The sequence below is a fragment of the Callospermophilus lateralis genome, chromosome 12 (genome assembly GCF_048772815.1).
Source record: "Callospermophilus lateralis isolate mCalLat2 chromosome 12, mCalLat2.hap1, whole genome shotgun sequence".
Taxonomy (NCBI): domain Eukaryota; kingdom Metazoa; phylum Chordata; class Mammalia; order Rodentia; family Sciuridae; genus Callospermophilus; species Callospermophilus lateralis.
In genome coordinates, this window is record NC_135316.1 from 75720777 (window position 1) to 75792865 (window position 72089).

At 44.4% G+C, this 72089-nt stretch overlaps 1 protein-coding gene across 1 annotated transcript; it reads left to right on the top strand.

The window, feature by feature from the left end:
- The first annotated feature begins 2850 nt into the window (after positions 1–2850).
- Fam124a (family with sequence similarity 124 member A) lies at positions 2851–59613 on the top strand. Its single transcript, XM_076872230.1, has 4 exons — positions 2851–2921; positions 11019–11050; positions 31842–32575; positions 56039–59613. The coding sequence occupies exons 1-4, from the start codon at positions 2851–2853 to the stop codon at positions 56843–56845; spliced, it is 1644 nt and encodes a 547-aa protein (XP_076728345.1). The 3' UTR covers positions 56846–59613.
- The last annotated feature ends 12476 nt before the right edge of the window (positions 59614–72089 follow it).

Sequence of the window (72089 nt, forward strand, 5' to 3'; positions counted from 1 at the left end):
TTGTGATGAAACTAAAATAGATGGCGTGGACTCCATCCACATTAAGTGGACCACCTGGCACCCCTACTTACTGCTCAGGTGATCTAAGAGAAGGCACTAGAACTCAAGGGGTTTGGTTTCCTTCATTGTAAACTGGGAAAATAAACTTCACAGAACTTCATCAAGGTTCAAATGAGATACATGTTTTAAATGTCTAGAAATATATGAAAAGGCAGGTTCTCTTATGGCCCGGAGGATAACGAGATGGTAGAATGTTTTTATACTTACCTGTTAGGCTACTTGTATCTCTCCCTTCAATATGGATGGATTCGTCAGCATTTCATTTGTCCTTTTACTTTCCAAATAAGTTATAGTAATACTGGTGACTTCCTGGAAGCCTTACATTTATGTTGGATTCTCTCTGTTGCCTGCGCCATTTTGTACAGCTCTGGTCACGGGGCTTTTCTTCACTCCCTCCTCTAGTGGAAAGCTCAGTGCTCATGCTGTCTCCCACCTGCCTGTCTCTCTACCTGGATCGCCCTCCTCACCCCATATCCCCATTCAGGGCTGCTTCCCATTCACACTTGGGATGCTCTGAGGACTGGTCCAGATGCTAAGGATACAGCAGTGAACAGAGCCCACTGAGCCCCTGTTCTCTCGGAGCTGGGGTAGGAGTGAGGAGCTAAGAGCAGGCAATTAGTAAATATATCTGTCATCTACCAGGTACTGATGGGGTTATGAGAAAGAGTAGAGCAGAATGCTTCAATGGAGGATAATCAAGAAGGATTCTCTGATGAGGGGCCATCTGAACAGAGCCCTGAGGGAAATGTGGAGGGAGTCTGGCAGAAAATCTGGGAGAAAGTGTTCCAGGGAGAAGGAACAAAAGTGCAAAAGTCCTGAGGCAGAGAGGGCTCAAACAAATATCCCTTCCTTGAGAGAACTTTCCCTGACACTCAATTTAAATTCTGTTCCCTCTTGTTTGGTTAATAGTCATTGAATGAACTGATAACTTTAAAATGATTATTGATGCCGTCCATTATCCATAATGTTCTTCGCCATTTTGAGAATTTTCTTTTAGGAATCAGTGCATGGGGAGGTGGGAGTCCCATCTGAAGAACTGTTCCTTTATTTCAGCCAATGAGCACCACTTGAGTATCAGCTACATGTTTCTGGTTTTAGGTACAAGGAATTTAGCTCAGTAAGGCCTATATAGATTTGGGGTTGGGATACTAACCTGTGCTTTTTCCTGATGATGAGATTGCATTTCTATTCTGTTTTTGTTAATTAGATTTCTCTTTTGTGTAATTTATCTGAAATAAGAATCAGGAGGAGGTGGGGCTGGGGTTGTGGCTCAGTGGTAGAGCACTCGCCTCACACGTGTGGGACCCTGGGTTTGATCCTCAGCACCACATAAAAATAACTAAGTGATACTGTGTGCAACTACAACTAAAAAAATAAATATTAAAAGAAAGAATTAGGAAGAGGTGACACTTCTGTAGATAAGTAGGAAAGAAGAGTAGAAGAGAGGGAGAAAGGAAGGGTAAAGAGACTACATTCCTTTTTGAGGTATCACTCATCACCTTGGCAACCCTGCTTTGCAAGTTGAGAGGGCGAATGCACACAGCTTGTGCTGCCTGTGGCTGGTGCTTGGTGTGCACAGGAGCCATGCTAAGTGTTCTACAGACACCATCCCATGTCACTCACCAATAGAGATACAGGGTAGACAGTAATGACTCTATCTTCCAGAGGAGGCAAAGAGGTTAAATAGCTTGCCTTAGAATAAAGAAGTGAGTGTCTTCCAATGGCTTGGATACGGCTGCCAGAATTAAATCACAGTTGTTCAGGATGCCACTTTCAACCACTCCACCAATTTGCCTCCACCTCAGCTGAGAGAAGGTGATCCTGAACCCAGGATCCGGTGGAGGGGCCACTTCTCAACATCCATTATCTTCTTGCTGCAACAACCCCTGAATGCAGGTCCATCCAGTGCTCTTTACTATTATTTTTAAAGGCACTTTTTAATAACAAAGGAATTCAGGACACCTACTATAAGCTGGCAAGTTGCGTGGTGAGAAGCCACTCAGACCCGCGATGAGAAAGGTGATAATAATTCAGCGTTGACAATTCTGAAGCAACTAAAAGAAAACACCCAGGTGTTTTTGGTCCCCAAAGAGAAACAGATCCCTCCCCAGTTTCCCTTGCAGTCGGAAATTTCTCCCTGCTGTGCAGCGCCAGGTTTGGAGAACCTCAGGCAATCCCTTGTATTCTGGATTCCCTACAGTGGGCACCGGGTACACCTGTGCCCCATCTCCAGCAAGGGGTCACAAACCACAAACGGGCACATGCGCCCAGGACACACAGGGGCGTGTGCAACTGTAAATATGCACCACATCCCAGCCCATAAAGACACGCGCCCTTACACTTCTTCCCGCTCGAGCGCACGCACCACACACAAGCAAGCGAAACACTAGGGCTCACACGCGCTCGTGCACACACGCGAATCCCATGCACATGCGCGCATCCCATGCACACGAGCTCACCCTCGTTCACACGCACCCATCCTGACACACTCGCCTCTACCACCCTTGCGCGCGCGCGCAGATCTCCAAGTGCACACGCGCACACCCTCGCGCTCACCGGTGCACCCCGCGCACAGGCGCTCGCCCGGCAGAGCTGCGAGGGGCGGGGCGGGCGCGGCCGCTAGTGCCCGGCCCGGCGCTGCCGGGAGAGGGCGCGGCGCGGGGACGGCGGCTAGAGCCGGAGTTGTTTGCGCGAGCCGGGACTGCGCGTCGCTCCAAGGGAGCGGGGTCGGCTCGAGCCGGGCTGCGCTGGACTGTGCGGCCTGGAGGGAGCGCGGCCAGGTGGCGCGCCATGGACGCGAAGGTGGGCGGCGGCGGCGGCGAGGAGGAGGAGAACGTGGACTCCGGCGCCGAGACCGGAGGGTGAGCCGCGTGGGGCCGGGCCGGGGGAGGGCGTTTTCTGAGTTGTGGTGGCTCTTGGGCGGCCTGGGACCCTCCTGATTCCCAGGGCGGAGCCGGCGCCTCTGAGCGGGGACAGAGGCGCAGTACCGCGTCCCCGGGAATACCCTAGGGGCTGGAGGGGAGGGACGGGGGGCCACTAGCCCCTCCGGGTCATCCCGGGGAGCAGAGCCTCGCGGTCCTCGGCTGCCCGGGGGACAGGACGGGTCCCATCTCGGGCGGGGGGAGGAAAGTGGAAGGACCCAAGGTTCAGGGTAACCCCATCCCAGTCCCACTTGTCCTCCGCCATCACGTGAGTGTTAGGCCGATGCAGTGTCCCCTGAGCATCGTCGTTAGAGACTAAAGATGAGCTTGCACTTGTTTCAGCCTTAGCTCCGGAGCCCCCGGGAGTCCCGCTCTGAGGATGGGGACCTCAGGAAGAGGGTGGGACACCCGGCAGGCATGGAAGTCTTTCAAAAGTCAGCTGAGACGAAGGCATTTCTCACTTTATGACTTTAGTGTGGGACTTTATTCTGTGCTACTGAGGCTGCCTCCTCGACTTGCGCCAGCCTCGCACCCCGAACTTCCTCGCCGCTCAGGCCACCTGTCTCAGACAGACCCGCTTGCCTTGAGCACCGGCGGGATGGAAGCGAGGCTGTTATCTGGCCCTGCTTGTTTAAAAAGAAAAAAAAAAAAAAAAAGTCCTATTCGCTTCAACAAACTCGAATAATTAGCGCGAACCTTTGGAGACTAATTAGTGCTTTCCCGGCAGCACTGTTTTCCTGAGTGGGACAAAAAGCCGAATGTCTTTTCGGAGATGAATGTCCTTGGAAAGGCCTCCACCCAGCCCCTATCTCTAGAGGATTTTCTCGCGCAGAGTCAGCGCAAAGTGCAGGATGCAAGTGCTGACCGGGAGGAAGGGGTGTCTTTTCCTATCCGGAGTAACCCGGGAAGAGGGCACGAGCTGCCCAGACTACAGAAAGCCACATTCCTGAAAGGTCAGGGAGGTTTAAGCTAATCTCAGGGTTTGGCAACCTTGTGAGGGCAGGAAGAGTGTCCAGGCCCAAAATGGACTGGGGAGTCTGACCTGACCCCCACACAGCCCTTCCTGCTGTTGACCCCACCCTTCCTTGCAGCCTCCATCACCACCCCTACCCCAGATCAGGGACTTTACACTTACTCTGCAGTAGGCTTTCCTGTTATCCCAATTTGGGATCATATCTGGTGGAGTAACCCAGTTACTTGTTCTTGCACTTGATATATATGGCATTTATTGACTGACTTTGTTTATTTATTTATTTAGTGGTGCTAGGGATCAAATTGAGAGCCTTGCTAGGCTAGGCAAGCCCTCCACCATTGAGCCACAACCACATCTCCAGCATTTATTTATCAACTTTAATAGAAGAATCTGGGCTTCCCCCACCCCAGGACCTTGACTGGAAGACACAGAGAGAGATGAACCTGCTACTTTGTAGCTGAGTTAAACAAAGTTCATTAGTTTTCAATTTTACCTAAAACAGACCTTGAAAAAGTTTCTAAGGGCTCTGCCTTAGAGAAGGGAGAGAAAGCCCTGACCCAGGGGGTGACATCACCCCAGGAACTGGGCATCAGCCTGACAGCTGCCAGAACTCCTGGGGGGGTCACATTGATCATGCTGACACCAGAGCTTCTGTTCTCTGCCTCTGTTACTACAAAGGGTGGCTGTAACAGGACAAAATTGTTTAAAGCATTCTTACTGCCTTGCTAGTAGCATCCTTCAGATAAAATGGCATGGTAAATAATATAATTTCAATGCATGCTCAATAGTTTTGTATTTGCCATATATTCCTATATCTCCTGTGGAAACTGAGTATAAAGTGCACAGAAAGCACACAGTAAATATTTGCCATCATTATTTTTTTAATATTTATTTTTTTAGCTTAGTTGGACACAATACCTTTATTTTATTTATTTTTATGTGGTGCTGAGGATCGAACCCAGGTCCTTACATGTGGTAGGTGAGCACTCTACCCCTGAGCCACAACCCCAGCCTCATCATTATTATTTTTAAAACAAGTTTTATCTTGTCTCTCTCCCAAACTTTTATGACTATTCTATCAAGTACAAGAATTTAATGTGCCTAATAAGCCTGACGTTATGGAGTCCATCCTCTCCCTAGCCCTGTTTCTCTGCAAGTCCTTTGCACCTGCCCCTAGCCACATGTGTCAGGCTTTTCTGATGCCTTGCCTTTGTCAAACTGTCCTCTCTGCCAGCTGTGTCCTTTCCACCTGGCATGCCTGTCCACCTGACGAAACTCTATCCTTGTTTTAAGACACAGCTCAAGTGACACATCCACTATGGCAGTGATCCTTAATTTGAGGTCCACAAATTGCTCCAAGCATGTAAAAAATAATGCACTTTACAAATTTTTATGAAAAGTTAGTTTTTATCTGATTCTCTAGGTAGTCTGTGATCCCTTCCAAATCAAGTTTGGGCACAGTATGGGATGTTTCATGGTCAACTGGGGCCTGAGGTCTTGAGAGATAGCCAAGTAAACATGATGAGTCCAGAGTGTGGGCAGAGCTTCATCTGGAGCTCAAGGAAGAGGAGGTCTGTATGGTGACATCACCTTTGGGAACACTGGACTTGAAGCCATAGGAGAGATTAAATCAACTCAAGGTCAGCGGGAACATCACTTAGCATTTAGTAAGTGCCACCTACTGTTCTGAGCCTCTAAGTGTTTTGTTGGCTCATTGACTCCTGAGACAAGTCAGTGCCACGGGTGGTCTTTTTTAAGACCAGCCTTGAGAAACCACAGTGTTTAAATGTCAGGTAGAGGAGAGGGAGCTGAAAGGAGCCTGGGAAAGGATCTGCACAAAATAAAAGAATGTGATATCTTAAAAGTCAAGGGCAGTTTGAGTTTGGGGGGAAAGAAGGAGAGAGCAGCTGTGCTGCTGAGAAACTATTCAAGATGTGAAGTGTCTTTGGATTAATGGAGATAACGAAGTGGATATTTGACCGTGGGGTGGCAGAGGCAGAAGCCAGAGTAGAGTGGCCCCAGAAGGGAGTCGAAGGTGAGGAAGAGGTGACAGCTAGAGGGGCATAGAGAGGCAGTAGAGGAGGGGAGAGTCAGGCGAGGGGAGTTGTGTTCCTCAATACAGGTCCTGACTGGGCGACTGTTGTGGTTTCTGGAGGCTGGTGGCAAACAACCCACGACACCAAGTTGTTAAACAATTCAAACAACTGACAGAGGGATTCCGTTCAAAGGGAAAGCATAAAGACATAGGAGGAGAGATGACCTTGAGTAACGTCAGCTTTCTGAAGAGGAGGAGGCAGGCAGACTTCAGACCACAGGTGGATGGATGGGCCTCGGATCAAAGCAGAGGGAGGGAAGGGAAGATGGGGTTTCCAGTCATTGTAAATGGAACCCGCCCCCCCACATACCATACATACAGGATGATGGAGATTTGAGATTGTTGAGGCAGGGTTGAGGGAGGACCAGTTGAGATGAGTGATTGTATATTTACAGAGACAGGAGTGGATTTGCTGTCCCCTACCTTCATCCCCTGGCCGTGCTCAATGAAACCTAGGGGTCAGGCAGAGAGAGCTAGGGCTGTTTAGGATCATCACAGATTGGGTGCAGGGACATTGTTGCTAGGTGGCTGAGAACAAAATGGGAACAACAGACTGTAGGGTATTGTCCAAGAGAATGGTCAGTCCTATTTATCAGATCAAAGAGACAGTTCCAAGCAACTTTGTGAGTCTCACTGGCAGTGACTGTGGTCACTTTGAAAGTTAAATTGCAAAAGCTGGTGTATTCCAACCCTAGCTCCTCCACTTAGGAATCATGGAAACCTGGAGCAGTTAACTTCATCATCTCTGTGTTCTCAGTTTCCCACTCTGTGCAAAGGGGGCATTGATGAGACCTCCTTCACTGGGTGGTTGTGATGATTAAATGAGTGTGTACACTGAAAACCCTAAGAACAATGCCTGGAATAAGTCAATCTCAGTCCATGATTCTTTCTTATTATATCATTATTATTGTCACAAAGAATACTCCAAATGGTAAAACTAGAGTCTTATGTAATAATGGTGAACTCAAGACTGTATGTTCTTTATACTCATCTCAGTAGACATTCTGATACTTTTAAATATATACCTTAAGCAATTTGATCATCATTCAGAACATTCAACAGACTGCAGGGCATGCCTCACTATCATCATTATTACTGTTTTACAGATGGGGACACAGCACTCAGAAGGCACATGGCTCTCTAGTGACCTGAATTGAAGCTTGGGTCTCTAGCGTGCTTGCCACCTAGTGACTTTGCCTGTTAAAGAAGCTGTTTGAACGGTTTTAACTAATTTTTGTTTTCTGCTCATTTTCTTTTGCTTGGAAGGCTGCCTTTGCCACCTGACCCACCTAATCCAGGCCAAGACTAAAAGCCAACACTAGTCTTCTTTTGTGGTGATTGATGTCACTTTGAAACTCCCATTTTTCCAAACCCACCTGAAAGCAAGTCTTGTGCGTCTGTGTTCTTTCTGTTGGAAAGAATTGGCACACCAGCTGCAGATGGTGTAAGCCAGCTTTAGAAACAGAATCCCTTAATCAAGGGACAGGCAGTTCCTTGTAAATCCAAATAAAAGTCAATGCTTTCTGATGACTTTCATTAGTCATGGCTCCAGGATTTGCTCTGGAAGCTGCTTTTTCACATGTGACCTGACCCAGTGGATTATATTCATTCAGGAGTTTGGTCTCACATTAATGGACTTCCACTTCTATGTCAGCTGTCACTGAGATTCTGACCCATGGCAAGGTCATACCATGCCCTGCCTTTTTGGTGGCCTTAAACTCATACTTCACTATGACTTAAGAGAGTTTTAAAAATCCATCAGTTGAGAGTTTAAACAGGTGAAATGGGGAAAAAAAATGGTGGAATAAATTTTAAAATGAGAAAGCTCTTATGCCACAATTTTTCTGGAAGAGAGAATTTAGGAAGATATCATTTTATAAAATTAATGTATGTTTAATTGGCAAGTAGACTGCTAACAGAGATAAGCTACCATAAGTACAGAAAGTCTTTACATATATTGTCTACACATATAATTATAATTTTTTAAAAAATTAAGGAACTACATCTTAACTTTTTATTATTGGCACAGATATTAAATATTTGGAAATGCATCTCTGTATATGTTAGGTGCAAGAGACTATGTACTAATCTTTGTATTACTGTACCCATGTATATCATGTGTTCAGAAATTTCTTAAAATTCATGAACTCATCTTTCATGCTTCATTCTGGCAAGCTTGAATGTCAAAGGCAGAGCTGGTCAGGTGAATTCTCATGTTGTGAGAACAACATACAAATCTCAAGGCAGGTACCCAACGGCTCTTCCTTCCCACCCTAAAATGTTGAGGAGTACAAGTCCTGACCAGATATCTGGTTGTTCTCTGAATTTATTTGAATCTGTTTATGCACACAATGATTGTAAGCTTTACAGTTCATCTTTCCCTGGCAGTATTTCCAGTAAATGATCTGTTGGGGTTATTTGGAACATTAAAAGTTCTGGAAGTGTTCATATCTGGACTTAGTCTGTTTTCCCACTCATGCTAATTCTAAGGATAAGGAAAGAAATGTAAAGCTATATTCATAAATATCACTCTGTGCTTTATAAAAGTGAACAATCAGGAACAATCATATAGCCAATAAAAGGGAAATGGTTGAATAAATTATAGAACATCACTTCCTCTAAAATGATAATTATAGGAGCTATGTAGCAGCATGGTAGGGTGGTGTTGATTAAAAAGAGCAGTTCAAAATTGTATCTCCATCGTTGTGGAAACTGTACAAATTTTATCAACTTAGGATCAGAGGCTGGAGAGCAGCGTGAGGGTTCAGGGACTCTTTCCCACTTGCTTTGTTTTGAGAGTGGACAGGCATGGAAGTTGGGCGGTGGAGCTGGGCCGAGACCATCACCGTGGAGTGAGGGGTTTGTGTTTTAACTCTCAAACTTGAATTTGATCCAGTGAAAGACACCAGCAGATTTGTGCTTTGCAAAGACTGGCTGCTGTATGGGGTGGGGATTGAGCAGACGAATGACTGTTGAAGACTGACCTGTTGGCAGGCCTAACCCAAGCAGTACCCTTTATCCTGAGAGGTGGGGGGGGGATTCTTAGAGGGGCATCAGTTATGCTAGCACCGATCCTAAAATACTACCATTGCACTTTAAGATTCTTGAACTACGTTTCCAGTGTAAATTTCATTCTGCATACATATCCATCTGTACGCAGATCTTTAAAACGTCCGCATATGTGAATCCCATCTGCTTCAGGAGTATTTGGAAAATCCTAGCTGAAACGACTGACACATTTTTAATACAAGAGAAATAGTAATATTGCACATTCTTGTTATATGTTGTATTTGGATAGTCATGAAATTTCTTTAAGGTCTGGCCATCTTAAGATGATCGTATTGCAACAGAATGGTTTTGCTGTTGTATCTACTACAGCGGGTGTTTTGGTGGGCATTCACGGCATTTCTCCATAGTTCCATTTCTAAGTATTGTCTTAAAGTTTATTTATGCCCTGGCTGGCTCCAGAAAGAATTTAAAGTGTCAGTGCTGGGGTTACATATGCTAGATTTCAGGAGGTTGCTTATCACCGATGCTTTCATCCCCCCTTAGCAGGCATGTTGCCATTCCCTAGCCAAACCATCCTACTTTCCAGCTCATCCCTTGCTACCTACCCTGCACCCTGAGTCCAAACCCTTATCAGTTCTCACTTCCTGCCTCCTTACAAATAGTACCTCTTTTGCTTTTCAGTTAACCAATTAAAAACTGAATTAGATATGTGCAAAGGCAGTTTGTAATATGTACAGGGATATGCAAATGATAGAAGTTGTTATTCTTTCCAGTTTTAAAATTCAATGATTCTATGACTACTAAAATATTTCATTTGAAAGAGAAAACCACATGCTGTTTGTCTCGCATTTGGTTCCTCTGCAATAAATCAGTGCATTTGGTCGAGAGATGCAGGTTATTTTAACCAGTAAGAGGCATGCTTCTTGTGATTTTTTTTTCTTTTTCTTTAAGTTTTGTATGTACTTTCAAGAAGCTCAGTGGAAGGAAAATTGGATGATTCAGAAAGGCAACATGAGACCAAGGAAATAAAAGGAGTGTATATCTATAAAATTAAACATAATTAAGCAGTTTATTTGCATAACTATGTCCCCTATCTACCCGGGCAGAATAAATCCCTATGCGCTTAAGTGATTAATTTCCTACCGAGAATAACTATGGGGCACTGGGGGGAGAAAAGAAATAGCTTCTACACCAAATTCCTTTCCAGAGAGGGAAGTCTTAACAACCACGCAAGTAGGACAGAAATTTAGCAGAGATTAAGCAAGGCAGATCCTTGGCTGGATTCCCATTCTCATAACGGCTCAATGCCAGCCACAGGTTTTTCAGCATAAAATCCAAATGGGCCATTCACAGAGCCCTAACCCTGCTTTTTCGCTCCCCTACCACAACCTACATCCCATTACTCTAATATCCAGCAGGATTTCTTCTCAGTGGAACTGAAATCCATGGAAGCATCCCTATGTCTTTGGTTCTGTGGGCAAATTAGCAGCCAAGGTTCTGTCCCCTCCCATAGAGATCCTTGGCTGACATCAGCAAATAAACACTCCCCATGGTGTGGTGGAACATTTGAAGGTGCTTATCTGCAGTGGGTTAGTCTTTGGGGAGACGTGAATCTGTTGAAAACTTTGGGCCTTTCTCTTCAGCAAAACAAACCATTTGAAAATTTGCCAGCAAATTAAGAGAGTCCCATAGTCTCATCAGAGGAATCCACAGAGCCTATAGGAAGGACCCCCCCCCACCCCCGTTGCCCCATTTCTCAAGTGCCTTCAAATTTTTGCTTTCAAATTCAGACATAACTACAGTTTGCCCAGAATGAACCTCAGCACTGTAGTTTTCCAGTGGTGACATTTCTTTACCAGTCAAATGTTGTCCCCACTATTTCAACTTGTAGCTTGAATAAGTCACGCAGATAAACAAAAATGACGTGCATTCCTATTAATACGGAGCTCTTGTGTTTCAGGTCTGACTACAGCCACCTGTCCTCCACCAGCAGTAAGTACTTTTAAATGTCTTTCCACATTGTGTTTACAGTCCCCCTCGGGGTCAATGCCACAGGGGACATCTATGTAGTACATGTTTAATAGGAAGTCGTGATCAACAAAGGGGTCCTGGACAAAGAACAATATGGGAACCTCGAACCCTGAGACTGGAGGCTTTTCCTGGAGAATTTGATCAGACCTTGTTTTCAGTACCGGATAGGCCCCTCCTGTGCCTGCAGAAACTCAGATTGAAGGATGTGCCCCAGGCTTTACCAGCTGCTTTCAGATGCTTCTAGGAACACCTTCCCAGAGCAGCCTTAACTCAGCCATTGGACCCCCCTCCATCCAGTACCTCATCCTGTTCCCACAGGCTAACAGGAAACTCAGAGCACAGCTACTGCATCCTTTGGGCTGTTCTAATTCATCTCTGGGCAAATGTCTTCCCTTGTGTTTCTGCCTCTGTAGGCAAATGTCACTGTCTCCTAATATGGAAGAAATGTCCACCTCTGACAAAAATCCTGCTGGTGTGTTAACACCACCATTATAGACTATCATTAGGCAATTTAGCTCTCATTCCTCCACTTAAATGTGGCTAAAAAGAACGTGGATATTTCTACCAAACCATCTTTCTGTATTTGTAACTCTTATATTACAAGTGAACATTATATGTGGTTTAAAAAAAAGATAGGAAATATGCTTATAAAGATGCTCTGAACATTTTTTAAAAAGTGTTTATATTTAATATTAAAATACAAGTAAATGTACTCATGATACATGATGTCTGGTGTCTATAAAGAATTTATAGAGATTAAAACCACTCTATCAAAGCCATTCAGATCAATTCAACCCTTACTTTAGAATTAAAAAAATAAGATTTACAATAAGAGCCTTGATTTTTTTAAATCAGTAAATACTGAATTGTTCTGCCCTATCTCACTATCCTGTTAAAACTCTTAATTCTAAATAGTTCCCCAGTGGAGAGACACTTAATTGGATTATTCTATTTATTGATGTTTCCCTTTGCAATAAGGGACTATGGGAAAGCTGCATGTCTAGAATTGTAATTTAGTGTCAAATTATATTTAGTTATTAGTATAACTGCAGCGAGCAATTTCTGATCATTTTTAGCCAACCAGAGACCCAACGTTGCCCCATAGTTATTAAGAACCATTAGTAATCATGAAAATAATGCTCCAGTGATTTGCACTCATCCCCCAGAGCTTTTCTATTCCTGAAATCAGAGGCAGCCTCTTGAACTCTCTGTCTCCCTGCCGCCATTTTCATTCCACTTAGTTTGGCCCAGAGGCTACATTTCTTTAAGAATGATTTTTCTAAAACACTTGCATGAAGCCTTTGCTCAGTTCATAGCTCTCAAATCAGTCCTCTGGGTCACAACAAAGCACCTCCCTAGTCAGCGAAACTGGTAATTTGGTTTGGGATGTTTTCTTCTCAGTTATTTTAATTGCAGTCTGAGTTGGAAATTCTCTGAGTACAGCTGGGATCAATACCCTGTTATTGCTCTTCCTTTCTCCTTTAAATACTGTAGTTCTGCCTCACTCTTCAGAGATGAGACTTCTTGGTGAGTGTATATGTGTGAGTCTATGTGTGTGTTTTGGGTAGGAAATGTGTTTGGTTACAAGTACAAAGAAAAAAATGGTTAAGCACATAAGGATTTGTTTTCCTCTATTATTTAAGAAGAAAAAAAGCACAGAGGAGGCAAGTTCAGGTCTGAAGCAGAAGTTCCTCCAGTCATTCTGCTACACCACTCTCAGCTTTGGGCTTCCATCCTCAGGGTTGCCTCAGAGTTACAATAAGGATGCCTGCACCATAGCCATTACATCCTTTTCTCAGCAAGAAGAAAGAAAAAGGAAGATCAGAGGGCACTTGCTGGCTGGGTCATCCCTTTTTTTTTGGTACTGAGGATTGAACATAGGGGCTCACTGAGCCACATGTTTTGTATTTTATTTAGAGACAGGATCTCACTGAGTTGCTCAGCACCTTGCTGTTGCTGAGGCTGGCTTTGAATCCGAAATCCTCCTGCCTCAGCCTCCTGAGCCGCTGAGATTACAGGTGTGAGCCACTGTTCCCAGCTGGGTCATTTTTTAAGGAGTCTTTCAAAGACTCTACCCAGCAGTTACTCTTATCTCTTAGGACTAGATGTTGGTTATGTATTTATCTCTAGTTACAAGGGGTTCTGGACAACATTGTTTTCTTTGACTGCATTGCTGTCCCTAATGCATTTCCTAAAGAAGGAGAGTGGATACTGATGGATCTTGCCTGCATCAGCACCCAGCTAGGAGCATAAATCCTGCCCCTACCTGCATGCAGGAGAAGGCCCTTTGAGCAGTCAGTGGAATATAACAGAGTAAACTTTCTGAAAAGAAAAAAAAAAAAAAAGTTTAAGTCAGGAGTCTTCAATCCACCGTTTAAAAAAAAAAAAAAAGTATTTTCCAAGTAGATTGTTAAAATAACATTTTTCAGCCGGGTACAGTGGCACACGGCTATAATCCCAGCAGCTCAGGAGGCTGAGGGAGGAGGATTGAAAGTTCAAAACCAGCCTTAGCAAAAGCGAGGTGCTAAGCAACTCAGTGAGACCCTGTCTCCAAATAAAATACAAAATAGGCTGGGGATGTGGCTCAGTGGTGGAGTGCCCCTGAGTTCAATCCCCGATTCCAAAAATAAACATTTTTCCACAAACTATATGATCATGCTCAAGGAGCTAAGTAGAGAGGGTTTGTTGTTTGTCCTGAAACACCTTTACTAGGCCACTCTTCTGTGTGGCCAGCAGGGTTGAGGGCTGCCCTGCAGACCCCATCTGTTGGTCCAGGAGCAACGCGCCTGCACCTCATTGTCTTTCCACCTCCATGGTCAGCCTCTCTCGATGGAATGGCCTGTTTCTGAATGACTCCTGGTTCCTGGTTGGGACTTAGGCATCGGTGCTGATCATTTCATATTAGAAAATGGACTGACTTGCCTGTATCTGTGAGGGGCCCTTACTCAATATTCCTTTATCTGTTTGTGCATGAGCTCACAGGAGCTTCCTGGGCTCGCCAGCCTCGGTACCGAGCTTGATGCCTGTTTTTCTGCAACTGGGTTTTTATTGCCAGGCGTGACCTTGAGAGCTGCCTGCAAAGAACACCAGTCACTCTATTTGGTTCTTTTCCTTCAAAATGCGGGGGGTGGGGGCTGCCTTCTCATGCTGCTTGTCTTGATAGGAACAAAAGAAAGGTCATCTCTTAGGAAGAGGTGTGGTGTGGTGACATGTTATAAGTTTTCATCCCTCATGAAAATAGAAGAAAGACCAGTAGAACAGAGGAAAGGAACCAGGGGAGGGAGGAGGACAGGGAAAGGGGAGGTACTGGGGAATGATGTGGGCCAATTATATTATTATATGTGTTCATATATAAAGATGTAACAACTAATCCCATGATGATGTATAACTATAAATATAACAGTAAAAAATATGGAAAACGGGTAAGTTCTAGTTCCCTTCAACCACGAGTTAGCTACAGGCTTTCTGACCATTTTACCTTCTATCTTAGTCCATTTTCTTTTGTTATAACAAAATGCCTGAGACTGGTCACTTTTATAAAGAAAAGGGGTTTATTTAGTTCCCGGATTTATCTGTTTGGCTTGGCAAGGTCCTCATAGGACATTACAGTGATGCGTGTGGAAGAAATTGGGTGGTGAGACAGGAACCCAGAGGACTAGTTGTTGTTCTTTAGTAGTTGGGAAGCTAACTGGGGAGCTAACTGGGGTGCCACAAGAACTACATTAATCCCTTCCAAGTACAGCACCCGCAACGACCTGTTTGCCTCTCAGTAGGCCTCTCCACATCTCCACACTGGGAACCAAGCCTCCTGCACACGAACCCTGGGGTTTGCCCCCTATCAAGGGCAACCGTAGCACCCCCTTTGGGCCTCGGTTTCCTCCTCTGTTGCATGAGGTGGTTAGACAGGATACCCCTAAGGACCCTCCAGAAGCTGTAGAATGCTAAGTTATGAACGTCTTAGAAACTCCTCCAAAAACAGAGGGAAGAAAGAAGAGAGGAGGAGGAGAGGAGGGAGCAGTCTGTACCTTTTCTCTTTGTTCTCTCTTGAATAAAAATCTAGAGGACTCTAAGGTTCATCCTTAAGTGAGGGCTGTCAAGAAGCCACCTGGGCTTCTCAACACTGTGAGCTGCCTCTGAGTCAGTAACGGTGGAGAGGCTGAAGGAGGAGACAGTGCTGCTCTTTCCCCCACCCCATAAAGAAATTCCCAGGTCTAGGGCAGAAGAGGGCATGGGGACGGTTGGGCATCATCCTCTTCCTCAGCCTCACTGATCCCAGAATCCCACTTCTACTGCCTACATCCTCTGTCGCTTGCTGTCCAGCTCTGGTGGGAGAGGCTGAGGGCCTTGGTTTTGTTTGGGTGAATTTTTCCCAGATACACCTGGTCCATTTGCCTTTCTCAGATTACCAGAGAGGTCAGGCTTCTCCTTTATGCCTCCTGAAAAGCTAAACATCGTGTTGGTGCCCAGGCGATCTCAGTGAGTCCCCATACTTCCTAAGGAAGATTGAGATTAATTCATATTCTCAGACTGTTAGGTGGTTGTTCCTGAAATCTGGTGAGAAGATCATCAAGCCATGATGCACAATTTGCATTATTAAGTGATTTGAATAAAAGGGGGAACTTTTGTAAGTAGGATAAAGCAAAAACAACAAGTAGGCCAGGAAAAAAAAATACTAAGAATGTCACATAATATAATGAAATTCCCATCACGTGTGATTGGATATTTCCATTTAAATAAAGATTTTAATCATACTTGAAGAATTACTCTTAGAAGATATTGGGAGCTTAAACATTTTTAGGAACATATAATGTGTCTTAAGGGTATCTGGCCCCAGAATCATGCCAATAGGATGTCATCAAGGAACGAACTGGTTCTATCTGAGGCTGTTCTGATGGAACCTTCTCTACTTGCCCTCCTAATTGCAGTCCTAAAACGGTTCCACCTCAAAAGTGAGGATAGTCACTAACTCTTTACCTGGCACCTTACAAACTGCTGGTGACAGCAGGAATGCCTTGTGGCTTTATGCCCTTCCTACTGATGCGGCTGGCAGGTGGGGTCTGCAGCCCTTAATGGTGGGCCGTGCCCTCCAGTGCTGCAGCAGACCCCAGAAGCTCACCACCAAGATCTTCTTTCTGGGTTCTTATTTCATGAATTTGAAGAATGAAATCCACACACAAAGATGAGTGTAAGTAGGCTTTGCTAAAGTGTCAATGGAAGCAGAACTCCCACAGGGTGAGAGGAGACCCAGTAGCGGTTGTCCCCTGAGTGTGCTAGTCTAGGGGTTTATTTAGTGCTTGGGTCAATGCTATTGGTCCAGATTTATGCTAATCAGGGCTTGGGAAAGTACTAGTGCACTTGGCTAACCCTGCAATCCCATTCAGGTCAGTTCCACTTCTATTTTCCTACCACTTGTGGGGAAGCTAGAGGTTGAGATCATTGGACCGTGAATGCTCAGGGCTTCAGGGCCCATGGGTGCTATGCAGAACAGGCCCTGGCATCCACCAGTTCAGGCTGCTGCAGTGCTACAGGTTGGTGCACTCTGGCTCGCCGTGGCATGGGCTCACCCTCCCACACTTGCTGCCCACACTTCAGCCCTGCTTGGCCCACCTCCCCACAGCTCCAGGACAATAACTTGGCTTCAGTACTTCTCAAAGCACAAGTGGAAGCTGGTCATGATGGCATACACCTCTAATCCCAGGTACTTGGGAGGCTGAGGCAGGAGGTTGCAAGTGCAAGACCAGCCTGGGCAACTCAGCAAGAGACTGTCTCAAAATACAAAGGTGTGACTATAGCTCAGCTACGGTGGGCCTCTGGGGACGCAGTCCCCGGTACCCAGAACAAAAATACCCACAAATTGTCAAAGATGAATCGAAGTGATACAGAGGGTATGTCCCAGCCTCTGGGCAACATTCCGAGGAATTCTCTGGTCTGTGGAAATTAGGGAGGAATGGCCATGGACAGTGTGCTTTGCTGATCTGAGCCTGGGAACGTGTCATAAACTGGGTAAAGAAAAGAACAGGAGTCCCTGGATTTGTTCTTCAGCCTGCTCAGACCTCAAATTCTTTCTCTCCTTTTTTCCATACTTTTCTTTCCCCAACTTCCTGAGCTGTCTTTCCAGGGACTCGGGTCCAGTTCCTGCTCACATCCTCACTGCTGCCCAGAGCTTCCATGGGCTGTAGGGTCCAATGGAGTCGTACCCTATCGAATGTGCTCCTAAGTCCCTTCGTGGTCAGTGGTCACTCGGCTACCTTGTCGCGGTGGGTAGAGACGTGGAGTCAACACACAGACTCCGGAGCTGGTGAGAGAAGTGGCTGGAGACCCACCTCAGGTCGTCGTCCAGGAGCTCAGTTGATTTTTGGAATGCACACAACAGTTGTAGGGTTCGAGTGGGGCGTGCCCGTCAATCATACATAAGCAAGACAATATCCATAGCCAGTCATCTTCTGCCTAACGTAACCGCACTGAGAGGAAACTCTGAATATTGCTGTCGTGGCGGAAAGCAATCTGGAAGGGTCTTTGGCCCTTACTGAGTCAGGGGTTTCATGCCCTGAAGCCCCTGACTCTGGGTTTCCTGGCCGGGCAGTTTGGCAATGCCAACCACAAGTGCTGAGGATGTGGTTTCACCCCATCCTGCAGGCGCTCCTGTCCGGCCTGGAGGAAGGTGGATAGTTCAAGCACTTCCGAGCTGCTGGTAGCTGCTAGCTGGGACTGAAAGTTATTCCTATGGCTTTCCTAGGACCATGATGTCTGTGAATGTCCCTTGAGGTTAGCCCCAAATAGGCACAGCTGGTGCTCTGGGCCTCTGAACACACTTTCATCTCAAGGGAAAAGGATCAGGTGGATCACAGGTGTTTTTCAAGTTGAAAAATCCAGGCATCTCAACTGATGGTAAGGCCCTCCAACTAGTTTGGAGCCAATATAAGGGCTTGTCAATTAATTCTTCTCTGTTGTTCCTGGGAAAACATCTCCTCCCTCCTGGGGATCTCTTTTCCTGCATGTGTATCCCTCCAATTAAATACTGTCCTCTCCCTTTAATTTCTCAGAAGTTTCAGCTCTTCTTCCAAGTTCAGGATACTGAGGCATCATGTTTTGATTTTTGCTGTTGACCACATTTGTACAATCCCTTAGTGTTTTGGAGAGAAACCTGAGCTCACTGTGCTGTAATTTAGGAGTTTGAAAAGCAACACACTGAGCAGAATTTCATTGTGTCAAGGACACATCAAGGAATGAACTGGTTCTATGTGAGGCTGTTCTGAACTCTAGAACTTATCACTGATGAGGAATATCTGAACAGATGTGATGTTTCCAAGTTCAAGAGCTAAATGCAGTCTTGGTTTAATGGAATATTTGTTATTTTGCTTCTGTTTTTATTAGAGAAGATAACTGTTGATCAGTTTTGTTCACTGTAGAGCCAGTTTTGATCATGTCCCCTGAAAAGGAAGATCAGTATTTTGGAAGAACAACAGTGGTCAGTTTAACTTTGATCCATTCATAGACGTTATAATTTTCATTTTTTCCTTCTGTGTACAATACTTTATCCCATATGTTTCTTAGAATGAATATTATTTCAGAGTTTTATTCTATAAGATCTGGGCAAAGCTCATTAATTTATCTCTCTTTCCATTAATCTTTATGAAGAACAATATTAACCATTGAGCTAGTTTAATTTGGTGGTTAGAGTGGAGTTGACAATGTGCTCAGGCTTGTGGGTAAACTAAAAACTCTACCTACTCCATCCGCAGCTTCACACCCCTGCTAACTGCAGACAAGTCACCAATATTTTCTAAATTAGAATGTGGCCTCCTAAAGAAAGTTACTCGTTGGGGTATCTCAATTCAGCTCTTTCACTTTTTTCTTCTATTTCTATTTCCTCAGTTTCCAAAAGCTTTATTAATAATACTAGTGATGCTGTTTGGCATGCTGTTATAAACCCAACAGTTGACATGAAACAAATGAAGCATTGGAGCAACGATGTATTTATTTCCACATGGAAGAAAATCATAGGCTTCCAACTCCACAAAGTTGAGTGTGCAACTTTCAGCAAATGAGCCCCAAATAAAAAGTCTTCCCATTTTTATTGTGTTGAAGGCCATATTATAGCACAACAATAGTGTCCACACGTAGCATTATTCCCAAAAGAGATTCAGGGTGTGCTGCACAGCTGGATTGGCCCTGAGTCATCTTGATATATGGCCATGGCTGCAGAGACAGTGAGAAACCACTAAGAGGCAGTGCACATGGACAGATCAATCTGATCTCATCCACTCTTCCCTCCAAAGTGAGTACAGGATTAAAGACATTACTCAGAAGTTTCTATTGCATTCCTTGGCCTGGGCATCTGAGATACCTAGAACTGCTGTGCCTGTAGCTGAGTGGGAGAGCACCCTTAGGGCTGCTTCTTCCCATGCCCAGAGGACAACGGCTGCACTCCAGCTTGTCCTAACCAGGGAAAGATGAATCGGCTGGAAGCAGCTCTTCCCATGACCCTACATGTTGAGGTCTTCTGCCACAAGGATGTTCCTGGACCTTCCTATTAGGATTGGAGCTATATAGCATGTAGCTTGTAGGTAACACTAACAAAAAGGCCACAGCCCTGAAAGCACCATTTGTGGCATGTCTGGGTATTGCAACTACTCAAGAGGAGACTTATCTGCAGCCTCAGAACCACGGAACACAAACAGTTATGGACTGGGTATCCCACTGGTCTCATTTTGTCAGCTGCTCAGTGTTCTTAGCTTAGAAGAACACACATAATTACCAAACTGGAAAATTTGCTGCTTGGAATGTGGTCCATGAGCCACCACATCATCACAGAAATGCAGAATCCCAGGTCCCACCCCTGAGCCAAATAAGTTGCATACACTGAAAGTTCCAGGAGTCGTGAGCCAGCCCATCTCCTCATTAATCAAAACTGCTCTTCAGTCATCCCTGTTATATGTGGATCATCCAAACTTCTTACAGTTAGATTCCAATTTAATACTGTAATCTATGGACTCTGGGACCTATATAATATCTGGATGGGAATTTCTCATTTGATAAATATTTAAATTATTTTATTAATAATTTTAGAAAAAAAATTGTGTCCCTTCACTAAGCATGACTCGTTTAAAACTCAGAATAGAAGCAGGAGGCAGTGTTACTTGTAGGACCCTGAGGGTTGCAATAAGATAAATGAAACAACTGAGGCCAAAAACATTTGTGCATTTAGACGGTTATTTGATGGTGTGAAGTCTGTTTTTCCTGAATAGGAGCCTGAAAAGCTAGACTATATTACTGTTTGACAGTTGATAAGAAAAAAAGCAATAAGCAAAGATAGGCATCAGGAAATCAAAGGGCGAGGACAATATACCACAACAGACAACCCCTTTGATGCTTTGCTACACTGACATCCGTTTCCCAAAAAAATATGGTGTAGTCCTTCTGGCTTCAAAGATAAGTTTTAATTGTATAACTTCAACTACACAGAAGGTGTCGATTATTACCCAGGATATGAAAGAAAAATGGAGACACACTTTCCTGATGGCATTTTCCCTGAGAAGCTGAAGTTCCACTTCAGGGACATCTGGTTTACTTGGGCGGTCAGTCCCCCAAGGGAGGGAAAAAGGAGGGGCCTAGAGTGAGTAGCTGCCACCACACCCCCTCGATGTGCCTGGTGCATTTCTTAATTTTAGAGCAATTTTTATTACTTGAGTAATACATGGTAGCTATAGGTTACTATAGAAAATTCAGAAAATACAAATTGACAAAGATAAACACTCACCCAGAAACAACCATTATTCATGATTTGGTGTCTGCCTTAATAGATTTTTTTCTGAGCATCTATATACCCATAGATAGATTCATCATTACCCAGACTGGCATTATGCGCATTTTATAGTCTAACTTCCTCACAGCTATATTATAAGCATCCTTACCTGTCAGGAAACTAACTTGTACAGCAGTGTGTGTGTGTGTAGTGTGTGTGTGTACAGTATTGTGTCTGCACTGTGCAGTATTCACCAGTTCCCTAGTGTAGGTTATATGGCCTCTAGTCACTCTTTCATTATTACAAAACTCTATTGCCAAGAACATGTTTGCACTGAGTCTTTGTGAACATCCTGCATTGTGAAGATAAACTCCTACAAGTGAAATTGCTGGGATAAAAAGATATGCAGTTTGTAAAGCTTCTGATATTTTCCAAAAGTGCCATTTTACTCTCCCATTGATTTATGAACAAGGTAGGGTCTCATAAAAATTGTGGTTTAATGTACCAAAAGGAGGTATGTGTGTGTACATGTGTGTATATAGACATATGTGTATCTCATATATATTACTTATGTATTTATATAATACACTATACATATGTGTTTATGTGCATATATACACACACTCACACACACACACAATGAACAGAATTGCTCCTCTGTGGAATGTTATGAACAGGGAGACTCTCAGGCTTTGGAGATCATCATTTCTTTTCATTTCTCTCACTGACAGTGTGGTATTCATTCACTCCCAGTCCCACCTCAGGCAATAGTAATGGCTATCGCAAAACCATCATGGCTCTGCACAGGCTTTACGGGAAGTGTTTCCACTCCAGCAGTTTTTATCTTTATTCAGTGTCTATACTGCTGTCTTTAATGTCTGATGGGATAAAAAGTTGGAAGTATTTGGGGAATATTATGCAAAAAGACACATCATAACCACTGAGGGCCTCCAATACTCAGAATGGACTAATAATGCTAAGAGAAACCCATCAATCTCCTTCTGCCTTTCTTTTCTCTTTCTGCTTATTTATTAAACTGCTATTTTGGACAACACAATGGTTATGGAAGGGAAGGAATGTTCTGTTTTCACTCCCTCTCTTATTTTTATCTTACCCTAATGTCTTCTGACATTATTATGGGCTCATAAAGGTAGTGAGGTTGAGCTGTTCAACCTGTGTTTGGAAGACTGGTTTTCCCTTTTTGTACCAAGAATAGTCACAAGAAGCCTTTGCTTTGTCTGTTATGGGGAGAATTGGGCTTTCTATGTGATTCCATAGTTCATCTGCAATTTGCCTCAGTCTGGAGCATCGTGAGGCTGAAATGTGTGAGGTCAGAGATCACCTGGACTGGATTCCAAGGTCTGTGAGATGACATGTTTAAGCTGTCACCATCAGTTGGTGTCTCCAAAAGCCTCGCTCTTGCAATAAAGAGCCTTGCCATTCCAGCGGTTTCGTCTGCTGTGAGTTCAAAGAAATAACTTCAGAAACTTGAAAACTGGGTTTATCTTTCCCATTGCCCCTGAAGCAGTGAACACTCAGGTCTCTACAAGTAGAGGGTCCCAGGGAGTCGAACATTTCCCAGGAGAAGGGAAAGCTCGTGAACTATCTCGACATTTCAGACTAACATGTGGAACTTACATTGGTGTTTTTCTTTACTCTGTCCTATGAGAATGCCTCGCCCTCTCAGATAGTAAACTGCTCAAGGACAAGGTCAGGGTGTGTCTCCTACTACGTTGTGGTCCTTGGAATCTTTAGCAGGCTTGGGCATCTTAGGACGGAGGCAGCTGAGATATAAAGGTTGGAGCCCCAAAGTGGGAGCTGGGAGATGGTCCTTGTGTCTCCACATGGGCTGTTGGCTAAATGGCCAACTTGGGCAAGTTGCCTGGCTTCCCCTGTCAACCAGGGACCTGAGTGAAAAGTCTCACCTGTGTTCCATTTTCTAGTCATGTCCAGTAAGCTTGCTCTTCAAATGGGCCCCTGAGTCCATATTTCCTAAGGGAACTTAGAAACAAGGATAGAAACACACACACACTGCTGTTCAAATCAGTTTCCTGACAGGTAAATTCCATCTCCAAATTGGCAAAGCATTTGAATATTCCACTGAATGTTAGGCCAAAAAAAGCGAGTCCCCAAGTTTCATTTCCTACATTCCTAGTTTAATCCTGGGCGAAGCCAGTGCCAGATTTCATTACTGACTTTTCTGCTCTAGCATCCAGGATGTATCTTATTAGCAGAGGCATAATGTCTTTTTTTAGAACAGATGTAGTAGGTAATCATTGTTTGGTCTGATTTCTCAACATTCTGCCAGAATAAATTCCTTTTTAAAATAAATCTTCATGAATTTAATTGGTAGGACCCTCCATCTACCTCTAGAGGAAGACTCGGAGGCCTGGGATTCCCTGATGAGCAAATCCCTGGGAGAGGATTTGGCTAACCTCCTCTTCTTTTGTCTCTTGTTTTGTTTGGGTGGATTTGCTGTATTTCTTAAAGCAAAATGAATATTAATTTCAGTCCTATTATTTCCAAGCCCACTGTGCTTCCTCCACAGCTACAGGACTGTGTTGAGATCTGGACTTTCTCAGGATGACTCTGCTTACCAAAGAAATTGACGAGCACCGAAGTGGTTTAGAAAGAATTAAGACCACTGAGCAGAAGAAAGGATCTGTGTAAAATGCCATGGTTTTCTCAGGCCTTTCAAGCCCTTGAATTTTTTATACAAACAGGGTCTTAGCATGTCATTCAGCACGGGTCCTTGGTGTGTCTCAGACCTGTGTCACCATCTCAGAAACCTTCAAAATCATCATAGTCCTAAGGACTTGCACAAATATGCTAGATCTGTTGAAGGGTTTCTAGCTGAATTTATTACAGGCTCATTACATATGAGCCTCCTGGTCCTCTCACAGAATCGATGTCAAGCCACATCAGAATTTTAAAAAGTGTCTTTGTCACGTCTTTCTGGTTGGTCTCTGGCTTTTACTAGCCCTTCCTCCTCCCATCAGGAGCATATGTTTCAGGAATAGGGCCCTGATTGAAGCTTAGACATACCTCGAAAGTGAAATGGGTGGTCCTCTTGCAAGTGGAAGAAAACACAGGTCTCTAAAGTTATCTGCCTTCTCTCTATATTATTTATTTCTGAATAGTGTCTGGTTTTGGAATGTGAATCAACAGGGGTTGTTGCTTCTGCAACAGATGAGAAAAAATTGAGAACAGTCAAATAGCTGCAGTTATGGCAAAGCGTCCTACTTACAAAATTTTGAAAGGGCCCAAGCATCAGAAAGATCCCATAGGGTTCTCTTCTGCCAAATGGAAATCCAGGTTTTGGCTTAACCATTTCAGCCAATGTTCGATTTGTCAGGTAGGCAAAAGATCTGGAAATTCAGACCAAGGGAGGAAAATCTTGTTATCCATGTTATAAACTCAGTGTGTATCCCCTGTATGCCACTTCAGTGCCACCACATTCCACAGTTCCTAACACTGCTTCTGACCCTGCTGGGTCTGACATCTGGACCAGCCTTACCACTTTGATTGACAGCCCAAAGTTGCAGGCTGACCTCCAACCTTGTCAAATTATAAAACTACTGAAAATAAAGAAAACCTGAGATTTTTTTTATCTTAAATCTTGGTAGGATATGGAAATTGCCTACCATTTTCTCATTAGTTCAGAGGTTCAAAGAACTGGCTTTAAAAAAAAGAAATGAAAAAAGTAATGAAGGCAGGGTACTCATTGCATTCCAGATGAATAGACTCTCCCAGGAAGGAATTTGGAAGCCCCTTCCCAAGGGCATTTATTTCTGGAATTCTGGCTTCATGGAGGGCCAGGGTGAGGTGGCCCCCTGGAACCTTTCCCTCATGTCTTCTGACATGATCTTGATTCACAGGGCCAGCCTGCACCCTGGACATATCTTGGTTGTGTGTCTGACACTCCACCATCACCACCATCACCTCCCTTGGGTTTTCTGCCACCAGGGCTTGTGGGTTGGTTGGCAGGCGAGTATCCAAGGCCGGGGAGCTATTCATTTACACAGAGTGGGGCTTTAGAAATGCAAATAGAGAGTTTATTCACCCTTATGCATGTGAGGTTATAGGGCCTCAATCCAGGATCTAGGGCCGGCTTCCCTAAACCAGGCGGCCCATAGAAACTGGATGTGCCCTTGTGCAGTCTGGCATCTTTCTGGGGCTCATGCAGCACTGAGGTGTTAAGCAGTATTTTGGGCACTAGAAAGATGTGTGAATAGATCAGTAAAGGATAAATGGTTATAGCTGCTGCCTTAGAAACATCTCCTTATAATTACATTGAACATGCATTTGCTTAGTCAAGTGTCTATAGCCACCCAGTTTCATCTTATATATTTATTTGTTTATTGTCTGTCTCCCCCACTAGATTATAAGCTCTATGAAGGCAGAGACTTTTTTATTTTCCATTGCATCCCATAGTGCCTAGAGCATGATATGTGCTCAATAAACATTCCTTGATTAAATAAATTATTGCAACTGATTTGCAAAGTGTCAGTGACATTCTGGGTTAAGATGACAGCAATATCAATAGTTGCTTAAAAATTCTAGAAAGGTAGTTGAACTTGTCATATTCTGATTCAAGTACAGGTAATCCCATCAGAATGAGAGACCTTGACCTTCAAGTGGACATGCCTGCTCTCAGGCAACAGGTGCTTTAGGAACAAACCTGTTTGCCAGTTCTAGCAGGTGATCCAGTCTGGGAGGCACCAGATGGTGGGGGACAGTGCAGGTGAGGCTGCTGAGAGGTCCCGGCCTGCAGACGGTGGCAGTTTGGGGCCCTGGTGCAGGCAGCACAGAGGTTTCCAAGTGGCAGTCTGCCATCCAGAAGGGCCTTGGTCCCCTGCCCCCTCCTCTGTAACACTTGAGCATAGGATTTCCACCTAAGCGACACGGTCCTTCTCTTCACTGCAGGATCACCCACCCAAATTGGCTGAAGGAGCAGAACCATAGGGGCAGAGCCTCAGCAAAGCAAGCTAAGGTTTGGAGGGGAAAAAAAAAAACAAAAAAAAAACCAACAGGTTAATTTTAAGGATGGTGGGCTTGGGAGGTGACAGAGCATTACGCAGGGGTCAGGGAGACATTTAGAGTTCAGACAGATCTGGGCTTGAGGCAGCCCCATCTCTAGCCAAATGGCCTTGAGCAAGTTAGTTTATATTTCAGCTACAAAATGGAGAGACAATGCCTCTGTCCTAGCATTGTTTCAAAGATTAAGTGAGATAAATATATATGAAGCATTTAAGACAGTGCCTGGCAGACAGTAAGCATTTAATAAATGTTTGATATTGTCTACACTTTTTCCCCCCTGCTGCTAAATTTAGGTGGCCAAAAGGATATGTACAGGAAAGGAGAAAAACGTGACAAATACTCAGGCTGTCTGTGCACTTTCTGCCTCATAGAAGGCATGACCTGGCACTGCTTTCCTTCAAATTATTTCGGTTTTACATTTAGCAAAGGAAACACTACGTGTCAATCACAGGAGAGGCTTCCTCCTCACTTCTGGAAAACGCACTCATTTGAAAGCCTGGTTGATACCCTGTGACTGGCTCCCGTGCTCTAGCCAGCCGTGGGCAGGGCCTCTCTGCTGCCAGTCCCTGTCTGCTTTTTCCCAGACTGAACAGGTGCTCTCTGAGGTCTTTGGAGAAGACAGGTAATAGATATGATAAAGGCAGAGCGCATCCCATGGATGTGTTGCTTCAGCTTCTCTAGGGAGGCCTGGAGGCTTTTCATGACAATTAATTATTCACATTTTCTCTCCTTCCCTGGAAATACTTGGTTTCCCATTCAGCTCCACACAGGCAGATTTCCCTGGGGCGTGTGTAACCCTAGCACCCGACGACAGTTCAGGGCTGCTTTCCATGGTTCTTTGAGTCTGGGTTTCAGGGTCACATGCAGTGGCCTGAGCATATGAATGCACTGCCCATTCTCCTTCGCTTTCCTGGGGCAGGATTTTGGCCCCTTCCATCTCTCTGATTCATGCAGTGCAGAGGGGACCGGCTCTTGCTTCTCCTTGCCTGCTTGCTCTTGGCCGCAGCCAGCGCTGCTGGGCATGCTGGGGCCTGATGGAATGCCTCGCAGCCCAGCCCCGTGCGAGGCCGGGCATCCTGCCCTTTTGCAGAGCTGTAAGCACTCACTCACCCAGGCAGGCCTCACCATGGCCTTTGTTACTGCTCTCCGGGAAACCTTTGTGTGGCTGCTAGAGGTGGCACAAGGCTGAGCACCCTGACAACTCTGTTTGGGAGACTCAGATGCCACCTCCCCCAGGGCCTCTCCACGCCCCAGGCCTCTCCTTCCCCTGGCGGCGGGCTTTCTCAGGGTCAGTATTCTGCTCTTCTTTCACCAGGGCGCCCACTGTGCTGCGGGCCTGTTTGAGCTGCCCACAGGGCAGCGCTGAGATAAAAAGACCTGGGCCTGTGCCAGCAGGGAGGCAGCTTATGGCCTCAAACACCAAGGAACAGAAGAAAGAGATGTAAATGAGCGTCCAAGACATGAAGCTATTGACTGGTGGCCAGGAAAGCAGCCAATAGAAGGAGGTGGGAGAGTCACAAAGAGGGGCAAGGGCAAGGGGGTAGCAGTGTGGCCGGACTGGGTGAGAGTGGCAGCTGGTCATTCTGCTGAGAAATTGATTCTGCAGAGAGAAGGGGGCCCTGGTACCCACGGATCTCGATGTTGCAGAGAGTCTCTAGCTATTTCTTACTTCTGTGTGTCCTTGGCAAGTGACTTCACTTCTTTGTGCTTCCATTTCCTGCTCTTTAAAATGGGGACAGTAATAACACCCCCTTCCAGGGTTTTTGCAAGGATTAAAAAGCTCATGTGTATAGAACACCAGGAAAGGATGCATGTTAGCAAACAGGTCACCCTGGGTCCCTAGCTGCATGCACACCCCGTGGCTGGGTCAGGATCTTACAGGGACCACCTGATGCTCCCACAACTTGTTTTCCTTCACTCTATGTACCTTTTGTTTTGTTTTGTTTTTCCCCTCATGGAACTAACTCATCTGTAATTTGTTCAGGCAAATTTCTTCACCTTCAGATTGCTCAAAGCCTTTCTGTCCTTTTCCATGTACATTCATTGAAGTTTACCAAAGATGGGTCTCCAGTACTGGGAGTTCAGGGCATCATGGAAGAGGGAGGTCTACACGTCATTGATGGTGACGCCTTCTCCCTTTAATGGAGTGACTGACTGGGGGAAATTTCATTGGTTTGCCTGGTCACTACTTTGCTTCCACTGCACTTCTTTTGATGGTGGTGTTAAGGTCCAACGAAATGGAAAGAAGCCAGGCCGGCAGAAAGAGCAAGCAAGAGCCAAATAATCCCTGAGTTCTGATCGTTCTCCAAGTCATTGCAATGAATTTTCATGATTCGCGTTAATATGGGGGCACACAGTTCCCAGATAACTGTATAAAAACAAGGATTTGGTCTAAAGGTAACAGATCCTTCCTTAAATTCAACCCACCACCTCAGCAAGGCAAAGGTCTAATTCCCAAAGGACATCCCTCCTGGAAGTGATCCACACATCTCAAGCCCAGTGGCCAAAATGGGACTCTTCATTCCTGTGCTTCTGCCTCTGTTTGCTCTATCAGTTAAACATCACTCAGATTATTTACTCAGCCAGAAACACCACAGGACACTCCTTTCCTCCTCCTCCTGCATATCCTTCCCCGTGCCTGGGGGCTCCTGGACCTGTTACCATGTGCCTCCTAAATAGTCCATGACTCCGTGCCTCTTCTATTTAGCCACTGATTCTGTCAGCATCCATAGATTTGCTGTGCAACATCCGCTCCCACTCAGGTTCATAGCTCGGAACAAGTCATTTGCTTTGCCCCCTGCACCTAGAGTCAGAGAATCTAGACCAGAATGAGCCAGATGGCTCTTAGCGTGTCTCCGGCATCAGAGAGTCATGGGATCAAGACTGGGCTCAGCCAGGGTGACAGCTCCACGTGTGTCTCATCCTCCTCCTGGCACCAGAAGGCCAACCCGAGCATGTTCTTGTAGAAACAGCAGAAGCACAGGAGGTCAGCCAGAACACGTCACGACTCACTTTCTCTGCCAAACCCAAGCAAGTCATCCAATCCCAGGCCAAAGAGTGGGGAGTACATGTCACATTACTTAGTGGGCGGAACTACAGAGTCACATGGCTGAGAGTGAGCATTCAGGTAGGACGCAAAGCTCCGGCCAGTTGTGCAGCCTGTGGCCAGGTCTTTGTCATCCCTTGTGTGGACTCTTTGCTGACCCCTTAGCTCCTGACCTATAGTTAGCCTCCTCCCTGACTTGATCTTGACACCCTTGTGTTGAAACCTTCCGTCACCCACCCAACTGAGCTGACGCGCCGTACAGCTTGGCTCCAGCTCAGTTTTCCAGTGGCATCTATTGCCATGTTGCAGAACGACTCGCCACCCCCTTCCAAATGTGCTTGTTTTTTTGGTACAGTTTTGTACCTTCATTCCCAATCTCCCTCTTCCCACAGGAATCTCTCCCACATTTGAGGTTATTATAAGCGAGATGCCGTTTACCCTTCAAGATTCAGTTCACATGGTGCCTCCTCTCGGAAGCCTTCTCGGGAGACCTGGAGAGAAAGAGTTGCTCTTTCCTCTCTCAGATGATCATGCTTGGTTCTTCCCCAGAGAGAGGGAAGGAGAAAGGGGGACAGTTTAATTAACTCCCCTGCCATTTTAGTCTGCGATTATGGAAAACTGGGACCACTTTAGTCATCTTTAGGTTCCAGAAGCCTCTCAGCTCCCAAAAGCCTCTTATAGAGGGATGAGGGCTTGGTTTGCTGAGTGGGAGAGTTTAGTCTATTATATGCAGCCCTGCAACAAGCTGGGTACTTCATCTGGTGTTCAGCCAAAGAAACATCAGCACATCTGGCTGTGTTGTCTTGTTACATTGGTACCATCCAAGACTTTATTGGAAATTCAGGGGATTTTCAGTGGTAGTATTGTCTTTAGATAATCCTTATCTGGCATTGATTTCAGAATCTGACTCCTACTCCAAGATGTTATTCTACTGCATTCCTTATAGGCATGTTTCAGAGTGAATTTCCATTTTTTTTTATGTCTGTTTCCCACCTAAATGAACTTCTGAAGTTCTCACCTGCAGTTTATGGTTCTTTTCAAGTGCTGCTGCCTGGGGTTGTGCAGGTTATGCACTGCACAATTCTAAGGTAGTATGTTTGTGCCAGATTCTACATAAACATATTCCCAGCTGGTCCTCAGTGGTGCCAGCGTCCTTGCGTCCCTAGGGCCTTGTACATATCGATTGCTCAAGAAACGTGTGACTGAGTGAATGAGAGTGAGGGCAACAACAAAATGAACTGTGTTCAAGTGAGATATTTAACAGGATGAAAATTCAGGCATATTTGATCCAACAAAATCAAAGCCCTGTTATTGCAGGTGCACATGGGTGAAATGGACTTGGTCCCACTCAGAATATCTTGTTTACCTACCCCCCCAACACACACACACACTAAAAAAAAAAAAAAAAACTTTGATCCTGTGAATGGATTGAGATTTACAATTCATAATAGCACATCACACTTAGCAGACATTACTGACCACTGGTCACTCTCTGCCTAACATCCCTAGTAGACTTTGTGAGGTTCATGGGTAAAGACAGCTAGGTAACAGATAATCACAACTGGCCTAAAGAGATCTTCATTGCTCTTAGATTTGATCCAAAAAAAAAAAATATGAATTTGTGTAAAATTTATAAAAATAGGCAAATAAGAGCATCTTTTGAAAGAGCAAGCCTTTTCCGGGTGTAGTTATTCGAGTTAGGAATGTGCCACTATGGCCAGCACATAGGACACCCCATGGGAATGTGTCACCGAGTTGCACAGTCATCTTCACACTTGCATTGGATGCTTCTAGGTGTTCTGACAGAGGACCGAAGGAGGTAGCTGACCCATTCAGAATGTACAGGCCACTAGGGGGACATGGCCCAACAAGAGTCCCCAAAGACAGCCTGACCTGGGCACTGCTAGTCCCCTCCTGTTTCCCCACCCCTAACCACTGCTCCAGTGACAGATAGTAAGGACACTGCACTTGTCCCCTGTCATCAATAAGAGTGTTCTCCAGAAAGGCAGGCACATTGTCCTCTTCTGTATTCCCCGTGCCTTGCTCAGTGCCAGGCATATAGGAAGAAGCATTAAATAATAAGTGATTGAGCAAAAAAGAAAAAATTCATCATCCCAGAGGGCTGCTGTGGTACTAGAAATGTCTAGTTAGCTTTTCCATCACACTCACATAAAAAAAAATGCCATAGAGGAGGAAAAGTTTATTTGGGGCTCCGTTGCTCAGGGCCCAAGGTGAGGCAGCACATCATGGGGAAGGGCCCAGCAGAGGAAAGCTGCTTGGCTCATGTCAGGATCAGAAAGCAGAGATAGGGAGGGGAAAAGGGTCACAGGGAATCTGCACCCTTCCAGGACATCCCCCAGTGATCCACCTATCCCCCAGTCACACCCCACCTGCCTATAGTTACCACCCAGTCCATTCAAACTAGGGTGGTCAGATTAGGTTACAGCTCTCACAGTCCAATCATTTCACCTCTGAATATTCCTGCATTAACACAGGAATATTTGGAGCTCTCCTTACCCAAACCATAACCATTTGCAGGGTAAGGCATCACAGTTATTTTAGGCAGTACCAAATGGCCTGCAGATGATGGTGACACAGCATCTTCTCTTTGGGCTTGTTATCCCTTTCAAATCAGCAGAGCCTTGACTGTTCACCCAAGCTGATGATGTGGGGGACCCCAAAGTTTCCTTAAGACTCTCCACTTGGACACCATTCCTAGCAATAGCCCCTTCCTCTCTGGATGCTAGGATGCTGTCATAGGTTTTTGCATGTTAACTTGGGGTCAGAAAGTCATATATCATAGATTCAAATGAGTTGGAATTTAGCTTCTCTTCCTGCCAAGGTGGCGCTTGTTGTCACCGTGCACCCGAAGGGAGTAATCGTTCTCATTCATTCCTTAATTCTTGTATCTGTGCTCCCAGGTGAGCTTTCCGTGGAAGAGGCGCAAGACCCTTTCCTGGTTAGCATACACATCATCGCAGACCCGGGGGAATCCCAGCCGCTGCAGGAGGCCATCGACAAGGTCTTGGCATGGATCCACCCTGACCTTCCCCTGTTCCGGGTGTCTGAGAGGCGGGCTGGGCGTCGGCGCAGGAAGCCCCCCAAGGGGGCGCAGCCAGCGCTGGCGGTGGTGCTGTTCCTGCAAGAGGAATACGGTGAGGAGCAAATCTTGCAGCTCCACCGCATGCTGCAGCGGCCACCCTGGCGCCACCACCACACGGAGCGCGTGCAAGGCAGGTTCCTGCCCTACCTGCCCTGCAGCCAGGACTTCTTCACACTGGCCCCTGGGACCCCTCTGTGGGCCATCCGACCTGTGCATTACGGCAAGGAGATCGTGCGCTTCACCATCTACTGTCGCCACGACAGCTACGCTGACAGCCTCCAGTTGTATGAGCTGATCCTGCGCCGGAGCCCCAGCCAGAGGAAAGCGGACTTCTGCATCTTCCCCATCTTCTCCAATCTGGATGTAGACATCCAGTTCTCCCTGAAAAGACTGCCCTGTGACCAGAACCCGGTGCCCACCGACTCCTCTCTGCTGGAGTTCCGAGTCAAGGACATAGGCGAGCTGGTCCCTCTCCTGCCCAACCCCTGCAGCCCCATCAGTGAGGGTCGCTGGCAGACCGAGGACCACGATGGCAACAAGATCCTTCTGCAGGTACCGGGGAGCTCTGTCTATCTCTCTGTCTGTCTGTCTAGGGAAACTGTGAAGCAAATCAGTTTGCCAGAAACCCTGTCCCTGTTAAAGAGCCAGAAGTTAGAGACAAGGAGAAATCAGTGGCCTGTCTGCCCCAGACCATATCACCATGTCTGCATACCCCATCCGAACAAAAGAGGAGGATGAGGGCCTCTTCTTGATGGCTCTTTTCATTCTGCTGCAGTGGCACAGGCCTCAGTAAACCTAGGCACCTCCTCCTTTGCCCTCCCCACATTGAGCACCCACTAACTGCCCCTGGCCCCAGGGGATGTCACAAGAGCTTCTAACCTGGGGAACTTGCTATTAAAGGTTCCTGGCTCTATTCCTTCACACTTGGGGAGTTTGTACCAGGGTAATCTTCACTCTGAAAAAGGAACTTCAGGAAAGCTCATGTGTTGGACAATTTTGAAGTATGTGTCATTGCCTGGAGAAGACATCTGTTCCCTTCCTCTGTCACCTCCCCTACCTTCTCCCCTCCCACCCTCCACTGCTGGCTTAGGTTGTTAAAATTCATGGTCCTGTGAAAACATGACTTCCTTATCAACATTGAAGGTGTAAGAGATGCCTTAGGAGTTTCTGCATTCACTCAGCCAGGGAAGGGTTGAGCAAACACATTTTTTTAATTTGTTGTAATCAGTTATATACCACAGTAGAATGCATTTATGCACTTTGATATATCATACATAGATGGGATATAATTTCTTATTTTTCTGAATCATATTGGTGCCAATACCATGCCATATTTGTTACTGTAGCTCTGTGGTATCTCTGGTATTGTGATGCCTCCTGCTTCCCTTTTCTTGCTAAGGATTGCTTTAGCTATTCTTGGTCTCTTATTTTGAGTGAACACATTTTAAGGACAGGAGACTGACCCAGTTCTTCCATGGCCAACACCTTGGTGGCATTACTGGCTGCCTTTCTCCTCTCATCCTTTCAGTAGGTATCCCAAATTCACTAGAAATAATTGATTATATTCAATAATGCCTAGAAATTGAAGAACTTCCTATATCTAGCCTTACCTCATGAGTTCTTTCCAACTCAGGCCCTTCTTGAATTAATAGGTAAGGCAGTTCCGGTCCATAGCGCTTTGTTTCTCTGAAAAACTTCTACCTCTGTCATCCCAGTCTTCATGTTTCTCTACCTGAAAAGAGAATGCTCATAGCCACTTGGGGGACATTGCCTCCAGAGGTGCAGGTGCAGGTAGTAGAATCACAGGTGGTTTCACAGTAAGCCCCAGAACTGTACACTCATATGATGAGATGAAATGAGAATTTGGCACATGTCAAATGACTGGTCCAAAATGAAGCCAAGGCACATTGCTCAGGCCAGAAAGGTCACTTTGACCAAGCATGGTGGCATATAACCATAGTCCCAGCTAATCAGGAGGCTGAGGCAGAAGAATTACTTGAGCCCGGGAGATCAAGGCCATCCTGGGCAACCTGGCAAGATTCTGGCTTTAAAAAAAAAAAGTCACTTTGAGATGTTTACCTTTTATAGGAATCAGATAATTTTCAGATTTCCTCTTGAAGAAACTAAGTAACGTTGCTTTATTATTGAGTAAACTGATTTGTACCATTGGGTCTCTAATCCCCTTTGAAATGTGAGAAGATTTTTCATCTGCACTCACAGACTGCCAATTCTTTATGCAAAATATAATACAGTAGCACCAAGTAAAAGCTAATGAGATGCAAAGGATTATGTTTATACGAAAAGACGAAAATGAATGTGATTATTTCTGAAGTGATTTCTTCCTTTTTGTAGTAATGAGAGGGTTTTTTTTTCTCCTGATCCTTCTAATAACATAAATGAAAGAACAAAGTAGGAAAGCATGGCCTGGGCTTAACTTAAAGGAAACAATGAAAGAATATTTCAAAGAAGATCTATGCATTTAAATAGCTATAAAATCTATACATGTGCAGGCTTTTGAAGTTAGGGGGTCATTCAGAAAGTAAGAAAAAGGATTTGTATCTTGGGACTCAAGACTGCAGACCTTTGTTCAAAGTAGTAGTATGTTGAGTGGTAGTATGTCAAATTAACATGGACAGAAATGACAAATGGCCCCTTCACAATTCTTGATAATAGCCTTTAGAATAGGATTGCTGTTCATCTGCATGTTTACAGAGAGCAGCCTTCTATTTCACCATGGGATGTATACATAGCCATCTCCTTAAGTTACTTTTCAAAGTAAAAAAATTATATTTCAGTCTTCAGCAAAGTCAAGATATTTAGGTCATGGGGTAGAATACCCTTTGATCCACATTTTCTTTAGCATTCTATGTTCCCTAAGTCTATGTTCAATTATAATGTATAACATAAAGATTTTGCTCAATTGGATGCAGTTATACACTGAAAAAAAAAATCTCAAGTGAATTTTTCCTTGCCTTGTTAAAATCTAGATTGTATTTTACTTTATTCCCCTGCTGCATTGACTTACATTCCATATACCAGAGACTTTGTCCTCCCTTTTAATTGTTGCAAAAGAGAAAAGCTGAGATTTTTTTTTTTTTTTTTTTTTTTTTTTGGAAGCCATTCAGCCTCTTCTGAGAATTAGGAGATGTCTTTTACTAGGATCAGATAAGAAAGGGAGAAAACTGTTCTTCTGAAACTCACCTCTCCTTCCTTCTTGGCATTGGTCTTCCTTCTTGCCTGGTCCAGAGGGAAGATGGGGAGGGCTTGGCCTCATCACTTGCATGATGTTCAAATTTGCATGGATGCTCGATGATACTAAACCACGGCTATGTGGAATCAGAGGCTGTAATGAACCTTTCCACCTCCCATCCGACGGAACCAATGTTGTACTGTGAAGCCAATACGTTCTCTTTCTATGTTTTTATTTTCTTTTGATTGAAGACTATAAGTAAGACACATACTGAAAAGTGCACAAGTCATAAACATACAGCTCAATGAATTTTCACCAACCAAATATTTGTACAGGCAGCACAAAGTTAAAGAAAAAGAACAGAGACTAAAAACTAAAGAACAGAGACTAAAACTGAAGAAAAGGTCTCTTTCCCTACTCCTAGGCCTCCCTCCCCTTGAATGAACATGTTACTACTCTCTAAAGTAACAAAAGGGAGAGGTAGAAATATCTAATTTTTAAAAATAGCTTGGGAATATCTTCTCTTTTTTTGCATTTGTTAATGGATCTCAGACTTTAAAAGAAATTTAATATGGCTGATAAAAATATATACTGCACAAAAAGATTAATAAAAATTAATACAGAAGAACTTGAAGTAAAGGGTAAATGTCGATAGGAAAATAAGAAAAACCCAGTGTGATATCCAAAATGCATGTCATTTCCTATATACTTTCTAGATCATGCCCTTCATTGGTAGCCACTAGCCACATGTGGCCACTGGAATCTAAATTTTAAGTTAAATTTAAAATGCCATTCCTTAGTCACACTAGATGCATTTCAAGTGCTCAGCAGCCACATGTGTCTAATGGCTACCACATTAAGTAGTGCAGATACAGAAAATTTCCAACATGGCAGAAAGTTCTGTTTGAGAGTGTTGCTCCTGAAATAGGCTCCAAATTTGACTTGGAGTTTTCCAGCAACAAAAGCAAAATGGAAAATCATCAATGATGTGATGCATAGTCTGTAAGGGGAAAAAAAATCAACCCTTTTAGATGTACAAACATCCCTGGTTCTGGGTCCTGGAAGCAAAGCCCCCCTATTTTTTCATGTCCACATGGTGCCGACAGCCTGTCCTTAACTGCTCCCCTAGAATCACTATAACAGGGGCTCGCAAGGCTCTTATAAGTGGTGTCCCAGTGCAGGCCAGGCCTGTCGGCCAAGGCAATTCATAGAAGCCACTGCACAGAGGGAGCCTGGACTAAACAAGGTGGTCCTTGTCTATGGCTCCTGCTGGTTTTGCCAAGTCCCAGAGAGAGGAATGCACCTTCAGATAATCCCCCAAAGCTTTTTTCCATGCTAGCAAGTAACAGTTAGTTTGCCTTCTGTTCTCAACCAAGTGCCTGAAGAACACCTGTCCCCAGAAGGTAAAGGACAGTCAGATGTACTGCAACTCATTCAAGCTGCATTGTGCACTGTCATCATCTGAAAAGACTGACAAGGACACAACCCAAATGGAAATCTACTCGCTGCCATAAGAAGCAATTCCAGGGAACTGGAGACTATCATGCTGAGAGAATTTAGCCAATCCCCCAAAAAACCAAAGGCTGAATGTTTTCTCTGATATGTGGATGCTAATTCACAATAGGGGTGTAGGGATGATTAGGGGAGAATAGAAGTACTTTGGATTAGACAAAGAGAGATGAAGGGAAGGGAAGAGGAATGGGAACAGGAAAGATAGCAGAATGAATTGGACATTACTATCCTATGTGCATGTATGAATACACAACCAATGTAATTCTACATCATGTATAACCAGAAGAACGAGGAGTTATACTCCATACATGTATAATATGTCAAAATACATTCAACTACCATGGATAACTAATTAGAACAAATAAAAAAAAAAAAAAGAAGCAATTCCGGGTCTATTCAGGCATATAGACAAAAACACAACTGAGGACCCAAGGCTCAAACCCACAGTGAAAACAAGGCTGCAATTTTAGGCTAGAAAATCTTGAAAGCAGGTTGTTTAGATAAGCAAGGTAATGAATAATGGTGCCTAAGTTCTACGGACTACTTCTATAGATGACAGTCACTGCTCTTCTCTTTTGCCAAGTTCCAGAGGGAGGACTGCACCTTCAGATAATCCCAAAGCTTTTTCTCTGAGTTCTCCTAAGGTCAAAGGAGAAGTGACCTTCAATAGAAGGTTTCAAGTAAGTTTGAAAAGGGGCAATGACTTGACACCAGGACTTATTACCAATTGAAATGAGCTCCTATGTAGAGCCATGGGACCGTCTCTAAGATCTAGAAGGGAACTCCTAAGATCTCATCCACATCGGCTGGTTTACTCTTCTTTAGGCACCAAGGCAATTGACTGGCCACTCCATCCTGGAATGTTGGGGACACCAATTCTGTGAGACAGATGCCACTGAGGATGTGATGCAAGGCTGAAGCAGACTCTAGAGATTTATTTTTTTTAATTTTTAATCATGGTAAAATACACACACACATACAATTACAGTGGTAAGTACAGTCGACCACTGTAATTATTTTTAAGTGTGCGGTGCCACGCAATCAACACGTCACACTGTTGTACAACCATCACCGCCTCCATCTCCAGAATATTTTCATCTCAGGAAATCCAAAGTCTGTACCCATTAACCACTCTATCTCCCCACCTTTCCCTGGCAACCACCATTCTGTTTTTCTGACTTGATGATTTTGACTCATCAAAACTGTGACTAAAATACCTGGCAAGAACAACTTAGAGGAAGAAACGTTTATTCGGGGCTCACAACTTCAGAGGTTCAGTCTGTGGTTGGCCAACTCTATTCTGGGCCCAAGGGAAAGGCAGAACACCATGGTAGAAGGGTGTGGTGGAGGAAGCTGTCAGTTCATGGCAGCCAGGAACAGGAAGCAGAGAGAGCAAGGAAGAGAAGGGGCCAGGAACAGACACAGTTTCCAAGGCTACCATCCCCCATGACCCACATCCTCCAGTGGTATCTCACCTGCCTGCGGTTACCACCCAATAGTCCATTCAGCTATCAAAGGATGAATCCATGTCTGAACTTTGTTGTATTAGGGCTCATGCTTTCAAAATATGTTATTTCAAGGGGCACACCACCAATCCAAACCATAACGACTCTCTGGATACCTCAAATAAGTGAAATCATATTTGTCTTTTGGTGACTGCCTTATTTCACCTTTGAGGATATTTAGCATTATGTCCTCAAAGTTCATCTGTGTGAGAATTCCCTTCCTTTTTAAGGTTCAATAGTATTCCATTATATGCACATGTCACATTTTGTTTACTCAATGGACGCTTGGGTTGCTTCCAACTATAGGCTATTGTGAATAATGCCACTGTGAACATAGTGTGCCAATATCTCTGTGAGTCCCTGCTTTTATTTCTCTGGGGTATACCGGAAGTGGAATTGCAAGCTAGTATGGTAATGGTTCTTCATTTTTGGAGGATCTGTCATCCTGTTTCTCATAGTAGTCGCACCATTTTACACTCTCACCAACACTGCACAAAGGTCAGGCTTGTGTTTCAGAAAATAGGGAAAGATTTGCTCTTAGGCAAAGCACATGGTTTTCTGCACTAGAAGGTGACAGTGGGCGGAAAGACTAGCGTGAACACTCAAGTGAGGCTTCTTGTATTCCGCTTCACTCTGAGCACTCGGGGTTTAGACAGGTTATATGCATCATCACAAAAGGCGCATCAGATCCTGGCTCTATTATGGTAAGACTTTCCAAGAGCTTCCTGGGGGCCCTGCCATGGGTCTTCACCCAGGCCTAAGGCTTTCCATCAGCTAGCTGGTCACTGCTTACCTCCGTGGCTTCATTCATCTCCTCTCACTCCTTCCATCTGGGCCTGCTTTCATGATGGTTATGGAACTGAAATGAGCAAAACATGGGGAAAGAATTTAGAGTAAGTCTATTAAGAATAGGACTTAGGATTGTTAAGAATTTACTGCTATCATAGTCCTCATCAACAACATCACCATCGTCAGAGCCTCTAAGCCATTTGCCCCAGGCCTCAGAGCTAATTGTGGCCCAGTTGCACAGAGACATCTCCACCATTGCTGAATTCAGTGGCTGCCTAGGGCCCCCAACGTCAGGGGCCTCTCTCCAGACCACAAAAAGCGCCTTCCCATCTGAGATAAGAATTTGAGATGTTTGATTGGCACCTGTGAACACATGCCCGTCTTGGTCACCTACATGGGATTTATAACATTCTTAGAAAGTTATCACAAATTACTTTCAAATGGTTCAGCAGAAAAATCATACATAGATTCATATTCTCCTATGTCTACATATAGATAAATGATAATGTATATGTACATGTGTAGGTTGAAATAAGAGAAAATAGCTGGGCATGATGGCACATGCCTGTAATTCCAGGGAATTGGGAGACTGAGGCAAGAGGATGGCAAGTCCAAGGCCAGCCTCGGCAACTTAGCAAGGCTCTGTCTCAAAATAAAAAATAATAATAATAATAAAATAAAAAGGGCTAGGGGGGCTGGGGTTGTGGCTCAGTAGTAGACTGCTTGCCTAGCACATATGAGACCCTGGGTTCAATCCTCAGCACCACATAAAAATAAATAAGTAAAATAAAGATATTGTGTCCAACTACAACTAAAAATTAAATAAATAGAAAGGCTAGGGATATAGTTCAGTGGTAAAGCACCCTTGGGTTCAATCCCTAATACCAATAAATAAATAAACATAAGACAAAATAATTTTATATAGATGGTAGGTATAGGGATGTTTCTTGCTTTGTTCTTTCAAAGCAAGATATTTGAAAAGTTTTGTAATAAACATTGGAGCAAGGAGCAAATATTTTTGGAATGTAGTTTTGGGAACCTTTTGACTATGGAGCCCACTGACTAGACATTGCCAGATTTTTATTAGTATTTATAAAAGCTATCATATGCTGGGTAAAATAGAAAAGAAACAATTTTTCTGCACTCCTAAGATAAATACCTAAAGCTGTATTTTTCAGAACCAGGTGTCTACCTGTCCATCCCCAAAGCCAATTCAGTGATGCTGTAAGAATGCATGAACAGGTGTTGGTTTGTGGCAGAACTTGACAACTAAATCTTAGAAGGTGACAAGGCCCCTTATGAGCCACATAGAGCAGTGGCTTGCTAATAACAAGCTGCAAATTTATAGCAACTGTAAAAGTGTCTATAGTGGGAAAAGAAGTGGCAAGGGCAAAAATATTGAGCATGTCACTCTAAAAGACAATGCCACCTACTTTTTTTTTGCGGGGGGGGCTACCCCTTTTGTGGCTATGTGCCTTGTCCTGGACTCACACAGGGACCTGGCTACCGCCATGCATGCTGCCCACATACTGACTTGGGAACAAGAAAAGTCCTGCCACAGCATCTGCTACTGTAATTAATCCTTATGGCAGCTGCTGGCATCCCACAGACCTCTAATATTTAGGTCATGAGGAATTTATATCATGCCTAAATTTAACCAATTCTTCACTCAGCCAGTGTACAGAGTGCCTGCTCTGTGCCAGGCACTCTAAGCTCAGAATACAGCCCACACAGAAGTTCCTGCCCTAGTGAAATTATATCCTCACAGGAGGAAGCAGATAATAAACAAGAGACATAACCAAAACCATGTAATGTTGGGAGGTGCTGGGGGGGGGAAAATGGGTTCAAATAGCATTCTAAAATATGCAGGTGAAACTGATCTATTGATCAAAACACTTTATTAAGCCATCCAAACCTAAGAATTTTTAGTTACTTTAATCAAGTGAAAATTGTCCTCATACAGGTTGAGATTGCCTGATAACACAAACCAGAAACTTTGCAAACATGTAGATTAACCTCCTTTGGAGGAAAGTCCTTATTAATATTTATCTTCACTACTTTTGCATATAATATATGGATATGTTACATGTTATTTTGAAATTCCAAAATGTAGGTCCTTTTGGTCTTATCCTAGTGTATTGTTTATCTGAAATATTTGTTGTAGGAATTGCAAATAGATTTTTATCCCTTCTACCACTAAAAAGAAGAGTCAGTTCCTGAAATTGAGAAACAAAGAAAATACCTTGAACTGCAAGGGCTAAGTTCACACGCCTACATTCAGCCATTGGCCTGTTCGTTTCCTATAGATTTCTGAGCAATTAGATTTCACTGATTTCTTGTGGCATAGCTTTCATAGAAATAAGATTTTTTAAGTGTTCTTCTCTTCTGATTCAAAAGATACGCGTATAATGTAAATGATCAACATAATTTAGCTATTTATGAGAAACAGCTGCTGTTGAACCATCTAAACCATAGTCTGAGTGTAAGGGAGAAGTTACCTTTCTCTTAACATTCAGCATTGATCAGCTCCATATTGTGGCCAACCAAGGTGTCCCCTTCCCAGCAGTCCTCGGTAAGAGTACTCTTCCCTGTTCCTGGAGGTACAGCCAAAACGCCATATTGGAATGACTAATCCTACCTCCCTGGCTGCAGTTGACGTGCCCAGACTATCTGTGCACCTGATGTCAATTCGGTATCTGGGAACTGATATTAGGAAAGAAAAGTTGTTCTCCCTCCTGATGGCTGAAGCTCCAACATGTAATCGGGAAGGGTCTGCAGCTGTGGTTTCCATCAGGCAGGGAAAACCATTCTGTCTTGAGAGAGAGGGACAGCACTGACCTGCAGAGAGAAAGCCAGAAAAGAGAAAGAATGTAACTCTGCATCTGAACCTTTGGCTCCACTTATCCTGTGATCTGGTTGCAATTCTGCAGCATGGGTGTCTCCTCAGTATGGATGTAAATTTAATTTAATGTAAATTAAATCTCCCTTCTTAAAGGTGTGTGTTGAGGTCTTGTCTCTGATAACCACTCGAGTAGTATACTTGGTCTGAGTGGACAGAATTCAATGCTGGATCGCCATCCTTTATCTCTAAGAAAGGATAATGAAATCGGCCGAAGAAATAATAAGCAGGTTAGGAGAAAGTTTTCAGGGCTTGGTCATTATTAAATAAAGAGTTTTATAACTTTCTCCTAGTGTTATAATAGGAAGGTCTTTAATCTCCTTTTCTCCACAGGAAACTGGGTTAAGTCAGAACTAATCATTTTTCTGTTAGACCCAGCTGCAGGCTGCTGCTGTGCTGTTGGTGGGACCACCTTCCCCTGTGTGTCTGATCAGGAGGGAGAGTCCAGTTGGCTCAGCCCAGTATTTAACTGCTGTCCCTTAGTCAGGTGTCCACCCTTGACTTGGTCACTTAGGTGGCAGGAGCAGAATGAGTGGCAGAAACATGTGAAACTAGGACTTAGGAGGAAGCTGACTCTTTGGAGACCTGTGGACCTGTTCGTGGTCCCAGAGGGACACCATGTTGCAGGGCCATGGAAACCAGTAAAGGAAATTGCTAAGATCCCCTTAAGTCTAAGGGGGTTAGCTGACTTAAGAGCAGTTGTATTTTCTCCTTCCTAATCCTGCTTCTCCTTCCAGTTGCCCAGCCGATTTGGGGTCCCTTCTTTAGTACCGTATTTGAGTGGGACATTTCAGGTCTTCCAAGTTCAATCCCATCCTTCTCTTCCAGTAACACCTGGTTGTCAGAGGACTGCAGAGGCAGAAAAGTCTTCAGAGAAATGTAGAATCCAACTGAATCCTCCTCCAAATGTAAAGTATCTTAGGAGAAAAACACGGAGAGCCAAAATGAGCCACAATCTGACAGAGGGTTGCAGAAGTCTATCCGTAGAGAGAAATAGATAACAATTAGAGTCCAGGGCGATAGGCTCAGGGAACAATCCCTTTAAGTTGTGGAATCCTTGTTATAGCAAACTTAACAGAGGACTCTCCTTCTCTCCTTGATTGCACACATCCCACCCCAAATCACTGTCCAAGTGAAACTTAGCTCAAAAAGCAACCCCAAACTGTTTGGAATGATGTAATTGTCTCCTGGGGGACACTTTTCTAATTCCCCCACAAAAAAAAAAATTTAGAACTAAAACTATAAGTACTGTAGTAAACAAAACTTACAGCATCAACATTTTTCTGTTAGGTTAAAAAATAATTAGTTCATGTTTGATATTTTTAAAAATGTGTTGTTTTAGAGAAGTTGACCTCTTAGAAGAAAAGGTCAACCTTGTTTTTCCAATTTCAAATGTAGTTTAGAATTGACTTAGATTTGTACTTTTAAGTTGAGGAATATAAGAGTTAGAAGGGGGATTTTAGTCAATTTGTAACACTGAAATATTTAAGAGGATTTAATGGCCACTTGCATATATGTTTAATTGATTAGATTTATAAGAGTCATTTAAGTACTTCAAAAGTTTTGTTTATTAATGAGACCTACTTAAAAAGAAAGCCAAGGAGCTTGGTGTAGATCTCAGAGGTAGAACAGGAGGCCCTATGTTCAATCCCTAGCAATTCAGAGAGAGAGAGAGAGAGAGAGAGAGAAATCAATACACAAAATGTATAAATGCAATTTAAGATGTTGAAGAAAATTAATTAAGCTGCAAAAGCTACTTTAAAAATAATTTTTAGGGAGCTGGGGTTGTGGCTCAGTAGTAGAGCACTTGCTTAGCATGCGTGAGTCATTGAGTTCGATTCTCAGCACCACATGTAAATAAATAAATACATAAAGGTCCATCAACAACTAATAAAAATATTTTTTAAAATAATAATAATTTTTAGGGCTGGGAATGTGGTTTAGTGATAGAGTACTTAGACCCTGCATTTGATCCCCAGAACCGTAAAAAAAGAAAGGAAGTTAATTGTTAACATTTGCTAGACTTATTAAGAGAATAACAAGATTTATGAGTTGCTCAAATCAATAAAATAGGCTTGAAGTTGATAACTCATTAATTGAATATTATTATTATTGCTATTATTATTATTATTTATTATGTTATTAGTTCTGGGAATCAAACCCAGGACCTCATGCATGCTTGGCAATCATTCTACCGTTGAAACACATTCCCAGCCCTGAATATTAATTTTTTTAAAGTAATTTATGGATTTGTGTGTGTGTGTGTGTGTGTGTGCAGATCAGAAACCCTACATTGACACTCCAGAATTTTAACTATGTAGACCCTAACCCTCAGTAATGGAGGGTTAATTTAATCCCAGCCATAACTAATCCAGGTACAGTCGGGGCTGGTCACCAAGACTGTAGAAGTTCCAAGGACCTGATTACTGAACAGGGAGAGTTAAGGATGGGTGAGACAGTTCTGGGAGCCCATTCTAATCTACAATATTCCCAGAGAGATCCTGTTATAACCTGGGCTCTCTCATATTCTGTGGAAATAGGGATTTGGCCTCTTGAAGATCGGCTGCACCTCCAGGGTGGGCCTAACTTGAAGTAGGGACCCCAGATTCAGATTTGTTCTCCAGGCCTCATGTCCACACTAGGTTAAAGCAGTTGGTACTTCAGACAGATGGCCAACTGACCACATGTCAGGTTGTCACTGTATCTGGAAATGTAAACCTGAGATAACTCACCATTTATCACATTCACATCACAAAGATACTCACATCCCACCCGTCCTTGGTGAAGAGGCTTAGTTCATGGACATCACTGAACACGTGATGAGTTGTCCCTTGTCTTTGGGTCCTCCTGTTTGTGCATCTGTGTCTTGAAGAGTAGTCACTTCAAAAATGGATCTCTAAAACTGTTTTTACTTAATATTTTTACTTGCTTTTTACCACCCTAGAAAGCCCACACAGAATTCTTAGCCAGGAGAGAACATCAGAACATAGTGAGGACTGTTGCTTTGTGAGTAACAGTGAACGTGAGCTCCTGACAGACTCTGGCATGCTTCTTATTAACCTGGGACACTCTGAGTTGCTGGCCTAAATCCTGTTTACTGAGTAGCGGCATTGTCATTATCTCAACGCTCCACACCTTCCCCTAGTTGAGAAGGCTTATGGAAGAGGTTAGGTCTGTCTTTACTGTTTAGAATCTGCAATGGCAATGACGTCCCTGTTTTCTGAGAAATGCTGGAGAGAGCTTTGGTTCAGCCTGGGCCTTTGTCCCATGGGCAGTTAGTTGATCTCTTCTGATGCAGGCAGCCTTGTGTTTCTGGCATACACATTACAAATGTATTCAGTCATTCTCTGTTTTAAGTGAGTTAACAGATAATACTGCAAGAACAAGCTTCTGGAAGCCACAGAAATGGTCAGAACTGATGAGGATTCAGGGCTAAAAAGCAAGTTTTGTTATGGAAACAGATTTGCAGATAAGAACAAAGTAAAAAAATAAAAGTTATTGAGAGGGAAACACCACAGTGGAAATTCATTCTCTGGAATTTCCATTATCTGTATCATTTTCCAGACAGAGGTTAATTGGGAAGACAAGGTCAGTATACTTTAGCCAAAATCATTGTATAAAAAGAGGGAAGAAAGTAAATGAATTAACATATTAGGGGCAAGACAAATATTTCTATGTGCTGACTTTGCCTCTCTCAAATTACACAAGGCATAGTTTTCTGAATCTTAGTCTTCACTGTCTTCCAGAAGCACAGATTTGTAGAGCTGGAAGGTTGTAAGAGAAGTTCTGAAGAATATGCAGTCATAAAAATATGGAGTCATTCAAAACATCCTAATTTCAGTGACCATAAAAATAGGGATAGACCCTGGAATCAAAAGGAAGGAGAGAGGCTAGGCCCAAGGAAAAATCAGAAAGTTGGCCCAAAGCAGAAGTCCCTGTTCTGTCCGAACATTAAACTTAACCTGCCTGGGACCCACCCAGAGGTTTGATTTTGGTTGTTCTAGAGTAAGGTATTTTTTCATAGCTTTCCAGATGATTCTTAGGTGCAACCAGGATTGCAAGATACTGGCTCGTTTCACAGAGTATTTCTGCTCCCATTTCTGTTCCTGTTTGTTTGTTTTCACGACAACCTCAGTCTTGAGCTCTCTTTGCTAGTGTCTTTCCTGGCAAGTACATGTATATTCACGGATTCAAAAAATGATGGGAGTGGTCACAACTGAGGGTAGGGGGGAGACTGAGATGACCATGAAAGTATTGATATAAACTTGCTAAGGCCAGGGATAGATTTTGAAGCTGTTTCAGTGGACCTTCCTTGTTGGTGGTACCTGAGTTTGAGTATGAATCCTCTTCTGATGCGGTCAGCTGGCTCAGCCTTTCAGTAGTACTACCTTTGAGTTTTGATGACCCTTTTTGACAGCTCAGTTGTCCCTGAATTAGTGGTTGGAGACTAGGAAAAAAAATAAAAAATATGTAAGTGTCCCACACTTTGGTTTCAGAGAAGCTCACCCACCAGACCAGCCTCCTCCTTCTCAAAGGCAGGCAGGGTGGCCCAGTTCAGTAGAACCAGACCTCCTTCCAGTTCCATGTGAGGTCCTGGGGGCATGTGTTTGGGGAAGTGCATGTCTCCCCTGTTCCCTAGATCAGAAGAGGTCCTACTTTGGGAATCATTGTGCTACCACCCGCTCAGCCTTCTCCCTGACTGCTTGAAGAATAGCTGCTCTAGCAAGAGACTGAGGAAGTCCCCTCAGGAAGAATTGGCAGGCTAGTGGCTACCATGTGTGCAGATACTGAACACTTCCATCACTGCCTAGAATTCTTTTAACTGCATTGTTGGAAAAAATAAGACTCGATGGTAAGGGAGAACCTTTTTATCCCCCAGTAGAAGTTTCACAGAACTACTTTGTTTTTAAAACTGTCTATGTATTATAAAGTATTGTATTATGTATTATCAGTTTATAAACTGATACTTTCTTCCTGCACCCCTGATTGTCTCTTGTCTTTATCATTGTGAGTCACAGCATGGCCCGGACTCCATGCACCAGGACTGGTGTTGCAAAAGGAGATGACTAAGCCGAACATGAGATGGGCCAGGGGATGCAATATTGGTGCATAGGCGAGGGCATAGTGAAATTGTAACATTAGCTTAAAAGCTTGTATAAAAACAGTTGACAGGAGTTAACAAAGTCCACAGGTCAAATCTGGCCTACCACCTATTTTTTCAATAAAGTTTTATTGAATACACACACATACACACACATACACACACACACACACACACACACACACACACACAGCAATGGAATCAGCCAGATTGCCACATATTTTGTAATAAAGTTTTATTGGATACACACACACACATACACACACACACACACACACAGCAGTTGAACCCCCAGATCAACCACCTCTTCCTCATTTCATCAGATGGCGGAATGAAGCTCATTCTCTGTAAAAATGAACCAGCCAACCTAGACCTAAGAATACCAAGCACAGTCCAGGGGAGGAGCGCTTTGCTGAGCCCAGGAGGAAGAAGTGCAATTCAGCATCACACTTCTGGGATCGCTGTGCTCCCAGCAGCCCAGCCTTCTCCATGGCTGGCTTTGAAGCACCTGCCCTGGCAAGAGATTAAGGAAGTCCCCTCAAGAAGACCTGGCAGGCTAGTGGCTACCATATGTGCAGACACTGAACACTTGCCCAGAGTTCTCTCAATTGCACTGCTCCAAGAAATAAGTCTCAGGAGTAAAGGTAGAAACTTTTTTATCCCCCAGTAGAAGTTTCATAGAACTACTTGGTTTTTAAAACTGTGTTTATGTATCCGTTTATAAAAATAAAATTTTATAAATAATAGGAGGCATTCCCATAGAACTTTGACCCCTGAGCTTATGTAAGGGCATCATGTCTCTGTAACACAAAAGGTTGGCAGAGATTCCATTCTGGGGAGTCTTCACCTTTCTCCCGCCTGGGGACACATCTGGAGGCACTTTTTTGGTTATGGCATCCTGGAGGCGGGGCCCTACTGGTAACTAGTGGGCAGAGGCGGGAAGCTGAACATCTTCACAGGACAGCCCTCCGCATTGAAGAACTCTCTAGCCTACCATGTCAGTTGTGCTGGGCCAGAGAAACCTTGGGTTAAACTGAATCTCTAAGATTCCAACCAAGCTCCCAGATAGATATTTGTGTAAGTTTTTCAACTTAAAAAAAAAAAAAAGACTCCTTTGGCCTGGAATATAATAATTAGCTGAAATTCAATCCCACAAGCTAGCATTATGCCCTCACTGAAATAGCAACCAAAAATGAAGAAGACGTTACCTAGAATATTCACACCCAAAATACCCTTTTCTTTTTTTTAATATTTTTAGTTGTAAATGGACACAGTATCTTTCTTTATTTCTTTATGTGGTGTTTGAACCCAGTGCCTCACACATGCTAGGCAGGCACTCTACCACTGAGCCACAGCCAGAGCCCCTTTCTCTTGATTATTGTTCAGATAAAGAATGAGATTTTGACCTGAGTTATTACTTATCATTTCAGGCAGCTGTTTCTAGGATCTGGTCATTGAACTGTGTCAAATAATATTTCTTTTGAAATTTCTTAAAATCAGTAATACTTAATGAAATTCTCATGAACTTTTTTTTCATATAAAAATCAGCGCTGTCTAGTCCTGTGTGTTATAGCCAGTGGGCAGCGTTAATCACAAATCATAGGGACAAAATCCAGAGGAAAATGCAGACCTCACACAAAGAAAAAAGACTTACATCTGGGCACAACGTTTCTTTCTCAAATCTTCTCTTTCTGTTTGACAGATCTGTCATTAGATCTGTTGGCTGCAGACGCCATACTCGGACATGACCTTGATTTTCTCTGTTGTTCCTCTTCAATGGACAGCTTTTTACTATACTGTGTATCAGATCGATAGCCTGGTTGGCTCCTAGCTCTTCTAAGAGCCCGGTTCCTTTCTACTTAGTATCTCCTGTGACTCTTGCCACACATTTTCCCTAAGAGCCATGCCTGATATTAAACAAGTGGGTCCTAAGCACACCTCAGGTATTTCTTAACTAGAAAATTTTCTCTTTATTATTAGATATTGATATAGTTCATAATACCACAGTGTTCAAGACGTTTTTTTCCTATTGAAATCAAAAACCTGTGGTGCTTATGATTTATGATATGTATGTATACATTTACACTTTACACCTTAAAATTCCCTTGATAACAAGCGCCTTTAGAAGCCATATTTTTTAGAAGCCATTTTATTATAATGTGTCTTTTATGTGATCTTTAATTCATTTGGCAGGAATTTATTCAGTACCTGTTATGTGTAAATATGAATATTTATTTGTTTTAACACATTTAATTGCAGGTACCAGAGGTCAATTAACCCAGCTTCTAAAACCCTCAGAACACTAAATGAAGGGGTTTTTTTTTTAAATTTATTTTTAGTTGTAGATGGACACAATACCTTTATGTCATTTATTTTTTTGAACGTGGTGCTGAGGTTGGGATCCAGTGCCTCACACGTGCTAGGCAAGTGCTCTCCACTAAGCTACAGCCCCTGCCCTAAATGAAGTTCTCACGATTAACCCAGTTCCTCCAAATCCATAAATGTACATTTCTGGAAAATGTCTTGTTTATTTATTGTAGGTGATTTGTAAGCTCAGATTTAAAAAAGAATGAGAGAGACTTAAAAAATAATGGCTTAAAAAATAGCTGTATATTTCTCTCTCCTCCACGTGAGTCCAGAGACCTCAGGGATCCAGGCACTTTTCCCCTTGGTCCTTCACCTTAGTCCAGGTGGGCTACTAGATGGTGTAGCAAAGAGTTCTTAAAACAGCTCAACAAGTACCAACCTTGAAAGGAAGAAAAGGCAGATTACTTCATTAAAGTTCACCAAAAGAAAACAATAAGAGAAGAAAGAGGTAAGCTACAGACTGGACGATTATATTTGCATTGCATATAGTTAAGAGGTATAGAATTCAGAATATGTATAAAGAGCAGGTACTTCTCCAAAGAGGATATTCAGCAGATGGCCAAGAATCATAGAAAGATGCTCCTTGTCATCAGTCATTAGGGAAATACAAATTAAGACCATGATTTAAAAAAAAAAAAAATTACCTACCAGAATGGCTAAAATTAGAAAGAATGACAATCCCAAATCTTGGTGAGAGTGTGGAACAACTGAAATGCTTACCAGTTCTGGGCAGAATTATATGTTGACATCATTGGTTTGGAAGTGGCGTTTTTTGTTTTGGTGGTTCTGGGGATTGAACCCAGTGGTGCTCTACCACTGACCTACATCCCCAACACTTTTTATTTTTTTAACTTGAGGCAAGATCTCACCAGGTTGCAGAGTCTGGCCTCCTCCTGTCTCAGCCTCCCAAATTGCTGAGATTGCAAGTGCAAATGGCCTGGAAGTATTTGAAAATATTTATCTATTAAAGCTAAAAGTATGCTCACTCTATGCCTAGAAGTTCTACTTTTTGGTACGCTCCCAAGAGGAAGAAGTGCATATTTACTCTCCAAAAGAGGGGATGTAGCCAAATAAAACTCCACAATATCACCTTGCACTTTGTCTCAGAAGATGGGCAGGTGTTCTCTGAGCAGACCGACACTGGGATCACCATAAAAAAAGTCACAGAGATATAAATGAACCTGATGTGTTTGGAAATGATGTAGTTCCCTATGGCCAGAGCACCTAGGTGAGGATTCCAGAAAGACCCAGGCTGAAGAGGTAGGGCAGGTCTAGGCGATCCTGCTAAGGAGTGAGTTCTGCAGAGGGCCTGGGTTTTAGAAAGATCACTCAGAGAGCTGCAGTGTGAAACAAGAGAGGCTCTGGGACTCTTGGCAGAAAGCCGGTTGGGGTGGGTGATTATCACTCTGCTGCCATCTTACCAATTGTGGAGAACACTTTTCTTATGCCCTAAATTATGCCACCGGCCATTCTAGGACAAGTGGAATTGGCACGTTGCTTTAACTGATGTTTTCATAATGGCAAAGGTGGCTAAGGGAGGGTGGGCAGAGGACAGTCCAGCCACAATTGCCAAGAATCCCTGGACAATCTTCATATCTCCTATTTAAAACCATCACTGATTTTACAAAACATGTACAGGTTCTGTTCCCTCAAGTTTTCCTTAAAGGAAAACCTCTAAATCCTCCTCCTCTCTTTCTGCTGACACCATTCAAAACAACCACAAAGGCTTCTTTCTTGGACAGTTTTCTCAGCAAAGTGAAAGGAAAGGCGAAATACGATGCTTTTCTTTAAAGCAAAAAAAAATCTGATTTCTCATGTGAACCCATTGACCAAATTCCTAGAGACGGCCCCTGATTGTTATCATTCCTTTGGGTTAAAGGTCCGTTGCTGGCTCTTTAGACGTCAGACAGTGCCACCAGTCATATTTCTGCCAAGGACAGAACAGGAAATGGCCTTAGAAAGAGGAGGGGTGAGGCAGAAGGAGAACCCCTTGACCTTGAACAAGCCATGAGACACTGCCAGGGTTCCTGGAGGAGAGGCAGAATCACCTTTACCAGGAATATGAGAAGAAATGATTCTACCCATGTGCCAAGGAGTGAGCCTCTTGACATCAGAACCCTTGAGAAAGATGCTTTTGGCTAAGTGGGCCCCTGCAGACCCCGTCACATCCCCAGCCTCAAACTACCAGTGCTCAAAGTTGCAGAGAAAGTTCAAGGACCTACACTGAATCCCAATTTTCTAGTGATGTAAGGAACATAATCAGATCTTCCTGGCTGGTTGCCCTAAGCAGATTAATTTATGTAATGCTATCCTTTTGTTTTGAGAAAGTTCCTTAAATAGCAATGAAGACAACTTCTGGCTTCCAGTGAGGTGGCTAGGCCAACATCACAGCCATTGCCATTGCCCCTGGGAGGAGCTCAGGAGGGCAGCCCCTGGAAGCCAAGTTGTCACCACGAGGGGGCCCGAGGAGGTCTCTCCAGAGGCAGAGAAAACCTATACCCAGAACTGCAGGTTCTTAAACATGTCACAGAAATAAATTTAAGGACATGTCCTATTTTAGCAAAGAGAGAATGCTTCATTAGACAGCAAGAGGTAACGATAAGTGTTCTTGGAGCACAATGCCCGCTATCTCAAGAGCAGGACACGCAGCCAGGCTTGACGTCTGAGTGTTTATTGGGGTACATAATTAGCTGGAATATGACTGATCCACAGGGGCTGGGCTTTCCTGGGGACTGGAAAATATTAAGCAAGATGGCATTTCCCCATTAGGGGGTCTGCTCTGGCATGTAGGTGGCAGGTCACAACATCTCTGGCCATCCAGTAGTGGTCTCTTGGTTGTGGATCTGGTGACTGAGCCAGAGGATCATGGTCCAATCGACTGTTAGCCCCTAGCCTCACAAGGTCAATAGTCTCTTTCTATCCCTTTGGGCTCCTTTATCCAGTTCATGAATTTTACACAAGCCTCCATTCCATGTTCCAACTGGGGCATTTCTCCTTTACAAACTCAGTGTTCTCTCCATATTCCTAAATGTCTCTCAGTGTGAGGAGGATACAGGTTCTTGTTTCACTGTGGAAGGGTCCACTGGGGGAGAGTCTCTGGAAACATCTGCTGTGATTCATTCTCAGCCTCTAGTGTCTCAGCTGAAGCAAACAAGAGGCAAGAAACAAAGCCACTGCCAGGAGATGGCATCTAAAGAAGCCCCATCCTTCCCACACGCCAGTTATCTTTAGGTCAGAGAAGGCCACACTTGCAGAAGTTGACACCCCGCTGCCACTGGACAGAGCCAGGCAAATCCAGCAGGTGCATTAGCCCTGGACCTGATGGGTGTGGGGGAGGGAGGCTCCGAGTTCTCCCTCCCTATAGCTGCTGCCCCAGAATGCCCACCATTATCCACAGCATGGCACCAGCCCCAAATTCCCACCCACCCAGCAGGCACCTCCACTGTGCATGTGGGCATTCCCCAGTGACAAAGACCAGGGGCCACCTCTCTTCCAAGCAGTAGAATATAGGTTCCCATGGACGCCTGTCTCCATCAGGCAGTAAAAAACAGACAGGGGACAGATGGGTTTCTATTAAACGATCATAATTAGGACAAATACCACAGGTATTTGTCCTCTGCCAGTCGTGCCTAATTTTTAAGCCACTGTGCCTGGCAGTGGAAAGATTTACGAGCTGATATCGTGGCCATGCTGCCCTCCTGAGCTCATCTCTTGGAGGAGCTCAGGAGGGCAGCCCCCAAGAGCTGGAAGCCACGTTGTCACCAGGAAGGGACCTGAAGAGGTCTCTTCCAGAGGCCCAGCTTTCAGGGTCTTGAACATATCAAAGCAAAGAATTCAAGGTCATGTCAGGTTTTAGCAAAGAGAGAAACAGCCTTATTAGACAACAAAAGGTAAAGGTTCCCTAGCATGGGAAACTTTAGGTTTCGAGAAGCAATATCCCCAGAGGCTTTCTTCTTCATGAAGATTCAGACTGCTAGCATCCTCGCCAAGAGCATGATCTCTAATAAGACTAAAGATGGAAGTCACAAGATGGCGCATATTTATGGAGTAGAAAATGACACTGGGAGCCCAGGAGAATTGATCTTTGGGAAAAATAAAATAGACATTTTAGTTAATAAACATTGCTCCCTCCTTTGCCTCAGAAGCCGCCTCTATCCCCAAGGACTTCCTTCTCTCCACAACTTCACCCTTTATTTTCTCTTATTCAGCCAGACTCAATGATGGAGGAAATTGGTCTGTCTCTCTAATAGTTACCCAGATGTGACCTTCTGGGGCTGCTTCTTACTTACCCTGTTACAAAGAAGCGACTCTCCATTTTACGCTTAAGCTCCTGTTATGTGCCCGCCACTGGGCAGGGTGTGTGCTGAGCAGGGTCTCCCTTGCAGAGCCCAGCGCCTTGCAGACAAGAAGGAGCATTAAAGGGAGCAGGACATTACCATCCCAGGGCTGGATTGGGAGTCTCAGGGACAATGGAGCACAAAGTGACCAGCTCTGGTCATACCCTAGCAGGACCCATCTCTGCCCAAACCTTCCCATCACTTATTCAGTGAGGCTCCCAGGCCCAGGAAGTCTGGAACTGCTCCAAATTGAAGCTACACGGCGACCATGCCTGAGGGGTGAGAAGACGCACACCTTGCCTAGTACCTGCCCTCAAAGCGTTTTGCGTCATCTTACTTAAGGATCCATAATTCACACTATCAGAAATATTAATTCCCTTTGTGTTTTGCCTCTTAAACTGCCCTTAGTAGAAATACTTGGGAATTTCAATATGCCAAGCAGAGCCTGAAAGGAGGGGCGAGGATCACCAAGATATGGGGACCAAAACACAAAAGTACAAACAGTGCAGAGGCTGAGGATTGCAGAGAGGATCCGGAGAGCCGGGCAGAGAATTCATAGCACTTACTGAACATCTGATTCCACAATGGAGAAGAACCTTATGCAAACAACTGCAGATGTGGCTTTTTTGTCTAAGAAACCAAAGACGTCTGCATGCCTTCTAAGCAGTACTCCTGTTTCCACTGGTATCTCTATCCAGCCCATTCTCCTCCACCCAGCTGTGTGCCACCATCTTGCTAGAAAGCCTTGAGGATTTGAAGTGCAGGTTTCTTGTATTTGCCTGTGATCCGGGATCCATATGGCTCAAGAGTCATGACTGGCTCCTCTTGCTTCTTTGGAGTCCCCTCTTGCTCTGGCTCATGCCCCCAGCCCCTGATCAGTGCTTCTAGGCCTAAGCACCCTTCAAGTACTGTACACACCACTTTTCATGGACTCCAACCAGACCAAACTGTTGCTGCCTCAACAGGCCCCTCATTTACCTGCCAACCCCCAGCCTCAGCTGCATTGGCTTCTCTCCCCGGTACACACCTTCTCTACTCATGCCATCCTTTAGAAGCACAGCTGCCCACCTCTGAAGGCTCACCTGCAAGGCCACCTCTGCTGGGCGGGTTTGGTCTCCCCCTCAGTGCCCCTTATAGTATCTGCCATCACATTTCTGTAGTCTCAACTATGTCTCTTTGTCTTTGACCCTTTCAACCAAGTGTACATTTCATGTGATCAAAAATAGAATGTTTCTCATTGTATTTTCTCCTCCTTTACCTGTAGCAGAGCTAAATTTCCTCCATGAGAAAACCAGGTTCCTTTGAAGGCCGTGATCTCAGTCTGCTGAATATTCACTAGAAGGAAATAGCCCTTCTAGTAAACTGCAGTCAGAACGCTTTTGTTACTTCAGGGATTCATAAATCAGATGGTTCTATACTAAATAAAGCCAGACCTTCTGTCCTCCAACCCATTATTTAATTGAAATCTGCATCATGAGGTTGGCTGTAGGCTTGGACACAGACCAGAGGGGGAATTTCAGAGAAGCAGAGCAGGTGGAAATATGCCCTGAAAGAGAGGTGCCCAGTCCTGTGCAGCAAAAGCAGGTTCCAATGAGCTGCAGTGGAGGCAGGGGGAGGGGTATACGCCACAGGAGGGAGGGGTGAGGTATTCGCCCAACTGAACATCCTCAGGATTCATCAGCAGTGAGCAATTCTCCTAACCTGTACCTAGGTTCTGGAAGAAAAAAAATATAGGGAGGAATTATTTATTCTAACAGCTAGTAAATAAATGCTCATCTATCTCCTGATAGCGCCTCACTCATGGCAGAGTGACTGTCCTGAACCGTGAGCCACCCCTCCCATTGTGTCCTGGAATCCAGTCCCATGTCAATGTGATCTGTGCACATCCCATCCTGATCACTTCCAGATGGTGTCTTCAGGGCAGCACGTGGTGATGCTTTGGTCAAGAGAGAAGCATGAGCCCTGCACACACTCTTTCTGCATTTCGTGGTAATTCTTATCTCCATTCCCACTTACCGCCTGGCCCTTATTCTTTTTGCTCGTTTGTTGGGCACTTCACATGAGTCCTTTAAGGGGTATTATTTCCTATTTTGAAGAGGACTAGCTGCATCTAGTGGCTGCAGGGGTCAGCATGAGGCTCCTCCGAGCTCTGCTGCCTTAGCCTTTGCTTCCAAATCTGGAGAACAAAAGTTCTGGTAATTCTGTATTGCACAGACATCGCTGGAAGTTTCCAGTGATTAGACATTGTGTTTCATGCTGCATTTCACAGCACATCCCTATCTTGACTAACAAGGTGTGCTCTCTGCCCCCCACAGGCACACAAGGTGTACAGGAAGTTCCCCAAATCCAGCAGAGCACACTGCTCCTCTGAGAAGAAAGCTCACTCCACTCCTTCACCAAGCAGCACTGTACCAAGCCATACATCAAGCGGCAGCCAACCGTCCCTGCACAACAACCGTTTCCTGGGGCCTGGCCAGACAGGCCTGCCTAGTGGGCACCAGCAAGAATTTGCCAGACAAACCAGCAGCACCCCCAGCGCCCCCTGGTCTTTCCAGAGGAGCAAATCCTTGTTTTGTTTGCCCACCGGAGGCCCCTGCCCAGCCTCCTCAGCTGAACCACAGTGGTTTTCAAACACAGATCCGCCAGAGCACAGGGTATCGAACTGTAGGCATAGCCACCTCCTCTCCATCGATGACTTAGAGGGTGCCCAGGAGACAGATGTGGACACAGGCCTGCGACTCTCTTCCTCTGACCTGTCTGTGGTCTCTGCATATTCTGCACCCAGTAGGTTCTGCAGCACTGCAGAAACCTCCCTCCCCTCTGAAAAATGCAGCAGCCGTTGGTCAAGATGGAAGGGGCCCCGAGAAGGACCGCTGCCTGCTGTCAGCAGGGTGACCACAGAGGCCTCCTGGGCTTCCCTCCCTTTCTTTACCAAAAGGTCTGCCAGATGCTCAGTGAAAACTGTCTCTGCTCCCTCGGCTTCTAGTGCCTCCTCACTCACAGAGCCATCCCCAAAGGCCTCTTGTGATGCTCCCAAAGCCACACAGACTGGCCAAGATGCATTACCACCCCCAGAGTTGGCTGGTCCTAGGGATAACGACATAGAGGAGTTCTACATCTGAATGTTTCTTGTTTTCCAAATACAAATGCTGACACCAAGACTCAGGTCCCCTCCACCCCTCTGCTCTCTGTATACACCAGTGTTTCAGGCCTGCACCCCAGGTCAGCCTGGAACTTCGTTATCCATCTCAGGGGGATCATTAGCACATTTGCCGTGCCACTTGTTTATAGCCGAGAGGTGGTACATTTCTAGGGACTCAGTGAGAAAATAGAGACATTTTTTTGCAAATAAATTCTCAACCAACTTCAGTCATAAAATATATTTTTTGATTACTCAGTTTGATACGTGGTTTAGTGCCCTTATACAATTTAAATGCTTCATATAATTATTTGAAATGAAAGGAAAACCTAGTCAGCCAGAGTCGATCTGGCAATTTTTCATGCTGTGAAAGAAAAACAATTAAAGCCAAAATGTTGAATGTGGGAAAGGTACTAAGGACTTGCATGAAAGATCATTTCACAGTAAGAGAATGCACACCTTATTGGGTTCTCCAGTTATTACACTGCCAGGGAACAGTGGCCCTGATTATTTTGGACAAGTCAACTTAATAAGACAGCTATCAACATCTATCAGACTGCAGAACGCCTCACTTTGAAGTCACGCAACAGCTGAAAAATCTGGATTTATGCAAAAGTGGCTAATGCGTTTTGTTAGAATTTAGCATGATTAATGGACTCTTGGTGCATTTAAAATGTGATTTGTGTTCCAAAACCTAGATTTGTTATACCTTTTCAATAGCACGTTCACAGTAATGAATGAGGGGCTGCAGAAGACTACACTCTGGGTGTATTTGGATCATTGAGGAGGACTTGTTCCTTAACTTTAAAGAATAGAGATATTACTAGTCTTCTACTTAAAAAGCACAATCTAAGGGCTACATATATGTCTTTATATAAATAACAGGAGCCACATTTTATACTGCTTTCTGCAGAAGCACTTGTGGCCACACATTCTATGTTTTTCATTTTTAACTAATTTGGAACACTTTAGCTGGCATTTTGATTGCACAGATGCACAAAATGCCCCTCTCCCTCAAATGGGAAACTATACAAAACGTTGTCCTGAACAAACACTGGTGCACCTCTAGCCTTTGGTAAGTGCAGGAGACCCTTAATTAAAGCTGGCGCTGTCACCCAACCTTGGCTTTTCCTGTCCGATGTGTGCTCCTGTCACAGTGTGAATGGTATTTAAATCCCCCGTGAGGGTATGTTTACAGTTCCAAACCTCGGCCATGCCAAGTGCTGGCATCCTGGGCCATGCCAAGCTGTCCCTGGATGCTATTTATCTTTGGGGAAGAAGAACATGGATCTGCATTGTTCACTTCCCAGCCAGGTGCTCCTTGCCTAAATTACTCATGGCACTGTTTTCCTCTCCCTGGAAGTACCCAGATACCATTCAGATACAGCCTCAGAATCCTTCCCAAGACGGCTTCCGGGCAGCCATTACCAGCCATCAGACCTGCCGTCCTCATAACAAGAGCCTTAGATCCTGCCTCAGACATCCTGGACTTCCCAGGTCTCCGACTTGTAATATTCTACTCCAGTGTGAATAACAAAAATGTAGTCTCTTTGAATTGTGGACCAAGAACAAGCAAACTTTTCTGATAAAGGGCTAGATCGTAAATATTTTAAACTTTGTCAGATTTTAAACTTTTCAGTCTCTGTTGCACCTGCTGCCATTGTAACATAAAAAATAAAATGTAAATGAACTTGAGTGGCTGAGTTGTAGTAAAACTTTATTTACATCCCAGTGGCTCCAGAGGCTAAGGCAAGAGGATCACAAGTTCAGAGCCAGCTGCGGCAACTTATCAAGGCCCTAAGCAACTCAGAGAGACCCTGTCTCTAAATAAAATACAAAGAAAGGGCTGGGGATGTGGATCAGTGGTTAAGCCCCTCTGGGCTCAATCCCTAGAACCAAACAACAACAACAAAAAAATTATTTACAAGGATAGGTGGTAGGTCAGATTTGACTCAACGGTGGTAGCTGGCCAACCCCTCAGCTAGCCTCCTACCTACAGTTGGTTGAAGATTCTAGCCACAGTCAACAGCAAGAACCTGAGTCTTCATCCACTGCTTCTGGTGGTTGTAACAGCAAGAAAATGAACTACTCGAGTCAAGCCAATGATTATAGAACCACCGGACGTAGAACAATAGGGGCTTCTTCCTGCACAGCCGGTTTCTAGAAAACTACTCCCAGTCTATCTCCTGCCTGGAAATATGACGTGAAGTCCGCAGCTGATGGTGAAAAGCAGTACGCTAACATCAGATGGCAGAGAAAAGATAACTTAGAGACAATGACATCACCTCCAGTGAACGGGGGAGCAAGCTCCTCATAGCAAAAGTTAACGAGGCGAAAGGAAGTGGACCAGCTGTCCAGTGACGGCTCCCATCTTCATCTTTAGTGGCTCCCCCATTTTAATACACTGGTTGTCCCACTGGGGTTACAGAGCTCAACCCCATGCTATCTGGCCCCATCCTTTCTCAGTGACCCACCCTCCTCATGGTCCAGTCTACCAAACTGAGTGACCCCCAAAGATGTCCAAGACACCATTTGCAAATGCCCCCATGACACAAGGAGAGAAGGGAAGGAAGACAAGACCACTACAGACTCCACGCACACATGCCTGTGCTGTACTCGGGAAGTGGCAGTCACTCTGAAGAGTGACAGCCACAGTCTTCCATTTCTGGCTGTACTACCAGAATTTTCCCCATCCAAGAGCACTCCTGACACCCACCACTGGATCCCTACTCTTGGAGTACTATCCCTGTAATAGAGGCTGGCATACTATATATGTGCAGTAAATGTGTTCAATTAAAAAACATTGAGGTTGTCTAATAAGTTATTTCTGTCCTAAACGAGGCTCTGTAATGTAGAAAGTCTCCATTTCAGCCCTAGCTTTATGTCGCTTGCTGGAACCCAATCTCTTCTCAGCCTTGTACTTCTCCCCAGCGTATCCAGGAAATCCAGGTTGGTAAGTGCCCTGGTCAAGTTCACGTCCCATCCTTCATTTGCCTCTTTTCCAAGTTACTTCTCAGGGTCCCACCTAAGCCTACACTAAGCACCACCCAGTATCTTCTCTAAAGGTCACATGTTTTCCATATGTCCCCAACCAACCCGAGGAACCCTACAAAAATCATCTTGGATTATCTTGATTGGTTAAAATGAGCATCAGAGGGGCTAGTGATGTGGCTCAGTGGCAGAGTGCTTGCTTGGAATGAGTGAGGCTCTAAGTCTGATCCTTGGTACCACACACACACACACACACACACAAAAAAGCATCAGAGGGACCCATGGGGGCAAGGGATGAGCCTTTGAGAAAGTAGGAGAGGTGAACATTTGACAGAGCAAACTGGATCTAGTATTGGTGCCCCTTGAGCACCTAGGCCCCAAAGTAGGGATGTCCAGTGAAGTTTTGGACTACACTGTCTGACATGTCCCCAGAAAAACCAGGGGACCAGTTGGGAAAACTCTTGAGCACATGTTTGCCTTTAGCCCTAAGAAATCGGGAGAAATGCAGAGATCTTCCTATCCCCCAACTTTCTGTAGATGCACAAATTCTCCAATCTGAGTAGACTCAGAATTTCTGAAGAGAGTTCTTCAGGGAAAGTAAAGCTGACCATGGTGGGCTGGGGATGTAGCTCAGTGGAAGAGTGCTGGTCTAGCATGCATGAGGCCTAGGTTTGACCCCAGAACCACAAAAAAAGAAAAAAATAAACAAAGGTTGTGTATCTCGCACAACCTCAGAGCAGAATTGACAACCAGTCTGGCCAGTGGACCCAAGTCTGGATCTCAAGAGACCAGTGGGAATAGCTGAACACTGGGTGACCTTCTTCTCTGTCCCGGGCCACATTGCTCCATGGGCCTGGTTTGGACAAATATGCACGCAGTCACCCCCTCCCTCCTCATTTGTTAGGTTCCACTTCTCAAGCCTCTGGAAATGCAATTGGTCAGATCCTTCAAAGTCTTGAAAGAACAGCATGAGCAGTCCACATGGGGAAAAAAAAAAAACGGATTTTTCAAGGGAAACACATTTTATCACACTTAACTATTATGACAATGAATTTGTTAGGGATCAAGAACCTAAGTGTAAAGATGATATGTATTTTTCCAACTTTTACCAAAAGTTTTTGCTAATTTGGGGCATAGAGGTCTAGCTATGAGGTGACTATTTCAATGACAGTTTTTCTGAATGAATAACAGAGACAAATATAAATGGTGGTGTCTGCACACTACCTCTTCTTAACACTTAATTTCTGTTTTAGAGGTGTTGATGACCACAGTCCACTATTACAGTCATATGTTCATTTGATTATTTGACGAAGGTGAAAAGTCTCCTTCCATGCCCCATGTACCTCCCTGAACTCTCCATTTGGATGAAGTTCTCCCCTCCAGGTGCCTGGGACGGAGTTGAGAAACGGAGCGGCTTCACAGCCCCTGACGGCCCTGTCCCTGGTGGGAGTGGTTCATTGGAAATATCTGCACCATTGATCTTAGAAGTTGAGTGTCTGAAAGAAGCCACACTAACTGCCTTCAACCAGCTCTGCCAGTCCCTAGGACTAAACCCAGAGTATTCTGGACTTGGTGACACTCCAAGTGTGAGAAGCACAGTCCAAGAAAAGGTGGCCACACAGAAACACTTTTCAGGCCAAACAGTGTGGCTGAAGACAGCTGTGGGAAGACTTTGGTGCCACCTGGTGGTCACTGTGCCCAGGAGGGTCAGTGCCTGCCTCTTTTCAGTCAAGAAGATTCCCTGGGTTGAAGGGGGCAGGGAGGCACTTCACTTCATTTTATTCCACTGCATTTCATTTTCCACTGTATTTATTGCTACAAAATATTGAGGCCATTTAAATCACAATGAAATAAGACAACGTAAACAGAAAGCTCAGGCAAAGAGGAATGAATCTGTAAATATGTCAGCCACAGAGAAAAACATAACTGCTGTCGTTGAATGTCCTGGAAGCCAGGGCAAAAAGGGAAAGGTGAGTAGCTTTGGAGCTCACATTGATGACTGAAGAATCTCACAGCACTGTCTCAGTTCATTGTAACTTAGGTTGCCTCCATGCCGTTCCTCAGAGGAAACCAAGTTTTTGTAAGATTTCTAAAATTACCTGCTCACCAGGGAATTTTCAGTCGGGATTTTCTCCATAGTGCTACTTCTGTTGTCCAGGTAGTGATTTTCCTGCTTAGAGGATGAAATCAACAACACCTCAAGGAGAGGGAACACCCACGTGCTATGATGTGCTTCCCCAGAGGTCCTCCAGCCACGCCATGGGGAGAAGAAATTTTGCCATTGGCACAACCCCTGGGGAATTGGCTTTCTCCTGAGCTCTTGAAGCTGTATCTATAAAACCTGGAGAGAGAAGGCAGGTGGTGAGGCTGATGTCCCCTTGGAAAACTAGAGGCTCCTAGCTGTGGTTGTGGCCTGCGTGGATGAAAGGTTCCCATCCACCGGAGCCACCTCTACATCCCTGTCCACATTCTGCAGTTACAAAGCCAACTCCAATCTCCTAAACTCCCCTTGTTAAGAGAGACTGCAAGCCCTGTGGGGTCTAGATGTGTTATGAATCCCTTCACCCCACGCTCCACGGAGATGCCTGAAAATGGACAGGAATTTCCATTTCATGATAGACGTCCTACATTTCTTTCTTCATTGCTCACAATAGATTTGCTTATTATCATTCATTCGATATTCAACAAGAAGTTACTGTGTCCCAACGATGTGTCAGTCAGCAAGCTAGGTGCTGGGGACACAGGAATAAACGGGAGGGACGTCATTCCCATCCATGTGGAATTAACCTCCTGCTCTGATCATCATTATTTACCATTTACCTATGGCTTTTAGAATCCTCCTGATAAATTTAATGGTATTAACCTCTGCTGAAATTAAAAAATGAGTCTCGATTTTCAGCATCAAACAGACCTGGCTTCCAGTTCTAACTGTATCATTCACCATAGGAGCCAAGGGCAAGCGATCTCATTCATCTGAGCCTCAGCAGCATCATCATCTATAAAATTTAGACAGTAATCCCTACCTTGGAGAGCCGCTTTGAAAATGAAATGATATAATTTGTGTAAAAGACCTTAGACTACCTGTACATAGTAGGTGTTTTATACATGTTGATGTTCTTGCCCTTCTCTCAGGCTAAAGAATGCTCGTGCTCTTTCTAACAGGCAGGCTCAAGACTTCCCTTTCCAGACCTTTCTGGTGAAGAGGACAGATAAGATTTTTCTTGAATCCAGTGTTCTACCATGACCTGTCAATCATCTCCAGGCAGAATTCCACCCAACGGGAAATCAGGGATGTGAGGACCACCTCACCCTCCATCACACTCTCTTCCTCCATTTTCCAGCAAAGCCAGACCCTGGGACATGTTACCGCTCAAAGTTGCTCTTTCTCCCAGTCCTCCAACTCTGAGCTTCGATTCCCTATCCACTGCCTTCTTTCTCCCTGCCCTTCCAATCCCGCAGGCCTGAGAACCCTGCTTCCCCTTCTCTGAGCTCCTCTCTGCCTGCCTAATTCCCCTGGTTCTAGACTGGCCTGCCCCCCCGGCACCCAAGGCTGACCACTGCCCCCCGCTCTTTCTGTGGGTCTCATCTGCCCCTACATGGGCCCCAAACCCTCCTTTAGGTTGCTGTTTCCATCCCATAACCTCCTGACCACACGGTGCTGAGTCACTTCTGCCACCCAGCCTCTGCTGTTTTAGCTGATTGTCATTCATGTCTTATAGGCTCCAATGATCCAAACCTGTTCCGACTTCCCAAGTGCCCTCAAACCACCTGGGTTCTCAGAAGTTAACCTTGTCTCCTATTCAGCCAAGGCCAGGATTGTGTATGCCCTCCTCAGCCTCCCTCTTTTATCACAGAGGTAATGAGGTAAGAAGCAGGAGGTGACTAAAGAGTAGAACCATCTATGCCAGGGCCTTTGCCTTTGACAGAGGTCTGAAGACTGGAAATGCAGCCTGGCCAAACAGAGGGAACTGACCTGGGTAGCAAGAGATTCCCCTCCTATTTCTTCTCCAAGAGTAATGTTTCACTTCCTGCAAAACCAGCCTCCTATGCTAACTCACCCCATCCCAGGGGCTCTGGAATTCTCCTAGGCCATAAAGCTCAGTAGCTGTCAGGGCCTGTGTTTATCACCTGAGCTGGTTCTGCAAAATTGCAGAGGCCCCTTGGCTTATTTGGTCAGTTTCAGAGCTTACAGCCTGGTTCAGGATTTCCTTTATCTCCAGCTTTGCCCACACTGGAAACACTGAACTGGCTGCACCCCTGGACATCTGGCAGCAGGCTCAAGATTATGTCCTACTACATGTGACCATCTCAGGGAACTCTGCTGTCACATTCTGTTCTGGGTCTCACCCAGCCTTTGCTCTCAGGGATAAACACTGGTGATTTCCATTTGCTGTGTCCGGCCTTTCTGCTCCATCCTGCATGCCCGCCTGGCCTCTCCCACAGATTGGGTCGTACTTTCTTAAGAGCTAGACCTGAGTTTGCAGCCTGCTACATACCTGTGCCCCAAAGTCAATCTATACCAAAGCATCACAAACTGTACACCAACTGTAGGGTCATTCTGGGGAATAAATGACATCAAGAGACCGAGCCAGGCACAGCGAGATGTCATTTCCACCTTTCAGATTTGCAGATTATTAATTTCATAATTGAAAAGTAAAGATAATAAAACTGGAGAAACCCAGCCCCCTTGAGTGTTCTCAGTCTTCACATCAAATCTGTTCTTGCTTCTACTCATTCGGGTTCTGCAGGTTTTCTGGGCTTCTGTCCCTTCCTTCCCCTCCCACCCTAGAAACCCAGGATGGGTAGACCAGTAGGTCAAGCAAGGGTCTTCTAATCCTTAACCTTAACAAGTTTCTTAAAACCTTATGTGACTCAGTGTCCTCATCTGTAAATTGAGGACATTTGAATACTTCACTTCTTTAGGTATGTGGCTTCATAGTCCAGAAACTGCCATGATGGATCACTGCCTTCGGGTACAGCAAGGACATCAGCAGGAGGACCACAAAGAGACCAGCTATGCTTACCTGCCACATGGTCCTCCTAGACTCCGGTGTAGCCCTCTTTGGGGGAGGGGATTCCCACTTAAGACTACAATGGAATTCCCCAGTGACACAAAGGATAATGACTTTGAGTCAGACTTAGTTTGATTTAAAGGAAATGAAGGATATTTTACATCACTGGTTTTGTTGACGGAGAGTCATGCCCGCCATTCAGTGTCATTATGAGACATGTTCTTGCTCTCCTGTGCTATGCACATGGACTCCATGATCCCAGTATCAGTCCATCCCTGACTACCTACACACAACTGCCAATTATTTATTTAAGTATTTGTCACTCCCTGTCCCAACCCAAGATCCTCTTGTGGCTCCCTCTTGCCAACCAAGTAAAAATTCCCTCTCCTCAGCACATTCTCAAAGTCTTCATCACTGGCTACCAATCATCTGTTCCATCTTAGCATTTATGATTCTATGCTTCAATCAAATTGGCTCTTTTTTTAATTTCTAAATGTTATGGGTAAGGTGTAGAAGGACAGAATGCCTTTATTTTATTTGTTAATTTAATGTGGTGCTGAGGATCAAACCCAGTGCCTTGCGTATACTATGCAAGCGCTTTGCCCTCCACTGAAGATATCTTGTGCTTCCCACCTGCAGGCCAAAGCTCAGGCTATTCCCCAGCTCACCCCACCTGCCTATCAAACTCCTACCATCTACCAAAGTCCAAGGCAAAAGCAAACTCCTTCAAGAAGCCTTCCTGGTTATCCCTGCCAGAGTACCCCTGCTACTGCAGAAATGTGCTTGTCCTTGACGCAGACAAGTCATGAACACTGATTTTTGTGGTTATATAGGCATCAAACTTATCTATCCAGGCAATTATAAACTAGTCTTGAGTCACAAATAGGACCTCAAGAAACAAGATTTGAGCAAATGCATGCACGAGTGAATTATCTGTATGAAGTGGAGTCTCTCAAGTGTCTCGCAGGTGTGCTTTTCATGAAAAAGCCTATTTTCACATTCCCAAGTCAAAGCCTCTGACCCTGACCAGCTGCTCATTTCATGATACTCAATCCAAATGTCCTGGAGGGTTGCCAAGGAGAAATTGTGTGCAGCGAGAAAAACTCCTGAGGTCACAACTGAGCATGTCCACACTTAACCTTAACCCCAGTTGCTTACTTTGTTTAAAAGTCAGTCCGCCTTCATCCTTCTAGACCGAAGGATCCTGACATTTCTAGTCTTTCCAGGTGGAATTTTTCTCTCCCTGTTTTCCCCTTGCTTCTTTTTAAATTTTAATTATTTTTTTCCTAGGCCTTTAATTCCCCCCATGATGTATTTCCAGGTCACTCTATCCAGACCCTTGTACAGATCCAGATGTACCCTGGTCCAAGAGTAAGACTAAGCTGTTAACTTTGATTCCTAAAATGTTCTTATCTTTGCTGACATTTGGGGTCAAACATTGAAGGCTCTTTCTTGCCAAACCTTTTTCCAACCTAGAATTTACCCACAATCCACTATAGACAGAACTATGTATACAGAACTATTTTTAAACTTTTTACCCGTGAAACTCTTGGCGCACACACACACACACACACACACACACACACACACACACACACATTCTGAATGAATTCCAAACCCAACTGGCTTGAATCCACATGTTTGGAAAGGAACACTAATGCAGCTCAAATGCACTATTTGCTCTCTTCCATGTTAATCACGTTAGAATTACAGCTTTGCAGGTAGAACTGGGAGTTCAGATACTTGACCTGGTTCTTTGCCTCAGAACTGGCAATCAATTCCATTGTCACTTTCCACCTTCTCCCTCCAGGTTCACCTCTGCACCACCAAAGCCACGTGTATAACATCAAACAGCAAATGGGGTCCCCCTCAGTGGGGAAGGGCTATGCACAGGGACCCTTTCAGAGTAGCAACCTGGAGCTAAATTTAGCACCTGGAGCTAAATTCCAAAATTCTGTATTTTTGCCATATCTGTGCCATGATTGAAATTATTTGCTTATTTTTCAAAATGACATGGAAAATCAGCAGATTTTCCAACTCTAGGTTTCCAGGGAGGTCATGATGGGGAGGCCAAAGGATGATGGGGGAGGTGGAGGCAGCCTGCCTCTGTGCACAACACTCTGGCCAGTCCTCTCAGCACAGCCGGCTTTGAGATCACCTTCCTAAGAGTCTGGTGGAGATCCCTGGAGGACCAGTGTACCCAGTCTGTTTTGGGAAAAGGGGTGTTATGAGGCTCCCTGAAGCTGTGGAGGGAGGATCCCCTTTCAAAAAGCCTGATGCTGGAGGATCGCATGGGACAACCAGAGTCCAGCAGGAGAAAAGAAAAAGAAAAACAAAGGGATGAAGACGGGTGACAAAATCTGTGAATTGGGTCATGTCACTATCCCTCTTGAAGTCCATCAGGGGCTCCCCATGGCCTTTGAAATAAAACTCAAATGGTCTGCCCCAAGGCCACCAAGCCCTGCGGATCCAGCCCCTTGGTCTCAACCCGACTTCATCTTCCACCTCTTCTGCCCTGCTAGCTAGAGCTTCCAGTCCTGCCAAATGTCCTTTGGTTCATCAAACACTTGGGGAGATTTCTGCACTGCGATTCCCTCCGCCAGCGATGTGCCTTTGGCTGCTCTTTGCTGCTATATCTCCTTAACCTTTTGGTCTCTGTTTCAATGACACCTTTTTGCTGGTGGGACTACAAATTAGTGTAACCACTCTGGAAAGAAGTATGGAGATTCTTCAGAAAACTTAGAATGGAACCACAGTTTGACCCAGTCATCCCACTCCTCATATACCCAAAGGACTTAAAATCAGCTTCCTGCAGTGATGTAGCCACATCAATGTTTACAGCTGCTCAATTCAGTAGGGAACCAACCTAGGTGTCCTTCAACAGATGAATGCATAAAGAAAATTTGGCATATAAATACACACACACACACACACACACACACTGGAGTATTACATAAAGAGAAATGAAATTATGGCGTTTACAGGTAAATCGATGGAACTAGACTCATGCTAAGTGAAATAAATCAATCCCAAAAAACCAAAGGCCAACTGTTTGTTCTCTCTGATATGAGGATGCTAACACACAATGGGGGTGGCGAGGAATAGAAGGTCACTGGATTAGACAAAGGGGAATGAAGGGAAGGGAGGGGTGATGGGAATAGGAAAGACAGTAGAATGAATCGGACATAACTTTCCTGTGTTCATATATGAATACACCACCAGTGTGACTCCATATCATGTACAACCACAAGAATGGGAAGTTATGCTCCCTGTATGGATAATATATCAAAATATATTCTACTATTTTTATATATAACTAAAAAGAACAAATACAAGTTTTTTAAGAAATAAAATAAATGTCATCTTTTCGAGGAGGCTTCCGTGTTTCTGTCTCTCTCTACCTGTCCTTCTCTCTAGTCACTCCTGTGTGCCTTTCCTGCTCCATCTCAGCTTCTGGCCTCTTTTCCTTTGTAATATTGGTCACAGTTTATAAATGCATTTCTCTGTATTTGGCCTTGTGTTCTTATCTGACAACAGAGGCTGCCTGTAATCCACACACCATTGCCCTCCAAGGCCCGGCCTCTAGAAGCTGCTCAACAACTTTGTGTTAGAGGAATGAACAGATGTTTTAGTTAGTCTTTTCATTGCTGTAACCAAAACATCTGCCAAGATCAACTTAGAGGAGGAAAAGTTTATTTGGAGCTCGTGGTTTCAGAGGTTTCAGCTCATCGATAGCCGACTCCATGGCTCTGGGGCTGGGATAAGGCAGAATATCACAAGGGAAGGGCCCAGCAGAGGAAAGCAGTGCCTCTCATGCAGGGTCAGGAAGCAGGTCGGGGGAATGGGCTATGGAGAAGATGCACCCTTCCAGGGAATGCCCCCAGTGACCCGCCTCCTCCAGCCATGTCCCACACATCTACATTACCACCCAGTCAGTCCATTCAGACTAGGATGAACTGAATAGGTCTCAGCTCTCGTAATCTCATCATTTTACCTCTGAATATTCCTGCATTCTCAAAAGCTTTTAGAGGACACCTCGTATCCAAACCTGCCTGAATGGATGAGGAAACTTCCTTTATAATTTTAGAGCGCAACTCTAGGGGACATGATATATCAGATTCTTCTGTCTCTACAGATAACTGAATTTCCCAAAGCACCCACTTGCTGCTCCCATAGGGAATTTGGTCCCTGCCTTCACTACAGCTCCCACACCCTATCTTGGGGTCACATGGGCATCTGGGCTTATGCAATAGTAGGAATTCAGGGAAGGGGCCAGCTGGTCCATGGTGGTGGCCACTAGAACTCTAGCTCTACATGTGACAGTACTGTGCCCCAGGCAGGCTCAAAAAGAAGGCTGTGGAGCTGTCTATCCCACTGTCCCCAAACCCTCCAGACATATTATACAGACATAAAAATAATCAAAAACAGATTCATACCTCTTAGTGGATGTCTTCCAGTAGAAACAAACACCCTTGCCCCAGAATAAGGTAATGCAGTAATACCATATAATAAAACAGTCCTGCACTGGCCAGGTGCAGTGGTGCACACCTGTAATTCCAGTGACTAGGGAGGCCGAGGCAGGAGGATCACAAGTTTTAGGCCAGCCAGGGTAACTTAGCAAGGCCCTGTTTCAAAAATAAAAAATGAAATGGGCTGGGGATGTGGCTCAGTAGCAGAGCATCCCTGGGTTCAATTCATAGTATTAAAAAAAAAAAAATCCTGTACTGCCAATGAACTCTTGGAAGGGATCAAGGGAAAGCTTTCCAGAGGAAGTGAATGTGCTTGGTCTGGGAACACAAGGGAGCCATCACAATGCCTTGGTGAAATTGGAAGAGTTGCAGAATGGGAAGGGGAGAAATATTGAATCCAGCTCTTGCTTTAAAGAAAAAAAATCTGCAGCAAGAAAAACTGCCTCCATACCATCATTAATAGATTCTCACCAAACCTACTTGGACTGTTTAACCTAAGGGTTTCAAAGTGACCAAAAAGCCCTCAGCTGACTATAAGAAAATGAAGACAGAAATAAGCATGAATTTCACCTCCCTTGGAGAGTCCTTGGGAAAGAGCAGAGTACCCAAAGAATCCTCCAAGGGTGCACAGAGCTCCGCCAGCATCATATGCACTCCCTCGATAGCAGGCGCAATTATGTTGGCTGTAGATCAAATTTACGGCAAGGTTGAGTTGTATTTTGTGGGTTTGTGTTGAGTGTATGCCTGAGAATATATTGGACCCTTCTGGAAACAACCCATTATTGTACATAGAACTTGAAGCATCGTTTTGCCAGTTGAAATGACTCTAGCTTTATTGCTGTTACTTAATTTTTATGGGATAACATTGATCATATCTAACCCTCATTTACCACTGCACTTTTGGTCAGCAAGGAAACCCCCTACCTTAATGTACTTACTGAAATGTTAATGTTAATCATGATAATAAAATAAATGGCTGACATTCATTTAGAATTCAGAGCGTCAGGCCATGTGCTAAGTACTTCATATATATGATCTCATTTAATCTTCAGCATTGGAGGCTATAGTAATCAGCATTTTACAAATGAGGAAGCCAACATACAGAGGATAGGACATTTCTCCAAGATCACACAACTAACTAATAGTGGACTGTCATCATTCTTTCTTTTAAATAAATACATGAAATATGTTCTGTTGCTTCTGAACATGTGAAGCTGAATGTCTCATGGACTCTATGCTTAAGGAGCTTATGATACAGCAGGTGAAGAAAAACAACACAGAGGTACCTAGAAGGAAGAGTGAAGTGTGTGGTAAGCAGCCTGAGCTTACGGACCCTTCTGGAAACTACCCATTATTGTACATAGAATTTGAAGCATCACTTGAAATGACTCTAGCTTTATTGCTATTGCTTCATTTTTATGGGATAACATTGATCATGTGGAGAAGTTAGGCAAGTAACCACTGAGCTGGATTTTGAATGGGGATGGGGCAGGGGTAAACTTTTAAGAATAGGATGTGAGGGAGTCTTTTTAAGAGCAGCATTTCTCAATTCAAGCTCTCTTGGTCTGTTTTGTGTTGCTAAAGTAGAATACCATGGACTGGATAACTTCCAATGAACAGAGCTTATTGGCTCGTGATTCTGGAGTCTGGGAGTCCAAGATCAAAGGTCTTCTCCCTGTTTCATCCCATGATAAAAAGGCAAAAAGAGGGAGGGGAGGGGGGATAGTAGAGGATAGGAAGGGCAGCAGAATACAACAGACACTAGTATGGCAGTATGTAAAAACGTGGATGTGCAACCGATGTGATCCTGCAATCTGTATACGGGGTAAAAATGGGAGTTCATAACCCACTTGAATCAAATGTATGAAATATGATATGTCAAGAGCTTTGTAATGTTTTGAACAACTAATAATTTAAAAAATGGGGAAAAAAGGCAAAAAGAGAGAAAGAGAAGAAGAAGGCCAAGCACACCTTTTATAAAGAGCCCTCCTCCCTCCTCATGAAGGAGGAGCCTGTGGCCTAATCACTTCTTAAATCTCCACCTCTTGATATTGTCATAATGGGGTGATTAGCTTTCCGACTTAACACTTTTTTGGAGGACACATTAAAAGCCATCACATGCCCCCAATCACAAATAATAAAACCAACATTACCTATTTTATTATTGTTTATGATTTCTTTCATCTTTTTTATATTTGTTCTAATCAGTTATACATGACAGTAGAATGCTCTTTGATTCATTGTACACAAATGGAGCACAATTTTTCACTTATCTGATTGTACACAAAGTAGGGTCTTACTATTCATGCAATCATACATGTACCTAGGGTAATGATGTCTGTCTCATTCCACCATCTTTTCTATCCCATGTCCCCCTCTCTCCCCACCCTCCCCTTTGCCCAATCCAAAGTTCCTCCACTCATCCCATGCCCACCCCCATTATGGATCAGCATCCACTTATCAGAGAAAACATTCGGCCTTTGGTTTTTTGGGATTGGCTTACTTCACTTAGCATGATATGCTCCAACTCCATCCATTTACCTGCAAATGCCATAATTTTATTCTATTTTAATGCTGAAAAATATTCCATTGTGTATATATACTACAGTTTCTTTATCCATTCATCCATAGAAGGGCATCTAGGTTGGTTCCACAGTTTAGCTATTGTGAATTGTGCCACTAAAAACATTGATGTGGCTGTGTCCCTGTGGTATGCTGTTTGTAAGCCTTTGGGTACAGACTGAGGAGTGGGATA

Bases quoted from the DNA above. Each gene is read 5' to 3' on its own strand.
- Fam124a (XM_076872230.1), top strand. From the start codon at position 2,851: ATGGACGCGAAGGTGGGCGGCGGCGGCGGCGAGGAGGAGGAGAACGTG. The intron at 2,922-11,018 runs GTGAGCCGCGTG...CTTGTGTTTCAG, and splicing joins TCCGGCGCCGAGACCGGAGG to GTCTGACTACAGCCACCTGT. The intron at 11,051-31,841 runs GTAAGTACTTTT...CTGTGCTCCCAG, and splicing joins CCACCTGTCCTCCACCAGCA to GTGAGCTTTCCGTGGAAGAG.